A 72,089-nucleotide genomic window follows, 5' to 3' on the forward strand; every position below is an offset into this window, starting at 1 on the left:
ATTACCAAAATACCCCCATAGGTTTTTAACATTTAGATAATCCTCATAAGTTTATTAACTTCATATTATATTATATATAAATTTGAGTAAATTACTAAAATCATCCTCATGGTTTGGTAAATATTGCACATTTGGTCCCTAACTTTCTTTTTGCACTCGGATCGTCCTGTGGTCTGATTTTGTTGCGTTGTTCGTCTCTTACATACATAAAGTTAAGGACCAAACGCACAAATTTGAAGAAAAATATAAGGATAAAAAACAAAACAAAATCAAACCATAGGGACGATCCGAGTCCAAAAAAAGTTAGGAACCAAATGTGCAATTTTGAACAAACCATAGGGACAATTTTAGTAATTTACTCTATAAAGTTTGAAGGAAATCGGAGGTCATTTACTAGGTTTTCCATGAAAAACCACACTTAACAAAAACTTTGACATGCCCCCGTGTCATGAATGATATGTCCTTGTTTCATGTATGCCTTATCTGACACGCCCCCGTGTCACAAGTGCAGGTCACCATTTTGTGTAGAATTTTGCTAAAATCTTTGTAACATGTGCACTAGACCTCCAATGGCCACAAAACATCACCATGTGGTTATCAAGGACTAAATAAAGGTTATCAACTTCTAAAATGCTCGATTAATCCCCACCATCATGATAAGTTAATTATTAAGACCTTTATAGGTCATCAAAGCTATAAGAAAGCACAAAATCGCATCTAAGCATTCTAGTTATGAATTAAGCTCTTAATGATCAAGGTTCTCATCCAACATCATTCTAAACCACTTTAATGGCTTCTTAAACATATTTAGAGGATTTTTTATTATGTCAAGACATTTACCTTAATTCATCAAGTCATCAATTTACAAAATAAGCTTATAATGCTCAAAATTACACAAATGAAATGATTAGGAGCTTAAGTTGCCCATCCTTGCATTCTAACCATTGTGACATATCACAAAGTCATTAAAAACATTGTTAGATGTTGTCAAGTATATAAAACCACAACTAAACCCATTGTAATTACATAACCTAACTATGAAACCATCATTTCCATTCCATGTTTCCTAAATTGCCCTTTTGGCAAAGTATTCCATAAATTCAACTATAGATAATTCACGCCATCTTGTTCTTATGTTCAAATCATATTATTAGTAGAAAATCATGTTTATGAGCATCATATACTCATTAAATGCTCACATAAAAAGGATGGCATTGTTTTAATTCCATTTCCCTTAAAAATCAATACAAATCCATGATTATACTTGCTTTTACCATAATGGATGAATTTGAGAATTCCAATTGGATTTGTTGCTCTCAAATATCCTATAGGTCATAGAATCCAATATTAATTCATCATTAGTTGAAGTATCCCAAATTTAGGTTTTTTAGGGTTCATGGAGATTTTCGCCCAAATCATCAAATCCATCATTAGGATGATGGGATTGAGTAGAACCATAGAAACCAGTCAAGGGAGGTTAGAAACCAAAACCCTAATCATTCAATCACACAAAAATTCCAAATTGGGGTTAACTAAAATAGAATAGTGAGATATTGCTGGTAGAATATAGATGAAGAAGTAATGGTTGCTTGGTGATTTTATAGGTTGCATGAGGGTTAAAGATAGCCAATAAAAATAAATGATCTTGATCAATAAGAATAGTTGATGTTGATTAGCAGTCTCCATTTTTTATTTTCATCCATTGAAATGAACGAAAAATATTGTGGATCATAGGATTCTATAGACGCATAAAATATTTGTGGCTATTTTTGTTACCCTCTATCTTTAACAATCGGGATTGGATTTTTTTTTCTTTTTGGAAATGCCATAAAGCGCGAACCAAGATCCGTGAGACGAAAACTAAAATAAGAATGAGGAAGAAAAAGATATCGTGATGTAAGTCTATTATTCCTTGCATCATAGGTGTTGCTGCATCTTGAGATCCTAATGTGATTCGAGTTTTTGTATGTAAATATTTTAGTATTAGGTTTTCTACAAGCTGTGTATATCTATTTTTTGTAATTTGTGGGGAATTTTTGGTTTTGGTCTTTTAGTTTTAAAATTATAAATTTGGTATTTTTATAATTGTCTTATTGTGATATTTGTTTTTATTTTCAAACCTAAATGACAAAGGTTATGTTTGGCGCACTAGCTGGAAAACTAATTGATCATTCAAACACTAGTTGTTAGCTAAAAACTAGCTACTAAACTAGCTGATAAAAAAATGATTTTTGGTATTTTTATAATATTATATTTCTTCTTTAGTCTGGAATTCTCGAAAAAAATGGTTCGATTAGAACAAGAATGAGTTGTCGATCGGTGACTGTCTACTATGCGAAGAATGCCTCGCTTCCGATTATTCATAAAATAAGTTCGATGCTATTAAAGACATGTTGTATTGATGATCAAGAATTCTCTATGGAAGAAGCATTTTATTTTAAAGTTTTATTAAATAAAAATTGATAGGACCTACATTGCTACATCCCTCACTATCGCCATATATTGTGGAATAAATAGATGTTTGAATGTGCATTTTTTAAATGATTATTAGGGTGTAACAAGTTCAATCAAAATTGGGGTAGACACACACAATGAAGCTGTTGATCTAATTTAAAATGAACCAGATTGAATTGATCTGATCGAAGTTTATCGGATCACTAGCTAGATGTTGGAAACAAAATTAGAAAAGGATAACCGAAATCAGATTCATAAGAAACATATTAGACCTAGTTTTTACATTATACTCCCAAAATCAATTTTGGAAAAAGAATGTTTTTGAACAGGTGCTTAAATATCCTGATCAATTAAAAGGTGGTATGGATTTAAAACAACAATCTATGCACCTAAACACATTCATATTCGCATCACCTCATGTCATTATTAGAAGTCAAAACATATTAAAAGAAGAGAAAAATCAACTGAGAAAAATCAACTTGTTTTGCTGACTTTAGTATATGCAAAATTGATATTTTGATCTAATTACTTATTACATATATAATCAAAACTATAATTAATCTTTGTTTTAAAACCAAATCTCAAAACTTATTCATGCAAGTGCACGTCCAAAAGTCCATTACTTAACTATACTAAATAAATTTTAATGCTCGATATTCCTAATAACATCTTTCATGCTATTTTCATAATGTTTAAAGATTTTAATTTTAAAAACAACAATTCAAAAACAAATTTCAACCAAAAAATTTACTCGTCCTCAATCTCAACAACTACCATTTGATCTCCCATGATGGAAGCTGACCAACAATACTATGACGAAAGTTCATCTTCAAATGATGTAGAAATTAAAGACAAAGCCACCAACAAAGAAGCAATCGAATTGGTTATACTCGACAACATTAACATAATGGAGATTATTCTTGAATATAAAGAACGGGTAGGAGTGTACCCGTTTGATAGCCCTATTGTTTTTAAAAGATTTTGTTATCCTTTTGTCAGTAGGGGCATTGGGAATACAGAAGTATGGACTAAGAAAGTTAGAGAGATTAAGAACAAATTCAACGATGATAGTGCTCCAATAGAGGATGTTGATAAGAAGGAATTCAAATTGTGGAAGAAGATATGGGGGGATGAAGTGGGTGCGGATTCAAGTAAATGACTTTTTAATATTTTTTGACATATTTTTATTTACGTAGATGATGACTTTTTATTACAAGAAATGTAGTGGTGGATAAAGAAAATATAATGATTGCTTCATAAATGGATAAAATCTAAGTATAGCATACTTAAATCTTAGTTGCTTTGGAAATGAAATAATAATGAAGTGGTTGGAATATTTAATTTTGAATTCAAGATATTTTGTAGACAAACTAATAGAATAGTGAGTGGTTCTTTATTGATGCATGAAACTAAAGATTTATGTTGGAAAAAATAATTTAATTTGTATTAGATTTAGATTTTTAAGGTTGTTTAGTTGTGTGTCTAAACCAATAATCGTCTTGACTATAAAATTTAGATCTGTTTTCCAATCTACTAATGTAAAAGCATTACAAATATTAATTTAAAATAATTATTAAATGTGGTGAAATATTTAATTGAAATTCAATGGATTAAAATCAATTATAACAATGGGTATATAGTTCAATAACAATTAAATTGTGCAATAGAAAAAATAAAAACATTTTTAATATAAAATACTTAAATTTTTATTTTTTTCAGAAGCATGTACTATTAACTTTTTAAAGAAAGTGAAACTATAATGTTGCCGCTAAATATTTTTATCTCTAACCAATTAAACATTTCCATGATTAAATTCCAAAGTGACCGTAATAAGAACAAAATTTTCGTTATTTTTTTTTTGTTTTTTAAATTAAAAATTTTGGTCTAAAAATGTTAACCTCAACGGTTTGTTATTAACTTTATTTAAATGACAATATTGTAATTATGAACTTTTTCTACAACCAAACTACAAGATCGTTTATCCGTCTCTTCTTCAAAATCATATTCAATTATTATATATTAATTCTTCTAATTACCTTTTTTAATTTCTTTTTATTATATTATTTTTTTAATTGTTTTATTATATATTAATAAATATTATTTTCAATGTATAATATTTGTATATTAATAAATATTACTTCATTAGATTATTAATTATCTTATTTTATTTAGTTTATTTTTTCAATGGATTACTTATTTTTTATTTGATTATTATATATTAATAAATATATAATATTTATATATAATATTACTTTATTGGATTATTGATCTCTTTTAATTTCTTTTTGATTAAATTAAGGTTTTTATTGGATTATAATTTATTAGTAATTATCATTTTTAATATATAGTATTTATATGTTAAAAAATATTATTTTTTGGATTATTATTTTTTAATTGGTTTTTAATTATTCTAATTGTATATATATATGGACATTATATCATTTTACATAGGGTCATCGTGAGTAATCAAACCCCGAACCGACGCCTAGCATTCAAAACTGACACGTTTTCGAGTCCGGTGAGTTCATACCCCTACCCTTTTTCACTGTTTTCACTGTTTTTAGGGGGGGGGGGGGACACAAGCAAAGTACAAGGAAATTCTTGTACTCAAAACATGTTTTCAAATGTGTATTTCATATTTCGTATGCTTTTATAACTGATTACCACAACCGATAACAGATCGAACATGCAAATCACGTAGCACATATTTGTGAAATAAGTCTTTAAACTAGTATGTTTTACATCTATTTCACAAATGGTTTTCCACTTTTTATCAGTTAAAAGCATGACATTAAAATATTTGAACATAATACCTATACACTGTTTTGTCCTCAGTAACACTCCCCACACTTATAAGAGTGGAGGACTTTCATATTATTACTAGTAAATTTGTTATTCCTGTATGATTGGAGACACGTCCTCGGAGAACACTCCACCCAGGTTACGCGAGTGGAGGACTATACCCATAACCAGAATCTCTGGTATTTAGAGAGTGTGACTTGAGTGTATAGATCTATATGGGGATGACTACCCCACACCTGGCTGCTAGCTACAGCCGAACCGAAATGGTTCAAGGGTGACGAAAGTCATAAGTATGTGGACGACTTATTGCCACATGTGGACTACTTATTACCACAGGTTTCAGTCTATTGTATGGTTATGGAACTCGCAAGTAGGATAACAGAGATTTACTTACAGTAATAATGGATTACTTTATATATCGTTTACATCTTTTACATCTTTTACATCTTTCACGTACTGTAGCTAACATTCAGGAAAGTACGGGACTTTCCTGGGGAAAACATGGAACCTAACTACATTTACATCTTTTACATCTTTAACATCGTTTACATTAGAAACCTACATGCAGGAAAGCATGGGGCTTTCCTGGGTAACACTTACATAACTAGAAAGAGTAACAAACTGGATAACATTACATCTTTTACAATGTGAAACATACAATAAGGAAAGTATGGGACTTTCCTGGTAACACATGATAAGTAAACATGTTTTCAGTGTACAAACTTACTATACTTTACATTTGTGAAATAATAACCAACTTTTAAGAAAATACGGGATTTTTCTTGGTATACATAACATTTCAGAAACCGAAAGGAAACCGAAACATTTTCACAAACAAAAACCGCTTATGAACTCACCAGCTTTATGCTGATTTTCAAACCGCTTGTGTTCTCAGGTCAACGTTAGAACAGGTACCCGAAGATCCTTTTGCTTGAAGACGGTGTACATGAAGACCTGTTACATTTTGTCTATATATACTATGTATCATAACTGTACAAACTTCACTTTTGAAACAACTGTAAAACTGTTACTATGTAATGTAATGCTTGTTTTACTTTACTTACTATGTACATTGGATTTGATACTCAACATGGTAGTCAACCCCGGAAATGTATTCCGCCTTTGGTTTTCGGGGTGTGACAGATTGGTATCAGAGCCCTTGTTTATAGTGAATAAAGTATACCAAATCTTACATGGTATAAAACTATAAACACTAAAGGGCCTAAGTGCTCTGAATTAAAAGTATCTTCAAACTATAAGTATTCTCAGAAGTATACAAGTATACCGAACCGTCGTCATCCGTAACCACAAGTAGAACAGAACATAAGTAAATGGGTGTTGTGTACTACGGTTAAACCTGGGCAGTTATGTAGTCGTGTCTAGGGTCAATATAGCCTGGCCAACTATATTCATTCGAGACACGGCCAACATGTGCTTGGGAGTGACTATAGTATGTGGCATGCCTAAAACTTACCCTAATATCCCAAACATCGAATCATTGTCGTAAACAATTCATGAAATACTATGGGAGTATTTCTCGATTCCGATCCTCTGTAGTAATCCTTATTCGAGTGACTCTCTGTGGTTGTCTTAGCGATAAATTATCTGTTCGATAACTCTTTCCTGCTTTATCGCTTACTCGAATCATATAACTGTCATATCTATCGATTCAATGTAGAGGACTTACCATCCTCTCTTTCTTGATCTTATTAGATCAAGATGCCTCCCCGAAAGAGACCTAGCTCAAAGAACAACAACAATCCTTCTTCGCCGCCACCTCCTCCCCAGTTCGATCTAACATCGCTCCAGACGATGATGACCGCTGCGATGGTAGCAGCTATGTCACAAATGAACCCTAGTGGTTCAGGTGGTGGTACTCAATCTCAAAACCCTAGCCAGGGTCACCAAAGAGGGGGTTCCTATAAGGATTTCATGAATGCGAAACCAACATCCTTTAATGGCGCTAGAGGTGTCATTTCTTTATCTCGATGGTTCGAGAAAATCGAGTCCATCTTTGAAATTTGTGCTTGTGCAGAGTTCGATAAAGTCAAATTTGCAGCATGTACCTTCGTTGATAAGGCCTTGACTTGGTGGAATGGCCGAGTCAAATCTTTGACCTTACCCGTAGCCAATGCCATGGGCTGGGAAGCCATGAAAGAACTTCTCATTGCTGAGTATTGCCCCTGTGGTGAAATGCAGAAATTAGAGCACGAGCTCTGGAACCTGAAGATGAAAGGTTCCGACATTGCTGCATATACTTCCCGATTTGATGATCTCGCACCACTCTGCTCGGGGTTAGTCACTCTTGAAAACAAAAAGATTGAAAGGTTCGTTTGGGGATTATCTCAACCAATAAAGAGTCATGTTTTGGCTGCTCGTCCGGATACCTATGATAGTGCCAAGACCTTAGCACAAATTCTGATTGATCACAGCGACGATGTCAAGGAAATCACTACCACTTTCGAGCCGACTCAAAGGAGTGGTGAAAAGAGGAAATTCTGGAAGAAGAAGAAGGGTCAATCTTCTCAAGGATCCTCCAAGAAACAACAGACGGTGGCAGTTCATGCTGCTACTACTACTCCTGTTGTTGCTGTTTCTGCCATGGGATCCACAGCCTCAACTCCTACCAGTAAATATGCTGGTAACCTTCCTCAGTGTGACAAGTGTAAATACCATCATCATCCTGGTCCCTGTCGAGAATTGTCTTGCACTAACTGTGGTAAGAAAGGGCACACAGTTCGATACTGCAGAACTCCTACCCAATCAACCAACCAATCATCTGGAGCAGGTGTTAGTCAAGCCTGCTACAACTGTGGTGAAGTTGGGCACTTTAAAAGGGATTGTCCCAAGAAGTCAACTGCTGGTAACACTGGAAGAATTCTAACCATGGGACGGGAGGAAGCAGTTGCTGATCCCACTGTTGTTTCGGGTACGTTCCTTCTCGACAACTCATATGCTAGTATTCTTTTCGATTCGGGTGCTGAAAGGAGTTTTGTTAGTCATGCATTCAAACATAATCTAAAACCAAATCCTCAACCACTAACTGAAACGTTTACCGTCGAGATGGCTAACGGTGAGAAAGAAAGCGCTAACGATGTATTCATAGGTTGTACACTTACCCTAAATGATCACTCATTTCCTATAGACCTCATGCCCGTTTCCATTAAGAGCTTTGATGTTATCGTTGGCATGGATTGGTTGATTCCCAATCATGCTGACATTCTTTGTTACGAAAAAGCCATCCGTCTCAATCTTCCTTCGGATCAAACTCTCGTAATCTATGGTGATAAACCCAGTTCCAACCTTCATATCATCTCTTGCATCAAAGCTCGAAAGCTCCTTCGAAAGGAGTGTGTTGCATTCTTAGCTCATGTGATCAATGAGAAACAAGAAGTTAGAGACCTCGCGAGCATTCCCGAAGTCTGTAACTTTCCCGATGTGTTTCCCGAAGAACTTCCAGGGATTCCTCCCGAACGTCAAGTCGAATTCCGTATTGACCTAATTCATGGAGCTACTCCCGTAGCAAAATCCCCGTATCGCTTAGCTCCGGCAAAAATGCAGGAGTTATCCAATCAACTCAATGAGTTGCTCAGTAAAGGATTCATTAGGCCGAGTTCCTCACCCTAGGTAGCTCCGATTCTGTTTGTCAAAAAGAAAGATGGATCCTTTCGGATGTGTATCGACTATCGTGAACTGAACAAGTTGACCGTTAAGAACCGATATCCTCTTCCAAGAATAGACGACCTCTTCGATCAACTCCAGGGAGCCAGCTACTTTTCCAAGATAGACCTTCGATCAGGGTACCATCAGTTACGAGTCCAGGAGAATGATGTTCCCAAGACAGCTTTTAGGACTCGGTATGGACACTATGAATTCGTAGTGATGCCCTTCGGTCTAACCAATGCACCGGCTGTGTTCATGGATCTGATGAACCGGGTGTGCCGTCCCTTCCTATACAAATTCGTTATCGTGTTCATTGATGACATCCTCGTCTACTCCCGAAGTGAAGAAGACCATAAGCAACACTTGAAGCTAGTGTTGGAGACTCTTAGATCCGAAAAGCTTTACGCAAAATTTTCCAAATGTGAATTCTGGATACGGAAGGTAACTTTCCTCGTCACATGGTAAGCGAGGAGGGTATTCATGTAGATCCTTCCAAGATTAAAGCGATAGGGAGTTGGTCGGCACCGAAAACACCCACAGAAATTCATCAATTCTTGGGTCTCGCCGGCTACTATCGACGATTCATTCAGAATTTTTCCAAAATCGCCAAACCTTTAACCACTCTAACACAGAAAGGTGTACCCTTTTGTTGGAGTGATAAGCAAGAAACTGCATTCCAAACGTTGAAGAGAGCCTTATGCAGTGCGCATGTTCTGTCTCTGCCTGAAGGGACAGAGGATTTCGTGGTCTACTGCGATGCGTCAAATCAAGGATTAGGCTGTGTGCTTATGCAAAGAGGAAAGGTGATTGCCTATGCCTCTAGACAGATGAAAGCACACGAGGTCAACTATACCACACACGACTTGGAACTAGGAGCAGTAGTCTTCGCATTGAAGATTTGGAGACATTATCTCTATGGAACCAAGTGCACAATCTTCACTGATCACAAGAGTCTGCAACACATCTTTAATCAAAAAGACTTAAACATGAGACAACGGCGATGGGTAGAATTATTCAGTGATTATGAGTGTGAAATCCGTTACCACCCCGGCAAGGCCAATGTGGTAGCAGATGCCCTTAGCCGAAAGGATAGTACAAGCCACAAAGTGAGGAACCAGACGATGATCATCCATTCCAATCTACCTACGCAAATCCGAGAAGCTTAGTGTACAACCCTCAAACCCGAGAATGTGTCAGATGAAACCTTGAGAGGAATGGAGAAGAAATTTGAGATCAGAGGTGACAGAGTTCACTGTTTCATGAATCGAATCTGGATTCCCAAATCCGGTGGATTCAGGGAAATAGTCATGGAGGAAGCACACAGAACCAAATACTCTATTCACCCGGGTTCGGACAAGATGTACCTGGATCTCAAGAAACAATACTGGTGGCCAAACATGAAAGCTGAGATAGCTACATTTGTGGGCAAGTGTCTGACTTGCGCTAAAGTCAAAGTCGAACATCAGAAACCTTCAGGTCTGCTCCAACAACCCGAGATTCCCGAGTGGAAATGGGAAATGATTACCATGGACTTCATCACCAAACTACCCAAGTGTTCTAGTGGGTACGACACCATTTGGGTAATTGTCGATCGTTTGACAAAATCCGCTCACTTCATTCCGATCAAAGAATCATACAAGATGGAGAGACTCGCGCGAATCTACATTCAGGAGGTAGTACGTCTACACGGTGTACCTGTATCCATTATCTCTGATCGAGATAGTAGGTTTACCTCCAGATTCTGGCAATCCCTTCAGAAAGCCCTTGGAACCAAACTAGATATGAGCACGGCATATCATCCTCAGACCGATGGACAGAGTGAGAGAACAATCCAAACCCTGGAGGACATGCTTCGGGCATGTGTCATTGACTTTGGAAAGTCGTGGGATACACACCTATCCTTGATCAAGTTCTCGTACAACAACAGTTACCACACCAGCATTAGGGCTGCTCCGTTCGAAGCCCTATACGGTCGTAAGTGCAGATCCCCTCTGTGCTGGGCCGAGGTGGGGGATACACAGTTAGCAAGGAGTCGAGTCCCCGACAGTGCTCTCACTGGTCCTGAAATCATCCGCGAAACCACCAAAAAGATCATTCAAATCCGTAACCGACTGAAAGCCTCACGTGATCGTCAAAAGAGTTACGCTGATAATCATCGGAAACCACTAAAATTCCAGGTTGGAGACCGTGTCCTGTTGAAAGTCTCGCCCTGGAAAGACACTATACGCTTTGGCAAGCGTGGGAAACTTAATCCGAGGTACATTGGACCCTTTGAGATCCTCTCCAGGATTGGTCCAGTTGCCTATAAACTTCATTTACCTCACGAACTCAGTAACATTCATCCTGCCTTCCATGTTTCAAATCTCAAAAAGTGCCTATCCGATGAAACCTTAACAATTCCCTTAGACGAGATCGAGATCAATGAAAACCTCAACTTTGTGGAGGAACCGTCGAAATCATGGATCGAGAAGTCAAACGTACAAAACAAAGTCGCATCCCGTTAGAGAAGGTTCGCTGGAATGCTAAGCGGGGACCGGAATTCACTTGGGAACGGGAAGACTCAATGAAACAGAAGTATCCACAACTCTTTTCTTATCCATGATTTGTATCTTGTCTTATGTTCTAAACTTGAATTTCGGGACGAAATTCCCTCTAACGGGGGGATAATGTAACAACCCGAAATTTCCGCATCATTTTAATGTAACTCTTTCGCGCAATCGATCGTCGTTCCGATTTCCGATTTCCGATCTTCCGTTTAATTGAGTCATTATATAGTACGCATTTAAAATGACTTAATGGGTGTCTTAATACATTTGAAAATCATTTTAACACCCTACTTTAGTGATCGGAATAATTCTAGAATTTACCGTATCGGGTTACGGTAACTCAATCGGGTACGACCAAAAACCCCGTCTAACGCCGGTATCGGGTAGAATTCCACAGTGTCCAAAATTTTAACACTATATAAACGTGTTTAGGACTTCATTTGAAGCCTTTGGCCAAATTATCACTAAACATTTCCCACCTCTCTCCTAATCCAAGTTTAAGGAATCAAAACTCAAAATTAAGGCTTCTAATCTCTAAGGTACCTTCCTAGCCTTAATCTATAACATATTTGACATCCAGTTTCGAGTTTAAGACATGAATTAGGCCAAACATTCATGAGTTTACGGCCATAGAACATTCATGGGCCGTAAACTCATATTTCAAGGGTTTTTAAGCCCTAAAACCCTTTCTTTGCATAGTTGGACACTAGATATGACTTAAGGGCTTAAAGGGAAGAACTTATAACATGTAGAACATGGATTTAGAGGGACAAAAGTGAGTTTACGGCCAAGGAACATTCTTGGGCCGTAAACTCATATACAAGGGGTATTTAAGCCAATTAACCCTTCCAAAACCTAGTTGAGACTTAGACATGAACCTTGGACTTGCTAATCTAGACTTGGAACACTTTAAACTTGATTTTTGTGTAACAAAGAAGAGTTTACGGCCAAGACACTCTCTTGGGCCGTAAACTCCTCTAAAAGGGTGATTTAAGGCCTTTAAACATGTTCAAATGCTTCCAAACTCAATCTATGGCTTTGTGGTAAAATCTAGATGCATCTAAAAATGGTTTAAAGGATTAAAACACAACAAAAGTATGATTTATGGGAGTTTACGGCCTAGGAATATACCCTTGACCGTAAACTCATAAAACAATGTTTAAGAGGCATCAAACACACTCAAATGGCTTGTATAAATTTCTAGAATCACATGTGATTGTTTTAAGCACCAAAAACTACCTTTTTCAATAGTAAAGGAGAGTTTACGGCCTTAGAACATACCTCTAGGCCGTAAACTCCAATAAATGTCTTAATTGATGTTCTAAATTCATAACAATGCTTAGAAAATTAGTTTGAATCACATGTGATTGCCCTAAATAGCTCAAATGAATTTTTCTTAGCCTTGGTGAGTTTACGGCCGTAAACTCTATGAGTGTGGCCGTAAACTCATGCTTTAAAGGTTTTAAATCCATTCCAAGTGTTCCAAGGTGTCTAGATAATCATTCCTAGCAATCCCTAAGTCCATTTGAGCCCTTAAAACACCAAAACCTCACCCACATGAGTTTACGGCCGTAAACTCATGTATGTGGGTGTTCCATTGTTGTAAACTCCTTAAAATGTTTACTTATGGGGAGTAAACTCAAGTCCCAAGTCCCTAGTGTCATTACAAATCCAAAGATGTCACCCGGGTCACTCCGAACGCTCGTTTTGAGGTGTTTAACCTCATTGGAGTGTAATGTTCCATATGATTAGTGAATGTATCTCTAATTGTATATATATATATATATATATATATATATATATATGGACATTATATCATTTTACATAGGGTCATCGCGAGTAATCAAACCCCGAACCGACGCCTAGCATTCAAAACCGACACGTTTTCGAGTCCGGTGAGTTCATACCCCTACCCTTTTTCACTGTTTTCACTGTTTTCAAGGGGGGAACACAAGCAAAGTACAAGGAAATTCTTGTACTCAAAACATGTTTTCAAATGTGTATTTCATATTTCGTATGCTTTTATAACTGATTACCACAACCGATAACAGATCGAACATGCAAATCACGTAACACATATTTGTGAAATAAGTCTTTAAACTAGTATGTTTTACATGTATTTCACAAATGGTTTTCCACTTTTTATCAGTTAAAAGCATGACATTAAAATATTTGAACATAATACCTATACACTGTTTTGTCCTCAGTAACACTCCCCACACTTATAAGAGTGGAGGACTTTCATATTATTACTAGTAAATTTGTTATTCCTGTATGATTGGAGACACGTCCTCGGAGAACACTCCACCCAGGTTACGCGAGTGGAGGACTATACCCATAACCAGAATCTCTGGTATTTAGAGAGCGTGACTTGAGTGTATAGATCTATACGGGGATGACTACCCCACACCTGGCTGCTAGCTACAGCCGAACCGAAATGGTTCAAGGGTGACGAAAGTCATAAGTATGTGGACGACTTATTGCCACATGTGGACTACTTATTACCACAGGTTTCAGTCTATTGTATGGTTATGGAACTCGCAATTAGGATAACAGAGATTTACTTACAGTAATAATGGATTACTTTATATATCGTTTACATCTTTTACATCTTTTACATCTTTCACGTACTATAGCTAACATTCAGGAAAGTACGGGACTTTCCTGGGGAAAACATGGAACCTAACTACATTTACATCTTTTACATCTTTAACATCGTTTACATTAGAAACCTACATGCAGGAAAGCATGGGGCTTTCCTGGGTAACACTTACATAACTAGAAAGAGTAACAAACTAGATAACATTACATCTTTTACAATGTGAAACATACAATAAGGAAAGTATGGGACTTTCCTGGTAACACATGATAAGTAAACATTTTTTCAGTGTACAAACTTACTATACTTTACATTTGTGAAATAATAACCAACTTTTAAGAAAATACGGGATTTTTCTTGGTATACATAACATTTCAGAAACCGAAAGGAAACCGAAACATTTTCACAAACAAAAACCGCTTATGAACTCACCAGCTTTAAGCTGATTTTCAAACCGCTTGTGTTCTCAGGTCAACGTTAGAACAGGTACCCGAAGATCCTTTTGCTTGAAGACGGTCTACATGAAGACCTATTACATTTTGTCTATATATACTATGTATCATAACTGTACAAACTTCACTTTTGAAACAACTGTAAAACTGTTACTATGTAATGTAATGCTTGTTTTACTTTACTTACTATGTACATTGGATTTGATACTCAACATGGTAGTTAACCCCGGAAATGTATTCCGCCTTTGGTTTTCGGGGTGTGACACACAGGAAGGCCGATTGTCCAAGTTTGATTACAGGAGCGGTTAGATCACCTACTCCAGTGACACTGAGGAGCACATATGGCTAGTAGGCCAAGGCAGCGGACCCTGTGGTTAAAAGTAGGGCTTTTCAACTGATGGATAAGGAGGTGTGTGCGACTCCTGACATGGTTATGAGTATGTTTTTCATTTATTGTTCGCTTTTGTTATTGTCTATGCTTATATTTCATGTTGTGATGCTTCAGAACGTTCTAAGTGAATGGATTGTCTGCTCTGATGTTTTTGATTCAGGTGCTACCTGATATTTTGTGCCTCTTGCGCTCATAAATAGGTTTGATGATGCTTGTGGTGAGCTAGAATGACCTTTGGAGGTTGATATTGCCGACAATCATCCAGTGAGAGTATCGAGCGTTCATCATGGTTGTACTCTTAAGCTGTTTCGGGTGAGGTATCCCATCGATTTGGTTCATATTCCTCTACATGTGAGAAAAGTCATCGTGGGGATGGATTGGCTGAGCCCCAATGGGGCAATGATTGATTGTGAGCACCAGTTAGTTCAGGTTCGAACCCCAAGTAGGAGATAACTACATATTTATGGAGAGGGTGCTCAGCGTGGACCAACCCTCTATTCAAATGTGAGAGTTGGGAGGTATCTTCAACAAGGTTGTTTTGGGTTTGTGGCCTATGTGTTGGACACTGGAGAGAAAAGAAAGAAGGCGGTTGATGGTGTGCTAGTTGTTTGGGAGTATCCCGATGTACTTCTTGAGGATCTTCCTAGATTTCCTCTGATGAGGAAAGTTAAATTTTAGATTGATTTGGTACCAGGTGCGGCTACGATAGCCAAGGCACACTATTGGTTAGCCCTACATGAGATGAAGGAGTTGTCGACACAGGTGCAGGAGCTGTAGGACAAGGGATTTATCAGCCCAAGTAGTTCACCATGGGGAGCATCATTTCTGTTTATAAAGAAAAAGGATGGTTCTCACAGGATGTACCTCAACTATCGAGAGCTGAATTATTTAATGGTGAAGAACCGTTATCCATTCTCGAGGATTGATGACTTATTCGACTAGCTATAGGATGCATCTTGGTTTTCCATGATCGATTTTCATTTAGGCTATCATCAGATGAGGGTTTAGGATGAGGATGTATAGAAGACAACTTTAAGAACGCGTTACAATCATTACGAGTTCATGGTGATGCCTCTAGGAATTACCAATGCACCAAAAACATTCATGGACTTCATGACTAGGGTTTGTAGACCGATGTTGGATCGGTCAATGATCGTCTTTATTGATGATACATTGGTATACTCTAATACCAACATACAACATGAAGATCAATTGTGGAAGGTTCTAAAGACTTTGAAGAGGGAGAGGTTGTATGAAAAATTCTCCAAATGTGAGTTGTGGTTACGCAAGGTACAGTTCTTGGGTCCTCTCGGCAACTACAAGGTATATTGGTTGATCCGGCCAAGATTTGAGGTCTTGATGCAGTAAGAGGTACTGAGATTCGAAGTTTCCTTGGCTTAGCAAGGTATTACCAGAGGTTCATTGAGAATTTCTCAAGTATCACAGTTTCGTTTACCATGTTGATGAAGAAGACAATTATTTTCCGTTGGGGGCTGAAGCAGCAAGTGGCATTCGATACTCTGAGGCAAAGATTGTGCGATACCTCGATCCCGAGTCTACCCGAAGGTGTTGACGACTTTGTGGTTTATTGTGATGTTTTGATCATGGGGTTAGGTGTAGTGTTTATGTAGCGGGGTCATGTGATTGGTTATGCATCGAGGCAGCTGAAGCCTCATGAGGCGAATTATCCTACGCACAATCAGGAGTTGGGGGCTTTTGTTTTCGCCCTCAAGATTTGATGACATAAGATCACAAGATATTAAGGTACTTGATGGATTACCTAGATATGAATATGAGGAAGCGTATGTGGCATGATGTAGTGAAATACTACGACTACTATATTTTATACCACCCCGGGAAGGCCAACATGGTGGCTGATGCGCTGAGTCACGAGGTGAATAGCACACCTATTCAGGATTTATGTTTGAGGATGATTGTGGATAAACCAGTACTGGAGCAGATTTATGAGGCTCAAGTCATGGCTATGAAAGAGGATCACTACAAGAGTGAGCGCATCGTGGGTTTGGTGTTCTGTTTTGATTATGAATGTAGGGGATTTGTGACCCTGCATTGGAGGTTTTGGGTTCCGTATTAGGGCGGCGCACGACATGCACTGATGGAGGAGGCACATAAGTTAAAGTTCTCTATTTATCCGGGTGCGACAAAGATGTATAGAAGGCTCATACACGATTATTAGTTGCCCTGCATGAATTGAGATGTGGCTTGGTACGCGTAGAGGTGGTTGACTTGCAGGAAATTCAAGGCTGAGGGTTACCAACCTCTCAGAAAAACGGATCCATTGGGTATATTCCCATTTGGAAATGGCAAGAGATCATGATGGATTTCATCCGGTTCAGGAATTGGGGATAGCTGGGACCCACATACACTGGTCCTTTTAGGATCCTTGTACAGGTGGGATAAGTTGCACATCGACTAGATTTACCAGTCGGACTGAGACAGATCCATAGTACGTTCCATGTCTCTCAGTTGTGGAAGTGCCTGACAGCTAATTCCGGAGTGATACCATTGGGTGATATTCTGGTGGGTGAGCACCTGAACTATGTGGAGAGACTAGTGGCGGTTCTCGACAGGAAGACCAAGACCTTGTGCAACAAGGTAGTGGAGTTGGTGAAGGTGAAATGGCAACAACGAAAGGGTTCCGAGTGGAAAAGGGAACCGGAGGAGGATAAGAAGAAGCATTACCCCAAGTTTTTTATAGCACCAGACTTCGTTGACGAAGTCTGATTCAAGTCGGGGAAAGTTGTAACACCTGGTTCTCAGGTACATTCTTCAAGTTTTAAAAAAATTATTTATTTTTGAAATAGTAGCTCTACGTGACACGTAGCTAGCCTAGTTACGTGGGGTGTAGCAAGCCAAATTACGTGGGGCGTAACTCATTACTTGGACACAAGGACTTAATGCCCTATGCGAGGCATAACCAGGTTACACATGGCGTAACCACGTAGGGTGTAAACCTTAATTTTGGGGTCATGGACCCTATTTAAGGACCTTAATCTCATTAAGGCTCTTCTTACCACTAGCCTCCACCCTTTTATGCTTATAGAGCGAAACCCTAATCCCTTAGAGCAAATTTTTATCCTTTTTGTTTTATTTTGGTGCATCTTGAAGAAGGATAAGGTCAAGCTTGAAGATTTTTTGAAGCCCAACCTTGTGGATCCGAAACCTACATTACATTTCTCAACTTTAATAGGTATAAAGCTCAAATCTTACTCATCCATGTGTTAGATCTCATTAGATCGTTGTTTTACAAAATCTTTTGTCCCATGATCTTGAGTCTTGTGAGTAGAAGCTACTCTATACCTTAGGCTTGCTAGTTTCTTTTGTTTGTAAGGTTGTTTAGAAATAAAAATGGAATCTTGGTTGCTACCTTTCATCCATGCAAGATATTTTAGACATTAGAAGATGTTAGAAAGCTAAGGTTTGACTTTGAGCACCATGTAGCCATGCAAAGGCATAAAGTCATAAAATTAATCATTCAAAACGTTTATTGGGACAAGATTTGAGCATTTGATGGCTAATATTTTTGGATTAAAAGCTTAAAATTTAAAGGACTCAACTGTTCACTACATAGAGCGTAGTTTGAGCTATGCCCCGTGCAGATCAATTATGGACTACTTTCGAGATTAGACTCTACACCCTATGTAGAATGATATATATGCAACGCATAAGTTAACAAAGGGCTGACCATTGACTTGTTGACCAGTTTGACTTTTGATCAGCTGAGAGGGGTTGAGGACTTGGAAGGGCAAAATGTTCTTTTGGTTGAATGAGTGTTTATTTTGGTATATAGACTTGCTGAGTTGTAGAATTATCCTGATTGCTAATTAGGCTTTGGTTTTGGCTATGTTTAGTGAGAGAGACTTTTGCTTCATCATCCCGAGTGTGAGATCTATTCTTTGATCGATTGAGGAGAGTCTCTTCACTGTACTCGTAGGTCGAATGCAGAAATGCCGACCCACTGGATTATGTTTGTAGGATGATAGTGGTCTTTGTGACACTTGTTGATATACCTGCATGTGCTTGTTGTCTTTGTGACTCTTGCACCTGTATGTATGTTGTGTGTGTGTGTGTATATATATATATATATATATATATATATATATATATATATGTATGTATATATATATATATATATATATCAGTGTAGGCTTAGCCTGTTATGCTGTAGGCGAGGCCCTATGCAATTTGGGTTTGTCTCGTTCTGCTGTGGGTGGGGCCCGTATGCAATATGGGTTGGGATAGTTATGCTGTGGGCGGGGCCCGTATGCAGTGTGGGTGGGGCTCGTTTATATGTATGTGGTATGTGGTATTTTGGGGAAATTCACTAAACTTTATGTTTACAATTTGTGGTTTAATATTTTTTGGTACATCTAGTTCGAAAAGGAAGGGCCCGACATGATCGCACATCCACTAGTGCTCCGCATTCTATGATTTTGATTTGTACTCTGATAACTTCCGATACATTTTTCCTTAGACTTTGATTGGGTATTTGGAATGAACGTATGACTATTTTGGGTGAGTTAATGAAAATTTTTACTTAGTATTTTTGGGATGCTATATTTTCAACCCGGAATGTATGAAGACAGATTTCGAAATCCAAGTTCCGAAATGAACACTTGTACTCTGGGATGTTATATTCTAGAGAATGTGGTCACTTTTCAAAAAAAAATTATAAGTTGGTTAATATAATTAAATAAACATTTATATGGGTTAGATTACTCAATTTCCATATACAAAAAGTTAATGAACGATGAAGAACATATTAGAAGGGGATAGAAAACAGTGTGTTAAACAAAATAGTTATTGAATCATTACCATCATCCTAAATATTATTTCCCAAATAGGGTTAATTAAGACCATTTCACTTAATCGAAGCAACCCCATCAAAAGAACTTTAGGAAGAAGAGGCTACGAGCTTGTTTGTTGTGATATGTTGAGGGTATATTCGTGAATTCGTGATATGTTGAGGGATTTGATGAAATTCAGTTCCTCTTCCATTGGACTATTTTTTTTCATAAGAACAACCAAACTGAACAACTAGAATGAAATAACTAATATCATTCCCTCTTTTGTTTTGATATACCATTAGGGTGATATTGATTATTCGATTCTATAACACCTCAAAATTTAAAACTTTCTCAAACTTTAAAATGCAATGGTTTAAACAAAATCATTTTGGATATTAACCTACATTCAACAAAAAGTAGTTCCACAAAACATGTATTATTAAAATATTTGGTGTTATCATGAAGCATCATACAAATCATAGCAAAAAAAATACGAATTACATCATTACATTTAATAAGGAATTTAACAATCTCCAATCCATTCACTATATCATAACTTCTACTTCCATCTATCAGCTTTCTCCTTGAATATAACGTGTGATACATGCCATTAAAAAGAGATACATAAGACAATGATGTTTCGTGAGCTACGTGGGTTTGTGACCCAAAACATTTCAAAGCACTTACACAAAGAATCATTTCATTCATAGAAATCATTTTGACATATAACCCAAAGTGGGAAAATGCCACCATTTACTCACCTTAATCATAAAAAGGTTAGCTAGTCCTCTTCTAGTTCATTTCCTTAAAGCAACACTCTCCAAACCCCACTTATATAGCATATGGACATAAGCCATTAAAATTACCAAAATACCCCCATAGGTTTTTAACATTTAGATAATCCTCATAAGTTTATTAACTTCATATTATATTATATATAAATTTGAGTAAATTACTAAAATCATCCTCATGGTTTGGTAAATATTGCACATTTGGTCCCTAACTTTCTTTTTGCACTCGGATCGTCCTGTGGTCTGATTTTGTTGCGTTGTTCGTCTCTTACATACATAAAGTTAAGGACCAAACGCACAAATTTGAAGAAAAATATAAGGATAAAAAACAAAACAAAATCAAACCATAGGGACGATCCGAGTCCAAAAAAAGTTAGGAACCAAATGTGCAATTTTGAACAAACCATAGGGACAATTTTAGTAATTTACTCTATAAAGTTTGAAGGAAATCGGAGGTCATTTACTAGGTTTTCCATGAAAAACCACACTTAACAAAAACTTTGACATGCCCCCGTGTCATGAATGATATGTCCTTGTTTCATGTATGCCTTATCTGACACGCCCCCGTGTCACAAGTGCAGGTCACCATTTTGTGTAGAATTTTGCTAAAATCTTTGTAACATGTGCACTAGACCTCCAATGGCCACAAAACATCACCATGTGGTTATCAAGGACTAAATAAAGGTTATCAACTTCTAAAATGCTCGATTAATCCCCACCATCATGATAAGTTAATTATTAAGACCTTTATAGGTCATCAAAGCTATAAGAAAGCACAAAATCGCATCTAAGCATTCTAGTTATGAATTAAGCTCTTAATGATCAAGGTTCTCATCCAACATCATTCTAAACCACTTTAATGGCTTCTTAAACATATTTAGAGGATTTTTTATTATGTCAAGACATTTACCTTAATTCATCAAGTCATCAATTTACAAAATAAGCTTATAATGCTCAAAATTACACAAATGAAATGATTAGGAGCTTAAGTTGCCCATCCTTGCATTCTAACCATTGTGACATATCACAAAGTCATTAAAAACATTGTTAGATGTTGTCAAGTATATAAAACCACAACTAAACCCATTGTAATTACATAACCTAACTATGAAACCATCATTTCCATTCCATGTTTCCTAAATTGCCCTTTTGGCAAAGTATTCCATAAATTCAACTATAGATAATTCACGCCATCTTGTTCTTATGTTCAAATCATATTATTAGTAGAAAATCATGTTTATGAGCATCATATACTCATTAAATGCTCACATAAAAAGGATGGCATTGTTTTAATTCCATTTCCCTTAAAAATCAATACAAATCCATGATTATACTTGCTTTTACCATAATGGATGAATTTGAGAATTCCAATTGGATTTGTTGCTCTCAAATATCCTATAGGTCATAGAATCCAATATTAATTCATCATTAGTTGAAGTATCCCAAATTTAGGTTTTTTAGGGTTCATGGAGATTTTCGCCCAAATCATCAAATCCATCATTAGGATGATGGGATTGAGTAGAACCATAGAAACCAGTCAAGGGAGGTTAGAAACCAAAACCCTAATCATTCAATCACACAAAAATTCCAAATTGGGGTTAACTAAAATAGAATAGTGAGATATTGCTGGTAGAATATAGATGAAGAAGTAATGGTTGCTTGGTGATTTTATAGGTTGCATGAGGGTTAAAGATAGCCAATAAAAATAAATGATCTAGATCAATAAGAATAGTTGATGTTGATTAGCAGTCTCCATTTTTTATTTTCATCCATTGAAATGAACGAAAAATATTGTGGATCATAGGATTCTATAGACGCATAAAATATTTGTGGCTATTTTTGTTACCCTCTATCTTTAACAATCGGGATTGGATTTTTTTTTCTTTTTGGAAATGCCATAAAGCGCGAACCAAGATCCGTGAGACGAAAACTAAAATAAGAATGAGGAAGAAAAAGATATCGTGATGTAAGTCTATTATTCCTTGCATCATAGGTGTTGCTGCATCTTGAGATCCTAATGTGATTCGAGTTTTTGTATGTAAATATTTTAGTATTAGGTTTTCTACAAGCTGTGTATATCTATTTTTTGTAATTTGTGGGGAATTTTTGGTTTTGGTCTTTTAGTTTTAAAATTATAAATTTGGTATTTTTATAATTGTCTTATTGTGATATTTGTTTTTATTTTCAAACCTAAATGACAAAGGTTATGTTTGGCGCACTAGCTGGAAAACTAATTGATCATTCAAACACTAGTTGTTAGCTAAAAACTAGCTACTAAACTAGCTGATAAAAAAATGATTTTTGGTATTTTTATAATATTATATTTCTTCTTTAGTCTGGAATTCTCGAAAAAAATGGTTCGATTAGAACAAGAATGAGTTGTCGATCGGTGACTGTCTACTATGCGAAGAATGCCTCGCTTCCGATTATTCATAAAATAAGTTCGATGCTATTAAAGACATGTTGTATTGATGATCAAGAATTCTCTATGGAAGAAGCATTTTATTTTAAAGTTTTATTAAATAAAAATTGATAGGACCTACATTGCTACATCCCTCACTATCGCCATATATTGTGGAATAAATAGATGTTTGAATGTGCATTTTTTAAATGATTATTAGGGTGTAACAAGTTCAATCAAAATTGGGGTAGACACACACAATGAAGCCGTTGATCTAATTTAAAATGAACCAGATTGAATTGATCTGATCGAAGTTTATCGGATCACTAGCTAGATGTTGGAAACAAAATTAGAAAAGGATAACCGAAATCAGATTCATAAGAAACATATTAGACCTAGTTTTTACATTATACTCCCAAAATCAATTTTGGAAAAAGAATGTTTTTGAACAGGTGCTTAAATATCCTGATCAATTAAAAGGTGGTATGGATTTAAAACAACAATCTATGCACCTAAACACATTCATATTTGCATCACCTCATGTCATTATTAGAAGTCAAAACATATTAAAAGAAGAGAAAAATCAACTGAGAAAAATCAACTTGTTTTGCTGACTTTAGTATATGCAAAATTGATATTTTGATCTAATTACTTATTACATATATAATCAAAACTATAATTAATCTTTGTTTTAAAACCAAATCTCAAAACTTATTCATGCAAGTGCACGTCCAAAAGTCCATTAATTAACTATACTAAATAAATTTTAATGCTCGATATTCCTAATAACATCTTTCATGCTATTTTCATAATGTTTAAAGATTTTAATTTTAAAAACAACAATTCAAAAACAAATTTCAACCAAAAAATTTACTCGTCCTCAATCTCAACAACTACCATTTGATCTCCCATGATGGAAGCTGACCAACAATACTATGACGAAAGTTCATCTTCAAATGATGTAGAAATTAAAGACAAAGCCACCAACAAAGAAGCAATCGAATTGGTTATACTCGACAACATTAACATAATGGAGATTATTCTTGAATATAAAGAACGGGTAGGAGTGTACCCGTTTGATAGCCCTATTGTTTTTAAAAGATTTTGTTATCCTTTTGTCAGTAGGGGCATTGGGAATACAGAAGTATGGACTAAGAAAGTTAGAGAGATTAAGAACAAATTCAACGATGATAGTGCTCCAATAGAGGATGTTGATAAGAAGGAATTCAAATTGTGGAAGAAGATATGGGGGGATGAAGTGGGTGCGGATTCAAGTAAATGACTTTTTAATCTTTTTTGACATATTTTTATTTACGTAGATGATGACTTTTTATTACAAGAAATGTAGTGGTGGATAAAGAAAATATAATGATTCCTTCATAAATGGATAAAATCTAAGTATAGCATACTTAAATCTTAGTTGCTTTGGAAATGAAATAATAATGAAGTGGTTGGAATATCTAATTTTGAATTCAAGATATTTTGTAGACAAACTAATAGAATAGTGAGTGGTTCTTTATTGATGCATGAAACTAAAGATTTATGTTGGAAAAAATAATTTAATTTGTATTAGATTTAGATTTTTAAGGTTGTTTAGTTGTGTGTCTAAACCAATAATCGTCTTGACTATAAAATTTAGATCTGTTTTCCAATCTACTAATGTAAAAGCATTACAAATATTAATTTAAAATAATTATTAAATGTGGTGAAATATTTAATTGAAATTCAATGGATTAAAATCAATTATAACAATGGGTATATAATTCAATAACAATTAAATTGTGCAATAGAAAAAATAAAAACATTTTTAATATAAAATACTTAAATTTTTATTTTTTTCAGAAGCATGTACTATTAACTTTTTAAAGAAAGTGAAACTATAATGTTGCCGCTAAATATTTTTATCTCTAACCAATTAAACATTTCCATGATTAAATTCCAAAGTGACCGTAATAAGAACAAAATTTTCGTTATTTTTTTTTTTGTTTTTTAAATTAAAAATTTTGGTCTAAAAATGTTAACCTCAACGGTTTGTTATTAACTTTATTTAAATGACAATATTGTAATTATGAACTTTTTCTACAACCAAACTACAAGATCGTTTATCCGTCTCTTCTTCAAAATCATATTCAATTATTATATATTAATTCTTCTAATTACCTTTTTTAATTTCTTTTTATTATATTATTTTTTTAATTGTTTTATTATATATTAATAAATATTATTTTCAATGTATAATATTTGTATATTAATAAATATTACTTCATTAGATTATTAATTATCTTATTTTATTTAGTTTATTTTTTCAATGGATTACTTATTTTTTATTTGATTATTATATATTAATAAATATATAATATTTATATATAATATTACTTTATTGGATTATTGATCTCTTTTAATTTCTTTTTGATTAAATTAAGGTTTTTATTGGATTATAATTTATTAGTAATTATCATTTTTAATATATAGTATTTATATGTTAAAAAATATTATTTTTTGGATTATTATTTTTTAATTGGTTTTTAATTATTTTAAATAAAAAAAACCCAAAAAGATTCCCCCATCCCACATCTCCTATTTAGTTTAAATATTTAGAAGATATTATATTTTAGACACCATCAACACCATCACTCAGTTCAGCAATGGTGGGATGGGTGAGATTGTTTCTAAATAAATTAGAATGGTAGTGGTGTTATCCAAAAGAAATATTAATCTAATAAAAGTGAAATTCGAAAAAATAACCAAAAGATATTAATAGTCTAAGTAAAACAACTCATTTTCATCATCTCCATCTTCAAAATCTTCCTATTCTTCGTCTTTCTCCCCATATCCATCATTCCTATCATTAGATATTTGGTCCTATGTATTTATAGTTGAGCTTACGCACAATTGTTTCGCACAACTTAAAGTAAGGGGTGATGTAAACAGCTCTTCAACTTGAATGATTTTATATGCTTCCATTTCAGCTTCAGTGACTTCAAATACCCTATTGTTTTGTCTTGATAACCGTCCACTTATTTTTCGTCTCCTTTTTCATTGAAGGGTACGATGTATAAACACTTGTTCCGTGTGTGATGCTAAACAAATAGGGTCGACAGTTTAAAGTCGAGAGTTGGATTTGACATCAATCAACTTATTTTTGTTCACTATTACATCGTCTTTATTATCAAACCAAATACAATTATACAACACAACAGTCGAGAGTCCACTATCATAATACCCAATCTTTTACAGTATATTTGACATTATATGTCTCCCCCATCACACATACTCCAAAGATATTCATCGCACGACCGTCACCATATTGTTTGGATTAATTCTTTGTTTTTTAGACAACACCACCACCATCCTAATATATTTTAAAAAATCTCACTCATCCCATTACTGTCGGACTAGGTGATGATGGTGCTGTTGTCAAAAATATATTATCTTCCAAATTTTTATAATAAATTAGGAGACGTAGGGTATGTGAGATTTTTTTGGGTTTTTTGATTTACAATAATAAAGAAAAAAATTAAAGGAAATTAAAAACAATTAAAATAGCAATACACTAAAATAATATTAATTAATTTATAAATATAATATATTAAAAATAACAGTTGTTAGTAAATTATAATCCAATAAAAAAGAACTAATCTAATAAAAATATTAAAAGAAATTAATAATCAAGTAATATTTTTAAATATATAAATATTATATATTTATTAATATATAATAATCTAATAAAAAAGAAATAATCTATTAGAAAGGAAATTAAAAAAATTAACTCAATGTAATTAATAATCCAATAAAGTAATATTTGTTATATAAATATTATAATTAAAAATCATATTTATTAATATATAATAAAATAATAAATAAAAAAGTAATCTAATAAAAAGAAATTAAAAAAAGAATTAATGTATAATAATTGAATAAAATTTAAAAGAAGAGATGCATAAATGGTCCTTATAGTTTGGTTGCAGAAATGGTTCCTAAGGTAAAATTATCATTCAGAAAACGTTAACCACCAACCTATTAAAGTTAACATTTTTGTACAAAAAATACACAAAGTATCCAAAATTGGACCACTTTTGCACCATTAAACATTTTTGGACCAGAACCACATAATTTGGACAATCACATAGACCATTTTTGCTATTTTATCAAAACAAAAAAACGCACACTCCAGCGTGCATCCCTCCCTCGGGCGTGTCTAAACTCAAACTGGGGAATGAGTAAATTTTTTGAAAGAAAACAACTTTTCTATGAATATTTTAAAAAGAAAAAGAGTATGATGCATGCAATCGGCCGATCTCAAGTAAGTATAACCCAAAATACCCATACATGTGATATGTTATTGTTTTGATAGGAGAGATGCCTTTCTATGCCTGATTGATTGAGCTTGTTGAACTACATGCTAGAATAGATTTCGGATGTTGGATGGGATAGTCTAATTGGGTGAGGCAGTGAGGCACTAGATTAGGCTACTCGATGCTCGAATGCTTCTTGCTTTGTGCTTTTAGAGACCCTAATGATGTCAACTATCTATTAAGTGAATATGTTTAGTTACAGGTTGTGGGGAATAGGTAATTTTAGAAGGTTAGGTTCAAGTATATTGCACAACTCTTATTTGAGTCTAACCGTTGTAGGCTAGGACCTAGCAGTCAAAGAATGATCTAGTGTCGGTGACATGTAATTGTATTCATGAAGTAGTTCGAAGGTACATGATGGAATCTCTTAAGTAGTTGATGGTGGGGAGTGGTGGGAAAGGAACCCTATGAAAAAATAGGATATGTTTTAGTGTATAGGTTGCTCTATAGTGAAAGTAAATATCTGGATAGTATGGAAGCGACTTAGAGGATTTGAGGCGATCCTTGAGGCGGGTACAAATAGTTATGGGAGGTAGTATTAGGCCCATACTACCGAAAGCATTAGATCTATAACCGAGTTAAGGAAAGTCATGATAATTTTGAGGAACTTTTGGAGTTTGAAACTCTTTGTGTGTATAGTGATTGTGTGTATATTGTGTTTCAGTATGGTGATACCACGTGATGGAGCAGGAGGTTCAGGATCTGGTCTGGTTCGGGCACTAGTACCCCTAATATGCCACAGGCAAGGAGATGAAGAAGAATTGATACCACGACATGTTAAGAGCATATATCAGTGAGTTTGATAGCTTTTTCTTTTGTCGTACATTAGAGGACTTGATAGTCAGATCCCGAAAATGGGAAATTAATTTGGAGCACCTGGAAAAGAGAAATGAAGAACAGGTGCACACATCGGAGGGTTTAACAAAGAAGCGCAAGACCTTTGATTCGAGATCGAGGGGCCAGCAGGGCCAAGGCTGTTGTGGCAAGTGCGGCAGGACACACGATGGGGTTTGCAGGGTGATTGGTTCAGGTTGCTATAAGTGTGGCAAGACTGGCCACCGTAGAAAAGATTGTACTACCACCACCACCACCACCTAGGTTTCAAGTCTTATTTACTTTCATTGCAATCAGATGGGCCACAGGAAGGCCGATTGTCCAAGTTTGACTACAGGAGCGGTTAGATCACCTGCTCCAGTGACACTGAGGAGCACATATGGCTAGTAGGCCAAGGCGGCGGCCCATGTGGTGAAAAGTAGGGCTTTTCAACTGATGGATGAGGAGGCTTGTGCGACTCCTGACATGGTTATGAGTATGTTTTTCATTTATTGTTCGCTTTTGTCATTGTCTATGCTTATATTTCATGTTGTGATGCTTTGGAACGTTCTAAGTGAATGGATTGTCTGCTCTGATTCTTTTCGATTCAGGTTCTACCTGATATTTTGTGCCTCTTGCGCTCATAAATAGGTTTGATGATGCTTGTGGTGAGCTAGAATGACCTTTGGAGGTTGATATTGCCGACGATCATCATGTGAGAGTATCGAGCGTTCATCACGGTTGTACTCTTAAGCTGTTTCGGGTGAGGTATCCCATCGATTTGGTTCATATTCCTCTACACGTGAGCAAAGTCATCGTGGGGATGGATTAGCTGAGCCCCAATGGGGCAATGATTGATTGTGAGCACCAGTTAGTTCAGGTTCGAACCCCAAGTCGGAGATAACTACATATTTATGGAGAGGGTGCTCAGCGTGGACCAACCCTCTATTCAAATGCGAGAGTTGGGAGGTATCTTCAACAAGGTTGTTTTGGGTTTGTGGCCTATGTGTTGGACACTGGAGAGCAAAGAAAGAAGGTGGTTGATGGTGTGCTAGTTGTTTGGGAGTATCCTGATGTACTTCTTGAGGATCTTCCTAGATTTCCTATGATGAGGCAAGTTAAATTTTAGATTGATTTGGTACCAGGTGCGGCTACGATAGCCAAGTCACACTATCGGTTAGCCCTACCTGAGATGAAGGAGTTGTCGACACAGGTGCAGGAGCTGTTGGACAAGGGATTTATCAGTCCAAGTAGTTCACCATGGGGAGCATCGTTTCTGTTTGTAAAGAAAAAGGATGGTTCTCACAGGATGTACCTCGGCTATCGAGAGCTGAATAATTTAATGGTGAAGAACCGTTATCCATTCTCGAGGATTGATGACTTATTCGACTAGCTATAGGATGCATCTTGGTTTTCCATGATCGATTTTCATTCAGGATATCATCAGATGAGGGTTTAGGATGAGGATGTATAGAAGACAACTTTAAGAACGCGTTACAATCATTTCGAGTTCATGGTGATGCCTCTAGGGATTATTAATGCACCAACAACGTTCATGGACTTCATGAACAGGGTTTGTAGACCGATGTTGGATCGGTCAATGATCATCTTTATTAATGATAGATTGGTCTACTCTAATACCAACATACAACATGAAGAGCAATTGTGGGAGGTTCTAAAGACTTTGAATAGGGAGAGGCTTTATGAAAAATTCTCCAAATGTGAGTTCTGGTTACGCAAGGTACAGTTCTTGGGTCGTCTCGGTAACTACAAGGTATATTGGTTGATCCGGTCAAGATTTGAGGTCGTGATGCAGTAGGAGGTTCTAAGATTCGACGTTTCCTTGGCTTAGCAAGGTATTACCAGAGGTTCATTGAGAATTTCTCAAGTATCACAGTTTCGTTTACCATGTTGATGAAGATGACAATTATTTTCCGTTGGGGGCCGAAGCAGCAGGTGGCATTCGATAATCCGAGGCAAAGATTGTGCGATACCTCAATCCCGAGTCTACCCGAAGGTGTTAAAGACTTTGTGGTTTATTGTGATGTTTTGATCGTGGGGTTAGGTGTAGTGTTTATGTAGCGGGGTCATGTGATTGGTTATGCATCGAGGCAGCTGAAGCCTCATGAGGCGAATTATCCTATGCACAATCAGGAGTTGGGGGCTATTGTTTTCGCACTAAAGATTTGATGACATAAGATCACAAGATATTAAGGTACTTGATGGATTAGCCAAATATGAATATGAGGAAGCGTATGTGGCTTGATGTAGTGAAATACTACGACTACTATATTTTATACCACCCCGGGAAGGCCAACGTGGTGGCTGATGCGCTGAGTCACAAGGTGAATAGCACACCTATTCGGGATTTATGTTTGAGGATGACTGTGGATAAACCAGTACTGGAGCAGATTTATGAGGCTCAAGTCAAGGCTATGAAAGAGGATCACTACAAGAGTGAGCGCATGTAAGTTTGGTGTTATGTTTTGATTACGATTGTAGGACCTTAATCTCATTAAGGCTCTTCTTACCACTAGCCTCCACCCTCTTAAGCTTATAGAACGAAACCCTAATCCCTTAGAGCAAATTTTTATCCTTTTTGTTTTGTTTTGGTGCAGCTCGAATCTTACTCATCCATGTGTTAGATCTCATTAGATCGTTGTTTTACAAAATCTTTTGTCCCATGATCTTGAGTCTTGTGAGTAGAAGCTACTCCATACCTTAGGGTTGCTAGTTTCTTTTGTTTGTAAGGTTGTTTAGAAATAAAAATGGAATCTTGGTTGCTACCTTTCATCCATGCCAGATATTTTAGACATTATAAGATGTTAGAAAGCTAAGGTTTGACTTTGAGCACCATGTAGCCATGCAAAGGCATAAAGTCATAAAATTTATCATTCAAGACGTTTATTGGGACAAGATTTGAGCATTTGATGGCTAATATTTTTGGATTAAAAGCTTAAAATTTAAAGGACTCAACTGTTCACTACATAGAGCGTAGTTTGAGCTATGCCCCGCCCAGATCAATTATGGACTGCTTTCGAGATTAGACTCTACACCCTATGTAGAATGATATATATGCAACGCGTAAGTTAAGAAAGGGCTGACCGTTGACTTGTTGACCAGTTTGACTTTTGATCAGTTGAGAGGGGTTGAGTACTTGGAAGGGAAAAATGTTCTTTTGCTTGAATGAGTGTTTATTTTGGTATCTGGACTTGCTGAGTTGTAGAATTATCCTGATTGCTAATTAGGGTTAGGTTTTGGCTATGTTTAGTGAGGGAGACTTTTACTTCATCATCCCGAGTGTGAGATCTATTCTTTGATCGATTGAGGTGAGTCTCTTCACTGTACTCGTAGGTCGAATGCAGAAATGCCGACCCACTGGATTATGATTGTAGGATGATAGTGGTCTTTGTGACACTTGTTGATATACCTGCATGTGCTTGTTGTCTTTGTGACTCTTGCACGTGTATGAATGTTGTGTGTGTGTGTGCGTGTGTGTATATATATATATATATATATATATATATATATATATATATATCAGTGTAGGCTTAGCTTGTTATGCTATAGGCGAGGCCCTATGCAATTTGGGTTTGTCTCGTTCTGTTGTGGGTGGAGCCCGTATGCAATATGTGTTGGGCCTGTTATGCTGTGGGTGGGGCACGTATGCAGTGTGGGTGGGGCTCGTTTATATGTATGTGGTATGTGGTATTTTGGGGAAATTCACTAAACTTTATGTTTACAATTTGTGGTTTAACGTTTTTTGGTACATCTAGTTCGTAAAGGAAGGGCCTGACATGATCGCACATCCACTAGTGCTCCACATTCTATGATTTTGTTTTGTACTCTGATAACTTTCGATACATTTTTCCTTACACTTTGATTGGGTATTTGGAATGAACGTATGACTATTTTGGGTGAGTTAATGAAAATTTTTACTTAGTATTTTTGGGATGCTATATTTTCAACCCGGAATGTACGAAGACAGATTTCGAAATCCAAGTTCCGGTATCAACACTTGTACTCTGGGATGTTATATTCTGGAGAATGTGGTCATTTTTCAAAAAAAAATATAAGTTGGTTAATATAATTTGAAACATTTATATGGCTTAGAATACTCAATTTCCATATACAAAAAGTTAATGAACGATGAAGAACATATTAGAAGGGGATAGAAAACAGTGTGTTAAACAAAATAGTTATTGAATCATTACTATCATCCTAAATATTATTTCCCAAATAGGTTTAATTAAGACCATTTCACTTAATCGAAGCGACCCCATCAAAAGAACTTTAGGAAGAAGAGTCTAAGAGCTTGTTTGTTGTGATATGTTGAGGGTATATTCATGAATTCGAATCGTAGGACGTATTAGAAATAAGAGCAACATGTATGGGGAAATGAATGAAAAAGATGGGATTTGATGAAATTCAGTTCCTCTTCCGTTGGACTATTTTTTTTCATAAGAACAACCAAACTGAACAACTAAAATGAAATAAATAATATCATTCCCTCTTTTGTTTTGGTATACCATTAGGGTGATATTGATTATTCGATTCTATAACACCCCAAAATTTAAAACTTTCTCAAACTTTAAAATGCAATGGTTTAAACAAAATCATTTTGGATATTAACCTACATTCAACAAAAAATAGTTCCACAAAACATGTATTATTAAAAAATTTGGTGTTATCATGAAGCATCATAAAAATCATAGCAAAAAAAATACAAATTACATCATTACATTTAATAAGGAACTTAACAAGTTCCAGTCCATTCACTATATCATAACTTCTACTTCCATCTATCATCTTTCTCCTTGAATATAAAGTGTGATACATGCCATTAAAAAAGAGATACGTAAGACAATGATGTTTCGTGAGCTACGTGGGTTTGTGACCCAATCATTTCATTCATAGAAATCATTTTGACATATAACCCAAAGTGGGAAAATGCCACCATTTACTCACCTTAATCATAAAAAGGTTAGCTAGTCCTCTTCTAGTTCATTTCCTTAAAGCAACACTCTCCAAACACCACTTATATAACATATGGACATAAGCCATTGAAATTACCAAAATACCCCCACAGGTTTTTAACATTTAGATAATCCTCATAAGTTTATTAACTTCATATTATCTTATATATAAATTTGAGTAAATTACTAAAATCATCCTTATGGTTTGGTAAATATTGCACATTTGGTCCCTAACTTTCTTTTTGCACTCGGATCATCCCTGTGGTCTGATTTTGTTGCGTTGTTCGTCTCTTACATACATAAAGTTAAGGACCAAACGTACAAATTTGACCAAAATATAAGGATAAAAAACACAACAAAATCAAACCATTGGGACAATCCGAGTCCAAAAAAAGTTAGGAACCAAATGTGCAATTTTGTACAAACCATAGGGACAATTTTAGTAATTTACTCTATAAAGTTTGAAGGAAATCGGAGGTCATTTACTAGGTTTTCCATGAAAAACCACACTTAACAAAAACTTTGACATGCCCCCGTGTCATGAATGATATGTCCTTGTTTCATGTATGCCTTATCTGACACGCCCCCGTGTCACAAGTGCAGGTCACCATTTTGTGTAGAATTTTGCTAAAATCTTTGTAACACGTACGCTAGACCTCCAATGGCCACAAAACATCACCATGTGGTTATCAAGGACTAAATAAAGGTTATAAACTTCTAAAATGCTCAATTAATCCCCACCATCATGATAAGTTAATTATTAAGACCTTTATAGGTCATCAAAGCTATAAGAAAGCACAAAATCGCATCTAAGCATTCTAGTTATGAATTAAGCTCTTAATGATCAAGGTTCTCATCCAACATCATTCTAAACCACTTTAATGGCTTCTTAAACATATTTAGAGGATTTTTTATTATGTCAAGACATTTACCTTAATTCATCAAGTCATCAATTTACAAAATAAGCTTATAATGCTCAAAATTACACAAATGAAATGATTAGGAGCTTAAGTTGCCCATCCTTGCATTCTAACCATTGTGACATATCACAAAGTCATTCAAAACATTGTTAGATGTTGTCAAGTATATAAAACCACAACTAAACCCGTTGTAATTACATAACCTAACTATGAAACCATCATTTCCATTCCATGTTTCCTAAATTGCCCTTTTGGCAAAGTATTCCATCAATTCAACTATAGATAATTCAAGCCATCTTGTTCTTATATTCAAATCATATTATTAGTAGAAAATCATGTTTATGAGCATCATATACTCATTAAATGCTCACATAAAAAGGATGGCATTGTTTTAATTCCATTTCCCTTAAAAATCAATACAAATCCATGATTATACTTGCTTTTACCATAGTGGATGAATTTGAGAATTCCAATTGGATTTGTTGCTATCAAATATCATATAGGTCATAGAATCCAATATTAATTCATCATTAGTTGAAGTATCCCCAATTTAGGTTTTTAGGGTTCATGGAGATTTTCGCCCAAATCATCAAATCCATCATTAGGATGATTGGATTAAGTAGAACCATAGAAACCAGTCAAGGGAGGTTAGAAACCAAAACCTTAATCATTCAATCACACAAAACTTCCAAATTGGGGTTAACTAAAATAGAATAGTGAGATTGCTGGTAGAATATAGATGAAGAAGTAATGGTTGCTTGGTGATTTTATAGGTTGCATGAGGGTTAAAGATAGCCAATAAAAATAAATGATCTTGATCAATAAGAATAGTTGATGTTGATTAGCAGTCTCCATCTTTGATTTTCATCCATTGAAATGAACGACAAATATTGTGGATCATAGGATTCTATAGACGCATAAAATATTTGTGGCTATTTTTGTTACCCTCTATCTTTAACAATCGGGATTGGATTTTTTTCTTTTTGGAAATGCCATAAAGCGCGAACCAAGATCCGTGAGACGAAAACCAAAATAAGAATGAGGAAGAAAAAGATATCGTGATGTAAGTCTATTATTCCTTGCATCATAGGTGTTGCTGCGTCTTGAGATCCTAATGTGATTCGAGTTTTTGTTGGTAAATATTTTAGTATTAGGTTTTCTTCAAGCTGTGTATATCTATTTTTTGTAATTTGTGGGGATTTTTTGGTTTTGGTCTTTTAGTTTTAAAATTATAAATTTGGTATTTTTATAATAGTCTTATTGTGATATTTGTTTTTATTTTCAAACCTAAATGACAAAGGTTATGTTTGGTGCACTAGCTGGAAAACTAATTGATCATTCAAACACTAGTTGTTAGCTAAAAACTAGCTGATAAAAAATGATTTTTGGTATTTTTTAATATTATATTTCTTCTTTAGTCCAGAATTCTCCAAAAAAACTGTTCGATGAGAACACGAATGGGTTGTCGATCGGTGACTGTCTACTATGCGAAGAATGCCTCGCTTCCGATTATTCATAAAATAAGTTCAATTCTATTAATGACATGTTGTATTGATGATCAAGAAGTCTCTACGGAAGAAGCATTTTATTTTAAATTTTTATTAAATAAAAATTGATAGAACCTACATTGAAACATCCCTCACTATCGCCATATATTGTGGAATAAATAGATGTTTGAATGTGCATTTTTTAATGATTATTAGGGTGTAACAACTTCAATCAAAATTGGGGTAGACACACACAATGAAGCTGATGATCTAATTTAAAATGAACCAGATTGAATTGATTTGATCGAAGTTTATCGGATCACTAGCTAGATGTTGGAAACAAAATTAGAAAAGGATAACCGAAATCAGATTCATAAGAAACATATTAGACCTAGTTTTACAATATACTCCCAAAATCAATTTTGGAAAAAGAATATTTTTGAATAGTTTCTTAAATATCCTGATCAATTAAAAGGTGGTATGGATTTAAAACAACAATCTATGAACCTAAACACATTCATATTCGCATCACCTCATGTCACTATTAGAAGTCCAAACATATTAAAAGAAGAAAAAAATCAACTTGTTTTGCTGACTTTAGTATATGCAAAATTGATATTTTGATCTAATTACTTATTACATATATAATCCAGTGTTGTAAAGATCGGTCTAGGCGGCCGCCTAGGCGGCGCCTAGTCGCTAGGCGGTCTGCAACTGATTACGATTAGGGGTCTAGGCGGAAATTGGTCAATATCGGTCAAACTCGGGCTAGGCGGTCCTCGGCGGTCCTTGGCGGGAAGATTTTAAAAAATTCAAATTTTCAAATTTTCAAATATTATACCAAAATTTTCAAAACTTCAAAATTTTAAATTTTTAAATATTTAAATTTTCAAATATTATACCAAATATTTCAAAAATTCAAAATCTAAAATTTTTAAATTTTCAAATATTATTTTTTCTTAGGATATATTAAGTTTTAAAATAGTTTTATTAGTAATTTATGGTCCCCGATTAATCCTCCGATTAATCCCCGCCAAACCGATTAATCGCTTGACCCCAGTCGACCGCCGAGCTACCGCCGAGCGATTTTTACAACCTTGATATAATCAAAACTATAATTAATCTTTGTTTTAAAACCAAATCTCAAAACTTATTCATGCAAGTGCACGTCCAAAAGTCCATTAATTAACTATACTAAATAAATTTTAATGCTCGATATTCCTAATAACATCTTTCATGCTATTTTCATAATGTTTAGAGATTTTAATTTCAAAAACAACAATTCAAAAACAAATTTCAACCAAACAATTTACTCGTCCTCAATCTCAACAACTACCATTTGATCTCCCATGATGGAAGCTGACCCACAATACTATGACGAAAGTTCATCTTCAAATGATGTAGGAGTGTACCCATTTGATAGCCCTATTGTTTTTTGTAACACCCCCCTCTAGCACGTATCACAATATTGTCCGCTTTGGGCCACTCGGCACGAGGACTTCCCAGGGGGTCACCCATCCTGGTACTACTCCCGCCCGAGCACGCTTAACTACAGAGTTCTTATGGGATCTGCTGCCCTCACGGCTTTAAAACGCATTGTGACAAAGAAGGTATCCACACCCCTTTATAAGGAAATGTTTCGTTCTCCTTCCAAGCCGATGTGGGATCAGATCTAACCCACTTTCACCCCCCATTATAGGGTTCGACGTCCCTTTCGAACACATCGACCCGTGCCCTGGCTCTGATACCATTTACACGATACCTGATAAAAGTCCGGATGTTACAACTCTCCCCCACTAGAACTAGACTTCGCCCTCGAAGTCTCGCTCTAAAAACAGCTCCGGGTGCTGCTCATGCATCATACGCTCTGGCTCCCAGGTCATCTCTGATCCCCTCCGATGTTGCCACTGAACCAACACCAGAGGTACCTCCTTGTTTCTCAAAACCTTGATCTTCCGATCCTTAATGGCCACTGGTCTCTCGGCATAATTCAGGCTTGCATCTACCTGAATATCCTCTAACGGAACCACTGCTGATTCATCGGCTATACACTTCCTCAACTGCGATACATGAAAAGTGTTGTGAATCTGCCCCAACTCTGCTGGTAACTCCAACCGATAGGCTACCCGGCCTACCCTTGCAATCACACGAAATGGACCTATAAACCGGGGCCCCAATTTGCCCCTCTTCCTGAACCGGATCACTCCTTTCCAAGGAGAAACCTTTAGGAGAACGAAGTCGCCGACCTGAAATTCCAGCTCGGACCGGCGTCTATCCGCATAACTCTTTTGTCGGCTCTAGGCGGTCAATAACCTCTGTCTGACCTGCTGTATCTGCTCTGTCGTCTGGATCATGACCTCTGTACTGCCCATTACCCTCTGCCCAACCTCTCCCCAACAAATGGGAGTCCGACACCTCCTACCATACAAGGCCACCAATACTCTTTCCTCAAATCCAAATACATCTTTGTAGCCCCCGGATGGATCGAAAATTTCGATCTGTGAGCTTCCTCCATCAATGTAGTATGCGTACCGCCCACAAACGGTATCCAAATCCGGCCCTGATAAGTCATAAGCCCTCGACTATCCGATACAAACTCAGAAACCAACCCAACGACCCGTTCTCTCTTCTGCATCTCTGGATGCACAGCCTCGGCCTGTGCCCCATGAATGGCGTCCAGAACTGGAGTTATCACGGTCAATCTCAAACATACATTTCGCAGTGGAGTGCTCTCCGCCCTGCGACTCAATGCGTCGGCTACCACATTAGCCTTGCCCGGGTGGTACAAGATCTCGCAATCATAATCCTTGACCACATCTAACCACCTCCTTTGCCGCATATTTAGGTTAGGCTGATCCATCAAGTACTTCAAGCTCTTATGGTCCGTGTATATCGTACAACGAACCCCATACAAGTAGTGCCACCAAATCTTGAGGGCGAACACCACTGCCCCCAACTCCAAATCATGTGTGGGGTACCTCGTCTCATGAGGCTTCAACTGCCTCGATGCATATGCTATCACATGTCCCTTCTGCATCAGCACCGCTCCCAGCCCTAAAATCGATGCATCACAGAATACCACAAAATCCTCCATCCCTTCCGGAAGAGCTAATACCGGAGCTTCACACAACCTCTGGCGAAGCATCTCAAAGGAGGTCTGCTGCTCGAGACCCCATAAAAATGTAACACCCTTCCGGGTCAATCTGGTGAGTGGCACTGCAATCTTGGAGAAATCCTTGATAAACCTCCGATAATACCCTGCCAACCCAAGGAAGCTCCTAATCTCAGAAGGTGACTTTGGCACCTCCCACCTCATCACTGCGTCAACCTTGGCCAGATCGACCAATATCCCTTTCTGATTAACGAGGTGCCCCAGAAACTGGACCTCCCGCAACCAGAAATCGCACTTGGAAAACTTTGCATAAAGTTTCTCCGATCTCAAAACTCCAAGAACCTCCCTCAAATGCTCCTCGTGTTGCTCTCTAGATCTCGAATATACCAAAATATCATCGATGAACACAATCACCGACCGATCCAACATCGGCCTACATACCCTGTTCATGAGGTCCATGAACACAGCCGGGGCATTGGTGAGCCCAAAAGGCATCACCACAAACTCATAATGCCCATAACACGTCCTGAATGCTGTCTTCTGGACGTCCTCGTCCCGCACTCTCACCTGATGATAGCCCGACCTCAAATCGATCTTGGAGAACCAAGATGCTCCCTGTAACTGATCGAATAAATCGTCGATCCTCGGCAACGGGTAACGGTTCTTGACCGTCAGCTTATTCAATTCTCGGTAATCAATACACATGCGATGCGAGCTGTCTTTCTTCTTCACAAACAGGATGGGTGCTCCCCACGGCGAGCTACTCGGCCGAATAAACCCCTTCCCCAGCAGCTCCTGAAGCTGCGAGGATAACTCTTGCATCTTTGGAGGTGCAAGGCGATAAGGCACCTTAGCGATAGGTGCGGCTCCCGGAACCAAATCGATTCCGAACTCCACTTGCCTCACAGGAGGCACACCTGGTAACTCTTCGGGAAAAACATCTGGAAACTCACGCACCACTGGAACTTCATCCACTGAACTCGGTCTCTCGGAGATCACTCGCGTATCCATTACATACGCCACGAAACCCTTACAGCCCTGCTGTAAACACTGCCTCGCCCTAGCGGCCGAACAAAAGGCTGATCCAGAACGTGTACCCTCGCCGTAAACTGAAAGAACTCCCCCACTAGGATCTCGTATGGTCACCAGCTGACGCTCACAATCGATAACCGCGCCGAATCGGCTCAACCAGTCCATGCCCACTATAACACAGATATCACCCATCGCAATTGGAATCAGGTCGATCGGGAACTCGACCCCAAAAATCTCCAATACGCATCCCCGGAGGACCTCCGTGGCACAAATCACTTTCTCGGCGGCTATGGAAACCCGCAGAGGCCGACTCAATGCCCCACGACTAACACTAATATGCTGACTAAATGCCAAAGATACAAAAGACCGACTCGCACCCGAGTCAAATAACACTAAAGCAGGCACAGAGTTCACAAGGAAGGTGTAACGCCCGGGTTTTCAGGGCTAAGCATTTTTGTCAATGTAATAGTCTAGGTCAACTATTGTAACTCTTTTTGAAGTAATAAGTATAAAATATTTGAGTATTATGTGAATTATGTGTTTATTATTTAATTATAAATGTATAATTAATAAATAATAAAAATGAGCGTCAAAATTAAAGTGTGAAATAATCCCAATATCTCTACATAAAGTTGTAGAATACGTCTCAAGGTTTCCGTACATATAAAGAATGCCGAAATCCGAGCTATAACGAAGAAGTTATGGCCCGCCGAAGTTTTACGGCAAAACCGGCACGGCACCGGGAGACGTAAATAGTGAATTTACGATAGAAGACTTTTTAGCCTTATCAATCTAAACAAAAGTCGTAGAATATGTTAAACTAAGAACATCGATAAAAAGAACGCCCAAATCTGACTTCGTATGAAGAAGTTATGATTTTTCTAAGATTCGGCTTAGCAGTGCACGGCCTGAAACTCGAATTTTAGTTCGAGCGGTTTTTGGCTTACGCAACGTAAATGAGAGTTGAAGATCTCATTAATAGGAAATCAACGGTAAAAAGACAGACAAAAACAGAGTCCGTATGTAGAAGTTATTAATTTTACGCAGACGTTTAATAGTATAATCTCCTTGTACTGTTAAATTTAAGATCGGTCGAGAATTAGCTGACGGTGTCAAAATGAAAGTTGTAGATCTTATTATTACCTACGCGTGGATATAAAGAACGTCAAAAACGGAGGTCGTATGTGAAAGTTACGGATTTTAGAAGTCGGAAGTGTGCTGTGCGAAAATGGGTGATGTGGCACAATCTTGGCCATTGCTTTCTCCCTAAGGCTTGCCACCAGATGGTGACATGTGGCACCAAGTTCAGCCACATTTCACCCTATAAATACCACCTCTCCCACCCTCATTTTCTTCACACCTTTCCCATTCTTTCTTCTCTTTACTCTCTCTCTCTAGAACCTCTCTCTAGCCCCAAAATCCCCCGAAAAGCCTAGGGAACCTCCCTAGCACGAGGAGGAAGCCCCAGAGTGCTCGAAGGCTCCGAGAAGAAGAGCTTTTCGGCTCGGGAACGCTGCTCCAAGCAAAGCCCGGTTTTCTATAAAACCCGCTGTAAGTGAGCTACGCCTATGCTATTTTTAATATAGCTTTTATTGAATTATAGTAACGTTATTAGGAACTTATAATAAATACTTGGGCTATTATTATGGGTTATATAAGTATTTTTTTGACGCTTATATAATAATAATAATAATAATAGCTAGACTATTAATTAGTCTCGACGAATAATAAACTAAACTCTAGTGGTAATAATACTAGGTTTCATCGAAGAAAATTCTTTTTAAGAAGCGAAGCGCTGTCTGAGTTCGGAATCACCACCTTTTCAGGTGAGTGCATATTTACTTTCAACTTACACATAGATATGAAGTATTTAATATAAATTACGTGCTATTTGTGCATATTATCTGAATACTTGCTATCTATGCTGGATGAACGTTTTATACATGTTTTCAAAGATTTAAACTGTATATGTATTTTATATCTACAAAATGTGTTGGGTAAAACATGGGTAGATGTAATAGTTACTGTGTGACAAAATAAAATAATGAGAGGCCTCGTTATAGATGTTATTGATGATCCAGTCATCTAGCGGAGTATAGATGATGACCACGGACTATTCTAGACAGTCCAGTGGAACACTAGCAGGCTCGCAACCTGTAGGTGTTTATTTGAACTGTGTGTTTATTTGAACTGTGTGCTCACCAGATGTACTCCATCCCCCACATGGTTGCCTATTAGGACATTTATTGCTGAGGAATCCCCTTAGTAGCAATGTCCGTCCCGATGATGATCCTTAGGCTAGGTCCCTTATGATAGGTGTTTAGGGACGTAAAGTGAGGATAACGGGAACGGGTAATCGGGTTATTGTTGATTGATGAAATTAATAAACTATTTATTGTGGGTTGAAAACCCTATGTGCTAACCAGGCTCCCAAGCCTAACCCACTCAGTTTTATGTATTACAGGTAGTGGCGCTTGAGCATATATATGATGTTTGGACGAGGGATTACGGATATAGGCCTGTAGATATGAAATAATGTAGTAAGGCTTGTATTGTACTGTTTATGCTTTTGATCTGTACGAACATGACATCCCGAGTCTTTTAATGAAATACATTTCTATGGAAATGCTTTTGATAAATCTTTATCATATTATTGTTTTGGGACAAATTCCGCAACACTTTTATTTAAAATGTTACTCTGATTTTTAAACAAAGCATAAACAAACCGGTCTTTTCTGGCCGTGATTTTGGGGATGTCACAGTTGGTATCAGAGCATTAGTTTAAGCGAACTAGGAATTTGTAGGATTTCTAGACTTAAACTTAGAATGCTAAGCGATGATTGTGAGGTGTGAGCACTAGCTTATTTTAGGAATTGTGCCTAAAATGCTTTTATGTGCTAAATGCTTTATGCATGATATGCTGTTATTTGTTTCGGATCTATGGTCTGTTGCCGACCGGATCTGGAAACCTTATGTGTTTAGGATTCTAAACGTACGACTACGCTATTAGAACTAGCATGTAAACGTTTCGGAGTGATAAGGACGATTTAAAACGTCTCTCCTAAATAAAGATCTGAATTCGCCTTATTCGGTGTATAGATCAAGATGGTAAGGACCCGTAGCGGAAACGTAAATGCAAATGGGAATGGACACCAACCCCCCGTGATCGAGCAAATACCAGTTGTGGAAGCTGCTGCCGGACCAATAACGATGGCCGGAGTGCAAGCAATGATCCAGGCAATGTTGGATCGTCAAATGGAGGAAACCAGGCGTTTGCTCCAGCAAAATCGAGAGCAAGCGACTATTCAAATCGAACAGCCCGAGTTGAACGAAGGGCAGACTGAGGAAGGAGACTATAGTGGAACCGTTGGTCAAGCCAACCCACCACTAGTTCAACAAAACAACCAAGGTGACGAAGTCGAGAGGAATGGATGCAAGTACAAGGATTTTCTTACTTGCAAGCCATCGACTTTCACGGGAAAAGAGGATCCAATCGGGGTCATGGATTGGATCTCGGAGATGGAGTTAGCTTTCATGACGTGCGGTTGCAGAGGAAAGCTACAAACCACATTTGCAGTACGTCAGTTTCGAGGAGGCACTGTACATTGGTGGAATACCTTGGGGAAGACTTTAAGCCCCAACAAGCCCCTGCAACTGACATGGGCAGAATTTCTGGTGCAATTCAAAAGAAAATACTGCTCGGCTCAAAACCTGCTAGAGTTAGAGAACCAGTTTCTAACCCTGAAGAAGGGAAGCATGTCAATCGATGAATACACGAACAACTTCACAGAAAAGATGGAATTTGCCTTGCGTCTTGTTCCGGATGAGCTGACGAAAATTGATAAGTACGCAAAGGGACTTCCATGGGAATACGCGGTGCCAGTACGTCAGGCACCTACTTTGGAGGCAGCTATCTGGGCTGCCAAGTCTGTGGAGGACATGATTAAGGGAAGAGCTGCCAGCAAAATCGAGGTTGGCGAGAAGAGGAAATTTGAAGGGTCTGCTAAACCCAACAAAAAGAAGAGCAAGTTCGGTTCAAAAAAATTCGGGGGAGGAAACGAATTTAAATGGTGCGAGAAGTGCAAGAAGAAGCACTCGGGAAAATGTGGCGATGAAGTAACCTGCTACAAGTGTGGGAAAACAGGGCACTATGCCAATGAGTGCACCACCAACAAGAAGGTGTGCTACGAGTGTCGTGAAGAAGGGCATATTGCTAAGGATTGCCCAAGGAAGAAAGATGCGGGAAGGCCCAACATACCACCAAAGCCAAAGGCGAGAGCCTTTCAGATGACGCTCGAGGCTGCGAAGGAGGCAGCAGACGTCGCTTCAGGTACCTTTCTTGTAAATGGTTTGCCTGCAAATATACTATTTGATTCCGGAGCCAATTACTCCTTTGTGTCGCATAAATTTAGTGCGAAATTAGCATTACCTGTAGAAAAACTAGATAATGCCCTGATTGTAGAAGTTGCCAGTGGCAAATTCGTACCTGTTAGTAATCGTATTAGGAACATCGTCATTGACCTAAATGGAAACGAATTCCATGAGGAACTATTACCCATAGAGTTAAATGGTTTCGACATCGTTTTGGGTATGGATTGGCTTAGCGCCAACGATGCCAAGATATTATGCCGAAAGAAGATAGTTAGGATAAACCCACCCGGAAAGGAATCATTTATGGTGTACGGGGACAAACGCAGAGTAAATTCTGGAATCATCTCCCTGATGAAAGCCAGGAAATGTTTGTCCAAAGGATGTGCATCATACTTGGCATTCATCATCGATGCTAAGAAGGAAAAGAAAGAGGTGCAGAATATACCGGTTGTGTGCGATTATCCGGAAGTCTTTCCCGAAGATCTTCCCGGATTACCACCTGATAGGCAAGTAGAGTTTCGTATAGACTTATTACCAGGAACAACACCGATAACAAAGGCACCTTACTGATTAGCACCGACGGAGATGAAGGAGCTCATGATGCAACTTCAGGAGCTGTTGGACAGCGGTTTCATTCGACCTAGTTCATCACCCTGGGGAGCTCCGGTGTTATTCGTGAAGAAGAAGGACGGAAGCATGAGGATGTGCATAGACTACCGAGAGCTGAATAAGGCAACGGTGAAGAACAAGTATCCATTGCCAAGGATTGATGATCTATTCGATCAACTGCAAGGTTCGAGCTACTTCTCAAAGATCGATCTTAGGTCAGGATATCATCAGCTGAAGGTGAGAGAGCAGGATATTGAGAAGACTGCATTCAGAACAAGATATGGACACTACGAGTTCTTGGTTATGTCATTCGGACTAACCAATGCTCCCGCAACATTCATGGATTTGATGAATAGGGTTTGTAAACCATTCCTCGATAAATCTGTGATAGTGTTCATCGACGACATTCTCATTTACTCGAAAAGCCAGGAGGAGCATGGCAAGCATCTATGAGAAGTGTTGGAGGTGTTAAAGTAGGAGAAGCTTTTTGCAAAGTTCTCCAAATGCGACTTTTGGATACGGGAAGTCCAATTCTTGGGTCATGTTGTTAACCAGGAAGGAATAATGGTTGACCCCGCCAAGATCGAGGCTGTAATGAAGTGGGAACGTCCGAAGAATCCCATGGAGATTCGAAGCTTTCTAGGATTAGCCGGATATTACCGACGATTTATCCAAGGCTTTTCTTCGATAGCTGCTCCATTAACAGCTTTGACCCATAAAGGAGCTACGTATACATGGAGTGAGAAACACGATGAGGCGTTCGAGAAGCTAAAGAAGAAGTTATGTGAAGCACCGATACTTTCTCTACCCGATGGAGTCGAAGATTTCGCAGTTTATAGTGATGCATCTGGAGTCGGGTTAGTTTGTGTTCTGACCCAAAGAGAAAAGGTGATAGCATACGCATCTCGACAATTGAAAGAGCACGAAAAGAACTACCCCACTCATGATCTGGAGTTGGCAGCGGTAGTATTCGCCTTAAAGATATGGAGGCATTACCTCTACGACACGAAGTGCAAGCTCTTCACTGATCATAAGAGTCTCCGGTATCTCTTTAATCAGAAGGAGTTGAACATGAGGCAACGATGCTGGCTAGAACTTCTCAAGGACTACGACTGTGAGATACTTTACCACCCAGGTAAAGCAAATATTGTTGCTGATGCTCTCAGTCGGAAAGTCAATCTTGAAAGAAAAAGGCCAAGAGCGTTAAGAATTGAAGTCATCTCGACGATTGTGGAAAGTATCAGGAAAGCTCAAGAAGAAGCCTTAGAAAAGAATGACCGAAAGGAAGAACGTTTGGGAAAAACGTTAGTGTTCGGTACGAACAGTCGAGGACTGAAGGTATTCCAAGATCGAATTTGGGTACCTAAGACAGGAGGAATAAGAGATATTCTAATGGAAGAAGCACACAAGACCATGTACTCGATTCATCCCGGTAGCACTAAAATGTATAGGGACCTAAAGCCCTACTACTGGTGGCCGACGATGAAGCTCGATGTTGCGAAGTATGTGGCTGAGTGTGTAACATGCGCGAGGGTTAAGGCACAACATCAGAAACCGTATGGGAGTTTAGAACCTTTACCTGTACCCATGGGTAAATGGGAAGACATCACCATGGATTTTGTGACTAAACTGCCCAGAACGAAGAACGGACACGACATGATTTGGGTAGTCGTGGATCGTTTCACCAAGAGTGCACACTTCATAGCAGCCAACGAGAAGTGGTCTATGGATAAGCTCGCAAATGCTTACGTGAAGGAAATTATAAGACTTCACGGTGTCCCTCTTACGATTGTATCAGATCGTGATAGTCGTTTCACGTCGAGGTTTTGGAGGAGTCTACAAGAGGAGTTGGGTACAAAGTTGTGTTTGAGTACTGCTTACCATCCGCAAACTGATGGTCAGAGCGAAAGAACGATTCAGACGTTGGAAGATATGCTGAGAGCATGTACCCTCGAATTCCAAGGGAATTGGGACGAACACTTACCTCTAGTAGAATTTTCCTACAACAATAGTTTTCACTCGAGCATCAAGATGGCACCTTATCAAGCCTTGTATGGACAGAAGTGTCGTACGCCGTCTTGTTGGCTTGAAGCCGGAGAGAAGCAGTTTATGGGCCCCGAGATAGTCCATGAGACTGCTGAGAAATTGAAGGTGATTCGGGAAAGAATGTTAGTAGCTCAGGATCGTCAGAAGAGCTATGCTGACAAGAAAAGACGACCGATAACCTTCGAAGTTGGGGATTCCATTTTACTTAAAGTCTCACCGTGGAAGGGACTTATACGATTTGGGAAACGAGGAAAGTTGAGTCCAAGGTTTATTGGACCGTTCAAAGTTCTTCAGAAGATTGGGAACCAAGCTTACAAGCTGGAATTGCCCGAAGAACTCAATGGTATTCATAACACCTTCCATGTGTGTTATTTGAGGAAATTCATGGGAGATGTTCCCGACATAATTCCAATCTCGGAATTAAGGATGGATGAGAATAAAAGGCTGATCGAAGAGCCTGAGGCAATTATTGACCGTAAGACTAAGAAGTTACGACGCAAGATGGTCAACTTGGTGCTAGTCCGATGGAAACATTCGAATGGGCCGAATCTCACTTGGGAAACAGAGGATGACATGATGAGTCGCTATCCACATCTGTTTGCTGATGCATGATTCCGGGACGGAATCATCCTAAGGGGGCGAGAATTGTAACGCCCGGGTTTTCAGGGCTAAGCATTTTTGTCAATGTAATAGTCTAGGTCAACTATTGTAACTCTTTTTGAAGTAATAAATATAAAATATTTGAGTATTATGTGAATTATGTGTTTATTATTTAATTATAAATGTATAATTAATAAAGAATAAAAATGAGCGTCAAAATTAAAGTGTGAGATAATCCCGATATCTCTACATAAAGTTGTAGAATACGTCTCAAGGTTTCCGTACATATAAAGAATGCCGAAATCCGAGCTATAACGAAGAAGTTATGGCCCGCCGAAGTTTTACGGCAAAACCGGCACGGCACCGGGAGACGTAAATAGTGAATTTACGATAGAAGACTTTTTAGCCTTATCAATCTAAACAAAAGTCGTAGAATATGTTAAACTAAGAACATCGATAAAAAGAACGCCCAAATCTGACTTTGTATGAAGAAGTTATGATTTTTCTAAGATTCGGCTTAGCAGTGCACGGCCTGAAACTCGAATTTTAGTTCGAGCGGTTTTTTGGCTTACGCAACGTAAATGAGAGTTGAAGATCTCATTAATAGGAAATCAACGGTAAAAAGACAGACAAAAACAGAGTCCGTATGTAGAAGTTATTAATTTTACGCAGACGTTTAACAGTATAATCTCCTTGTACTGTTAAATTTAAGATTGGTCGAGAATTAGCTGACGGTGTCAAAATGAAAGTTGTAGATCTTATTATTACCTACGCGTGGATATAAAGAACGTCAAAAACGGAGGTCGTATGTGAAAGTTACGGATTTTAGAAGTCGGAAGTGTGCTGTGCGAAAATGGGTGATGTGACACAATCTTGGCCATTGCTTTCTCCCCAAGGCTTGCCACCAGATGGTGACATGTGGCACCAAGTTCAGCCACATTTCACCCTATAAATACCACATCTCCCACCCTTATTTTCTTCACACCTTTCCCATTCTTTCTTCTCTTTACTCTCTCTCTCTCTCTAGAACCTCTCTCTAGCCCCGAAATACCCCGAAAAGCCTAGGAAACCTCCCTAGCACGAGGCGGAAGCCCCGGAGTGCTCGAAGGCTCCGAGAAGAAGAGCTTTTCGGCTCGGGAACGCTGCTCCAAGCAAAGCCCGGTTTTCTATAAAACCCGCTGTAAGTGAGCTACGCCTACGCTATTTTTAATATAGCTTTTATTTAATTATAGTAACGTTATTAGGAACTTATAATAAATACTTGGGCTATTATTATGGGTTATATAAGTATTTTTTTGACGCTTATATAATAATAATAATAATAGCTAGACTATTAATTAGTCTCGACGAATAATAAACTAAACTCTAGTGGTAATAATACTAGGTTTTGTCGAAGAAAATTCTTTTTAAGAAGCGAAGCGCTGTCTGAGTTAGGAATCACCACCTTTTCAGGTGAGTGCATATTTACTTTCAACTTACACATAGATATGAAGTATTTAATATAAATTACGTGCTATTTGTGCATATTATCTGAATACTTGCTATCTATGCTGGATGAACGTTTTATACATGTTTTCAAAGATTTAAACTGTATATGTATTTTATATCTACAAAATGTGTTGGGTAAAACATGGGTAGATGTAATAGTTACTGTGTGACAAAATAAAATAATGAGATGCCTCGTTATAGATGTTATTGATGATCCAGTCATCTAGCGGAGTATAGATGACGACCACGGACTATTCTAGACAGTCCAGTGGAACACTAGCAGGCTCGCAACCTGTAGGTGTTTATTTGAACTGTGTGTTTATTTGAACTGTGTGCTCACCAGATGTACTCCATCCCCCACATGGTTGCCTATTAGGACATTTATTGCTGAGGAATCCCCTTAGTAGCAGTGTCCGTCCCGATGATGATCCTTAGGCTAGGTCCCTTATGATAGGTGTTTAGGGACGTAAAGTGAGGATAACGGGAACGGGTAATCGGGTTATTGTTGATTGATGAAATTAATAAACTATTTATTGTGGGTTGAAAACCCTATGTGCTCACCAGGCTCCCAAGCCTGACCCACTCAGTTTTATGTATTACAGGTAGTGGCGCTTGAGCATATATATGATGTTTGGACGAAGGATTACGGATATAGGCCTGTAGATATGAAATAATGTAGTAAGGCTTGTATTGTACTGTTTATGCTTTTGATCTGTACGAACATGACATCCCGAGTCTTTTAATGAAATACATTTCTATGGAAATGCTTTTGATAAATCTTTATCATATTATTGTTTTGGGACAAATTCCGCAACACTTTTATTTAAAATGTTACTCTGATTTTTAAACAAAGCATAAACAAACCGGTCTTTTCTGGCCGTGATTTTGGGGATGTCACAGAAGGTACCTATGCATAGCATAATATAAGCATAATATCTCAACACCAAAAATAAATATATAAAAGGAAACGTACCAGCCACAACGTCGGGTGCCGCGCGGACCTCTTCCGCAGTCAGCTGAAAGGCTCTCCCTCGAGCTCTCGGTGCCTCGGCCTTCACGGGCCGACTCTCTGTAGCTCTGATGGCGGCGGGAGCAGATCCCTGAGACGCTCCATGCATCAGCGGACACTCTGCCTTCCGGTGTCCGGTCTGGTTGCAGTGGAAACACACTGCAAACCCCTTGGGGCAGTCCTTGGCCATATGCCCCTCCTTGCCACATTTGTAGCAAGACCCTGCTCGACAAACTCCATCGTGACCCTTGCCGCATTTCCCGCAAGTGCGGCCCTTCTGGCTCCCGGGTTTGGTATCAGCGGGCTTGGCCCGCTTGGCTGCCGGCTGAGACTGTGCCGGCCGCCGATTCCTCCCTAGAGACTCTGCCTCCTCCCTGGCCTGAGTCTCAAGCTCAATCTCCCTCTTCTGGGCATTTGCCTGAAGCTCAGCAAATGTCCGATACGAGGAGTTCGCACCAAACTCCCGAATATCCCGTCTCAGAATGCTCAGGTAACGGCTCATACGTGCCTGCTCGGTGAACACGTGCTCAGGGCAGAACATCGCCCTCTCGTGAAACATCCTCGTGATCGTTGTGACTGACTCGGTACCCTGCTTGAGGGTCAGAAACTCCTGTGCCAGACGCTCCCTCTCCACCTGGGGAACGTACTCATCTCGGAACATGGTAGTGAACCTTTCCCAGGTCACTACCGAAAGCTCAGTAGGCGTGAAGTGCGCCGTCACAAACTTCCACCAGTCCTTCGCTCCCAAGCGAAGCTGGTTCAGCGCGAACCGAACCTTCAAATGCTCAGGGGATGAGCAAGTGAAGAAGCACCCCTCCATGTCAGATATCCACCTCATAGCTGCCACCGGATCCTGGGTACCATCAAACTCTGGTGGTTTGGTGTTACTGAATTCCCTAAACAGTGACGCATCACCTCCCTGGGGTCTCGCTGCAGTGATAGCTGCGGTAGCCGCTGCGACAGCAGCCTCAGAAAGAGCGGCATAACGCTCGTCAAATGTCTCAATCAGCGCGGTCTTAATAGACCCGAACATCTCTGGTATCTCAGCTCTGATGACCGCAGCCACCTCCTCATGAATGATCTGTCGAATCTCCTCATCACTAGCTCCGGCATCCTCCGGCATATGACGTGTCCTCACCATGATCAACCTCTGAAATACAACATGCGATAAATTAGAATTTACTCGAACACTCTTACATCCGACAATCCACCCCTCCTTGATTCTTGGTATCCCAAGATTCTTATTTGGACTGTGTATTGCCCCGGTGCTTTCAGTAGTACGGGCCCAATACTACTGTCCACACCGTCTCAGTACACACCCCAAACCTTCCTCTTCGGATCCCAATTCCCACGTACTCTATCATGCATAAACCACTTTCTAACAGATCCCTCATAAACCCCTTGCTGCTACCTACTCACTCTCAGCATCTCATAGCAGCTCACCCCTCCCTAGGCTAAGGCATCACAAATCAGACCACTCTAGTCCTATTGGCAATACCTAGCCTATTCTAGCATGCAAACACATCATATTAATATTAATATCACGTAATATAAAGGTATTTTGGGAATTCACAGTTCGGGCGCTGACTGATCGTACACACGTTTCTTCCTGGAATTGTTTCTTTTCAAGAAAATCTTTTACTCTTAGAAAATTTTAGTTTTATTTTGAAAATATCTTTTCAATTCCTCAGTTTGAGTTCAAATACTCCCGAAGGTGTACCCGAATCTCTCAAACCAAGGCTCTGATACCAATTTGTAACACCGTAAATTTCAAAACAAAATTTTCAATTTTATAAAACATAATTCCATCAATATTCATCAAACAACCATTTTAATTATCCAAATAAGTCAATACAAAATCCCAAGATCATAATGTCAAAACTCCGAGCGTGTGTGTGTGTACGGATCAAGCCGACGCCTTCCCGCGGTCGTCACTAGTACCTGAAACAATAACAACAAACACTGTAAGCACAAGGCTTAGTGAGTTCCCCAAAATACCACCCATAACATATATTAGCCACTCGAGGCTATAACTCTGTGGGTCCGTGCACCCAAACTCTGTGAACCCTCAAGTTCTAGCTCTGATAAACATGCACTACATAAATCACATAGAAACAATGCAGTACAACACATAACATGCATAGCATACAATACTCTATTACATAACTCAGGTTACCTACTCAAGGTAATATAGTATAGTGACAAGACTCACCTCGCGTGTCTCGGTAAGTCGTAAATCTTAAATCACTAGCGCTCGATCTGCCGAGCTATAGTCCTCCTATAGCACAATACATCTCTAATTAACACTTTCCCAACTAAGGTTGACTACACTATAACAAGTCAACTTAGGTCAACGCTGGTCAACGGTCAAAGTTGACCGTTGACCGTTGACCAGCGTTGACCTAAGTTGACTTGTTATAGTGTAGTCAACCTTAGTTGGGAAAGTGTTAATTAGAGATGTATTGTGCTATAGGAGGACTATAGCTCGGCAGATCGAGCGCTAGTGATTTAAGATTTACGACTTACCGAGACACGTGAGGTGAGTCTTCTCACTATACTATATTACCTTGAGTAGGTAACCTGAGTTATGTAATAGAGTATTGTATGCTATGCATGTTATGTGTTGTACTGCATTGTTTCCATGTGATTTATGTAGTGCATGTTTATCAGAGCTAGAACCTGAGGGTTCACAGAGTTTGGGTGCACGGACCCACAGAGTTATAGCCTCGAGTGGCTAATATGTGTTATGGGTGGTATTTTGGGGAACTCACTAAGCCTTGTGCTTACAGTGTTTGTTGTTATTGTTTCAGGTACTAGTGACGACCGCGGGAAGGTGCCGGCTTGATCCGTACACACACACACGCTCGGAGTTTTGACATTATGATCTTGGGATATTGTATTGACTTATTTGGATAATTAAAATGGTTGTTTGATGAATATTGATGGAATTATGTTTTATAAAATTGAAAATTTTGTTTTGAAATTTACGGTGTTACATTTTTAAAAGATTTTGTTATCCTTTTGTCAGTAGGGGCATTGGGAATACATAATGATGGACTAAGAAAGTTAGAGAGATTAAGAACAAATTCAACGATGAGAGTGCTCCAATAGAGGATGTTGATAAGAAGGAATTCAAATTGTGGAAGAAGATATGGGGGAATGATGTGGGTGCGGATTCAAGTAAATGACTTTTTAATCTTTTTTGACATATTTTTATTTACGTAGATGATGACTTTTTATTACAAGAAATGTAGTGGTGGATAAAGAAAATATAATGATTCGTTCATAAATGGATAAAATCTAAGTATAGCATACTTAAATCTTAGTTGCTTTGGAAATGAAATAATAATGAAGTGGTTGGAATATCTAATTTTGAATTCATGATATTTTGTAGACAAACTAATAGAATAGTGAGTGGTTCTTTATTGATGCATGAAACTAAATATTTATGTTGTCAAAAATAATTTAATTCGTATTAGATTTAGATTTTTAAGGTTGTTTAGTTGTGTGTCTAAACCAATAATCATCTTGACTATAAAATTTAGATATGTTTTCCAATCTACTAATGTAAAAGCATTACAAATATTAATTTAAAATAATTATTAAATGTGGTGAAATATTTAATTGAAATTCGATTAAAATCAATTATAACAATGGGTATATAGTTCAATAACAATTAAATTGTGCAATAGAAAAAGTAAAAACATTTTTAATATAAAATGCTTAAATTTTTATTTTTTTCAGAAGCATGTACTATTAACTTTTTATAGAAAGTGAAATTATAATGTTGCCGCTAAACATTTTTATCTCTAACCAATTAAACATTTCCATGATGAAATTCCAAAGTGACCGTAATAAGAACAAAATTTTCGTTATTTTTTTTTGTTTTTTGAATTAAAAATTTTGATCTAAAAATGTTAACCTCAACGGTTTGTTATTAACTTTATTTAAATGACAATATTATAATTATGAACTTTTTCTACAACCAATAACCAAACTACAAGATCATTTATCCGTCTCTTCTTCAAAATCATATTCAATTATTATATATTAATTCTTCTAATTACCTTTTTTAATTTCTTTTTATTATATTATTTTTTAATTATTTTATTATATATTAATAAATATTATTTTCAATGTATAATATTTATATATTAATAAATATTACTTTATTAGATTATTAATTATCTTATTTTGTTTAGTTTATTTTTTCAATGGATTACTTATTTTTTATTTGATTATTATATATTAACAAATATATAATATTTATATATAATATTACTTTATTGGATTATTGATCTCTTTTAATTTCTTTTTGATTAAATTAAGGTTTTTATTGGATTATAATTTATTAGTAATTATCATTTTTAATATATAGTATTTATATATTAAAAAATATTATTTTTTGGAATATTATTTTTTAATTGGTTTTTAATTATTTTAAATAAAAAAAACCCAAAAAGATTCCCCCATCCCACATCTCCTATTTAGTTTAAATATTTAGAAGATATTATATTTTAGACACCATCAACACCATCACCCAGTTCAGCAATGGTGGGATGGGTGGGATTGTTTCTAAATAAATTAGAATGGTAGTGGTGTTATCCAAAAGAAATATTAATCTAATAAAAGTGAAATTCGAAAAAATAACCAAAAGATATTAATAGTCTAAGTAAAACAACTCATTTTCATCATCTCCATCTTCAAAATCTTCTTATTCTTCGTCTTTCTCCCCGTATCCATCATTCCTATCATTAGATATTTGGTCCTACGTATTTATAGTTGAGGTTACGCACAATTGTTTCGCACAACTTACAGTAAGGGGTGATTTAAACCGCTCTTCAATCTGAATGATTTTATATGCTTCCATTTCAGCTTCAGTGACTTCAAATACCCTATTGTTTTGTCTTGATAACCGTCCACTTATTTTTCGTCTCCTTTTTCATTGAAGGGTACGATGTATAAACACTTGTTCCGTTTGTGATGCTAAACAAAAAGGGTCGTCAGTTTAAAGTCGAGAGTTGGATTTGACATCAATCAACTTATTTTTGTTGACTATTACACCGTCTTTATTATCAAACTAAATACAATTATACAATACAACAGTCGATAGTTCACTATCATAATACCCAATCTTTTACAATATGTTTGACATTATATGTCTCCCCCATCACACATACTCCAAAGATATTCATCGTACGACCGTCACCATATTGTTTGGATTAATTATTTGTTTTTTAGACAACACCACCACCATCCTAATATATTTTAAAAAATCTCACTCATCCCATTACTGTCGGACTAGGTAATGATGGTGATGTTGTCAAAAATATATTATCTTCCAAATATTTATAATAAATTAGGAGACGTAGGGTATGTGAGATTTTTTTGGGTTTTTTGATTTACAATAATAAAGAAAAAAATTAAAGGAAATTAAAAACAATTAAAATAGCAATACACTAAAATAATATTAATTAATATATAAATATAATATATTAAAAATAACAGTTGTTAGTAAATTATAATCCAATAAAAAAGAACTAATCTAATAAAAATATTAAAAGAAATTAATAATCAAGTAATATTTTTAAATATATAAATATTATATATTTATTAATATATAATAATCTATTAAAAAAGAAATAATCTATTAGAAAAGAAATTAAAAAAATTAACTCAATGTAATTAATAATCCAATAAAATAATATTTGTTATATAAATATTATAACTAAAAATCATATTTATTAATATATAATAAAATAATAAATAAAAAAGTAATCTAATAAAAAGAAATTAAAAAAAGAATTAATGTATAATAATTGAATAAAATTTAAAAGAAGAGATGCATAAATGGTCCTTGTAGTTTGGTTGAGAAATGGTTCATAAGGTAAAATTATCATTTAAAAAATGTTAACCACCAACCTATTAAAGTTAACATTTTTGTACAAAAAATGCACAATGTATCCAAAATTGGACCACTTTTGCACCATTAAACATTTTTGGACCAGAACCACATAATTTTGACAATCACATAGACGGTTTTTGCTATTTTATAAAAAAAAAAAAAAAAACAAAAACAAAAACAAAAAAAAAACCCTCCAGCGTGCATCCCTCCCTCGGGCGTGTCTAACCTCAAACTGGGGAATGGGTAAATTTTTTGAAAGAAAACAACTTTTCTAAGAATACTTTTACAAAGAAAAGGGTATGATGCATGCAATCGGCCGATCTCAAGTAAGTATAACCCAAAATACCCATACATGTGATATGTTATTGTTTTGATATGAGAGATGCCTTTCTATGCTTGATTGATTGAGCTTGTAGAACTACATGCTAGAATAGATTCGGATGTTGGATGGGATAGTCTGATTTGGTGAGGCAGTAAGGCACTAGATTAGGCTACTCGATGCTCGAATGCTTCTTGCTTTGTGCTTTTAGAGACCCCAATGATGTCATCTATCTATTAAGTGAATATGTTTAGTTACAGGTTGTGGGGAATAGGTAATTTTAGAAGGTTAGGTTCAAGTATATTGCACAACTCTTATTTGAGTCTAACCGTTGTAGGCTAGGACCTAGCAGTCAATGAATGATCTAGTATCGGTGACATGTAATTGTATTCATGAAGTAGTTCGAAGGTACATGATGGAATCTCTTAAGCAGCTGAAGGTGGAGAGTGGTGGGAAAGGAACCCTATGAAAAAATAGGATACGTTTTAGTGTATAGGTCGCTCTTTAGTGCAAGTAAATATCTGGATAGTATGGAAGCGACTTAGAGGATTTGAGGCGATCCTTGATGGGGGTACAAATAGTTATGGGAGGTAGTATTAGGCCCATACTACCGAAAGCATTAGATCTATAACCGAGTTAAGGAAAGTCATGATAATTTTGAGGAACTTCTGGAGTTTGAACCTCTTTGTGTGTATACTGATTGTATGTATATTGTGTTTCAGTATGGTGATACCACGTGATGGAGCAAGAGGTTCAGGATCTGGTCTGGTTCGGGCGCTGGTATCGAACAAATTGATGAGGGACTATGAAAGTTCATCGAGTATGAGATTATGCGAATTATCCTTGATGTGGCCTTAATGATGTTCAGGAAAATCAAGGAGGGGGTCATCGAGATGATGGAGGAGCATTTTCAGGCCTTTAGGGTCGAAATATCCGACGGGCGGTACGGAGCCCGTAACCTCACGTTCAAGGATTTTTTGGGTTATAGGGCACCAAAGTTCTTTGGAGTGAAAGACCCTATTGCCTCCAAGCGGTGGATAACAGACATGGAGTGTGTCAAGATGACGAGATTCTACCTCGAGGGGTCAAAGGTGAGGTTTGTTGCAGATTGTTTTAGGGTGTAAGCCCTGGATTGGTGGGAGGAGGTTGGATGTTCTCTAGATGCACCAACCATTGAGGATATGATCTGACCTGATTTTGTGACTAGATTTTGAGCAGAGTTTGCACCTACTGTCGAGTGAGTTTCTGTACCTGCACCAAACGACTGAGAATGTTGTGGAGATCACCGCCAAGTTTTGGGGGAGAGCCTTATTGGTACCCCTAATATGCCACAGGCAAGGAGATGAAGAAGAATTGGTACCACGACATGTTGAGAGCAGATATCAGTGAGTTTGATAGCTTTTTCCTCTTGTCGTGCATTAGAGGACTTGATAGTCAGATCCCGAAAATGGGAAATTAATTTGGAGCACCTGGAAAAGAGAAATGAAGAATAGGTGCACACATCGAAGGTTTAACAAAGAAGCGCAAGACCTTTGATTCGAGATCGAGGGGCCAGCAGGGCCAAGGCTGTTGTAGCAAGTGCGGCAGGACACACGATGGGGTTTGCAGGGTGATTGGTTCAGGTTGCTATAAGTGCGGCAAGACTGGCCACCATAGAAAAGATTGTACTACCACCACCACCACCACCTAGGTTTCAAGTCTGATTTACTTTCATTGCAATCAGATGGGCCACACGAAGGCCGATTGTCCAAGTTTGACTACATGAGCGGTTAGATCACCTGCTCCAGTGACACTGAGGAGCACATATGGCTAGTAGGCCAAGGCGGCGGCCCCTATGGTGAAAAGTAGGGCTTTTCATCTGATGGATGAGGAGGCTTGTGCGACTCCTGACATGGTTATGAGTATGTTTTTCATTTATTGTTCGCTTTTGTCATTGTCTATGCTTATATTTCATGTTGTGATGCTTTGGAACGTTCTAAGTGAATGGATTGTCTGCTCTGATTCTTTTCGATTCAGGTTCTACCTGATATTTTGTGCCTCTTGCGCTCATAAATAGGTTTGATGATGCTTGTGGTGAGCTAGAATGACCTTTGGAGGTTGATATTGCCGACGATCATCCTGTGAGAGTATCGAGCGTTCATCACGGTTGTACTCTTAAGCTGTTTCGGGTGAGGTATCCCATCGATTTGGTTCATATTCCTCTACACGTGAGCAAAGTCATCGTGGGGATGGATTGGCTGAGCCTCAATGGGGCAATGATTGATTGTGAGCACCAGTTAGTTCAGGTTCGAACCCCAAGTCGGAGATAACTACATATTTATGGAGAGGGTGCTCAGCGTGGACCAACCCTCTATTCAAATGTGAGAGTTGGGAGGTATCTTCAACAAGGTTGTTTTGGGTTTGTGGCCTATGTGTTGGACACTGGAGAGCAAAGAAAGAAGGTGGTTGATGGTGTGCTAGTTGTTTGGGAGTATCCTGATGTACTTCTTGAGGATCTTCCTAGATTTCCTCTGATGAGGCAAGTTAAATTTTAGATTGATTTGGTACCAGGTGCGGCTACGATAACCAAGGCACACTATCGGTTAGCCCTACCTGAGATGAAGAAGTTATCGAGATAGGTGCAGGAGCTGTTGGACAAGGGATTTATCAGTCCAAGTAGTTCACCATGGGGAGCATCGTTTCTGTTTGTAAAGAAAAAGGATGGTTCTCACAGGATGTACCCGGCTATCGAGAGCTGAATAATTTAATGGTGAAGAACCGCTATCCATTCTCGAGGATTGATGACTTATTCGAGTAGCTATAGGATGCATCTTGGTTTTCCATGATCGATTTTCATTCAGGCTATCATCAGATGAGGGTTTAGGATGAGGATGTATAGAAGGCAACTTTAAGAACGCGTTACAATCATTACGAGTTCATGGTGATGCCTCTAGGGATTATTAATGCACCAACAAACGTTCATGGACTTCATGAACAGGGTTTGTAGACCGATGTTGGATCGGTCAGTGATCGTCTTTATTAATGATACATTGGTCTACTCTAATACCAACATACAACATGAAGATCAATTATGGGAGGTTCTAAAGACTTTGAAGAGGGAGAGGATTTATGAAAAATTCTCCAAATGTGAGTTCTGGTTACGCAAGGTACAGTTCTTGGGTCGTCTCGGCAACTACAAGGTATATTTGTTGATTCGGCCAAGATTTGAGGTCGTGATGCAGTAGGAGGTTCTGAGATTCGACGTTTCCTTGGCTTAGCAAGGTATTACCAGAGGTTCATTGAGAATTTATCAAGTATCACAGTTTCGTTTACCATGTTGATGAAGAAGACAATTATTTTCCGTTGGGGGCCGAAGCAACAGGTGGCATTCGATACTCCGAGGCAAAGATTGTGCGATACCTCGATCCCGAGTCTACCCGAAGGTGTTGACGACTTTGTGGTTTATTGTGATGTTTTGATCATGGGGTTAGGTGTAATGTTTATGTAGCGGGGTCATGTGATTAGTTATGCATCAAGGCAGCTAAAGCCTCATGAGGCGAATTATCCTATGCACAATCAGGAGTTGGGGGCTTTTGTTTTTGCCCTCACGATTTGATGACATAAGATCACAAGATATTAAGGTACTTGATGGATTACCTAGATATGAATATGAGGAAGCGTATGTGGCATGATGTAGTGAAATACTACGACTACTATATTTTATACCACCCCGGGAAGGCCAACGTGGTGGCTGATGCGCTGTCACAAGGTGAATAGCACACCTATTCGGGATTTATGTTTAAGGATGACTGTGGATAAACCAGTACTGGAGCAGATTTATGAGGCTCAAGTCAAGGCTATGAAAGAGGATCACTACAAGAGTGAGAGCATGTAGGTTTGGTGTTATGTTTTGATTACGAATGTAGGGGATTTTTGACCCTACATTGGAGGTTTTGGATTCCGTATTAGGGCGGCGCACGACATGCACTGATGGAGGAGGCACACAAGTCAAAGTTCTCTATTTATCCGGGTGCGACAAAGATGTATAGAAGGCTCATACACGATTATTAGTTGCCCTGCATGAATTAGGATCTGGCTTGGTACGCGGAGAGGTGCTTGACTTGCAGGAAAGTCAAGGCCGAGGGTTACCAACCTCTCAGAAAAACGGATCCATTGGGTATATTCCCATTTGGAAATGGCAAGAGATCATGATGGATTTCATCACAAAGTTATCGCGGACAGCGTGAGGGGTGGATTAGATTTAGGTCATCATGGACCGATTGGCCAAGAGTGCATTTTATTCCTATTCAAGAGAGCATCTCTATGGAGAAATTTGAAGATATCTATATCCGAGAAGTTGTGGCATGTCGTGGAGTTCCTGTATCGATGGCTTCAGATAGGGATGTTCGATTCACTTCCAGATTCTGGAAGAAATTCCACGAGTAGTTGGGTACTCGATTGAACTTCAGCAAGACTTTCAACCCATAAACTAATGGTCAGATTGAGAGGACTATTCAAACGTTGGAGGATATGATGTTGGCACGCATTCTAGATCAGGAGGGAGCTAGAATATGTACCTTCCGTTGGCTGAGTTCTCCTACAACAACATTTATCACACCAACATTGACTGAGCTCCTTTTGAGATGATTAACAGGAAGAAGTGTTAGACCCTGATTTGTTGGGGTGAGGTGGTTCAGTGAGTCATAAGGAGTACCGAAGTGGTACTCAATACCACCGAGTTGATTCAGTAGGTGCGTGGGAGACTTTAGACTGTGCAGAGCCATCAGAAGAGTTATGTAGACAGATGTCGTTTGGACCTTGAGTTTCAGGTCAAGGATTTTGTACTCCCGAAGGTGTCACCTAGGAAAGGCGTCATCCGGTTCAGGAATTGGGGATAGCTGGGACCCACATTCACTGGTCCTTTTAGGATCCTTGTACAGGTGGGATAAGTTGCACATCGACTAGATTTACCAGTCGGACTAAGACAGATCCATAGTACGTTCCATGTCTCTCAGTTGTGGAAGTGCCTGGCAGCTAATTCCGAAGTGATACCATTGGGTGATATTCTGGTGGGTGAGCACCTGAACTATGTGGAGAGACTAGTGGCGGTTCTCGACAGGAAGACCAAGACCTTGTGCAACAAGGTAGTGGAGTTGGTGAAGGTGAAATGGCAACAACGAAAGGGTTCTAAGTGGAAAAGGGAACCGGAGGAGGAGAAGAAGAAGCATTACCCCATGTTTTTTATAGCACCAGACTTCGTTGACGAAGTCTGATTCAAGTGGGGGAAAGTTGTAACACCTGGTTCTCAGGTACATTCTTCAAGTTTTAAAAAAAATTATTTATTTTTGAAATAGTAGCTCTACGTGACACGTAGCTAGCCTAGTTACGCGGGGTGTAGCAAGCCAAATTACGTGGGGCGTAACTCATTACTTGGACACAAGGACTTAATGCCCTATGCGAGGCATAACCAGGTTACGCATGGCATAACCACGTAGGGTGTAAACCTTAATTTTGGGGTCTTGGACCCTATTTAAGGACCTTAATCTCATTAAGGCTCTTCTTACCACTAGCCTCCACCCTCTAAAGCTTATAGAACGAAACCCTAATCCCTTAGAGCAAATTTTTATCCTTTTTGTTTTGTTTTGGTGCATCTTGAAGAAGGATAAGGTCAAGCTTGAAGATTTTTTGAAGCCCAACCTTGTGGATCCAAAACCTACATTGCATTTCTCAACTTCAGTAGGTATAAAGCTCGAATCTTACTCATCCATGTGTTAGATCTCATTAGATCGTTGTTTTACAAAATCTTTTGTCCCATGATCTTGAGTCTTGTGAGTAGAAGCTACTCCATACCTTAGGGTTGCTAGTTTCTTTTGTTTGTAAGGTTGTTTAGAAATAAAAATGGAATCTTGGTTGCTACCTTTCATCCATGCAAGATATTTTAGACATTATAAGATGTTAGAAAGCTAAGGTTTGACTTTGAGCACCATGTAGCCATGCAAAGGCATAAAATCATAAAATTAATCATTCAAGACGTTTATTGGGGCAAGATTTGAGCATTTGATGGCTAATATTTTTGGATTAAAAGCTTAAAATTTAAAGGACTCAACTGTTCACTACATAGAGCATAGTTTGAGCTATGCCCCGCGCAGATCAATTATGGACTGCTTTTGAGATTAGACTCTACACCCTATGTAGAATGATATATATGTAACGCGTAAGTTAACAAAGGGCTGACCGTTGACTTGTTGACCAGTTTGACTTTTGATCAGCTAAGAGGGGTAGAGTACTTGGAAGGGAAAAATGTTCTTTTGCTTGAATGAGTGTTTATTTTGGTATCTGGACTTGCTGAGTTGTAGAATTATCCTGATTGCTAATTAGGGTTTGGTTTAGGCTATGTTTAGTGAGAGAGACTTTTGCTTCATCATCCCGAGTGTGAGATCTATTCTTTGATCGATTGAGGTGAGTCTCTTCACTGTACTCGTAGGTCGAATGCAGAAATGCCGACCCACTGGATTATGATTGTAGGATGATAGTGGTCTTTGTGACACTTGTTGATATACCTGCATGTGCTTGTTGTCTTTGTGACTCTTGCACATGTATGAATGTTGTGTGTGTATATATATATATATATATATATATATATATATATATATATATATATATATATATATCAGTGTAGGCTTAGCTTGTTATGCTGTAGGCGAGGCCCTATGCAATTTGGGTTTGTCTCGTTCTGCTGTGGGTGGGGCCCGTATGCAATATGGGTTGGGCCCGTTATGCTGTGGGTGGGGCCCGTATGCAGTGTGGGTGGGGCTCGTTTATATGTATGTGGTATGTGGTATTTTGGGGAAATTCACTAAACTTTATGTTTACAATTTGTGGTTTAACGTTTTTTGGTACACCTAGTTCGAAAAGGAAGGGCCTGACATGATCGCACATCCACTAGTGCTCCGCATTCTATGATTTTGTTTTGTACTCTGATAACTTTCGATACATTTTTCCTTACACTTTGATTGGGTATTTGGAATGAACGTATGACTATTTTGGGTGAGTTAATGAAAATTTTTACTTAGTATTTTTGGGATGCTATATTTTCAACCCGGAATGTACGAAGACAGATTTCAAAATGCAAGTTCCGGAATGAACACTTGTACTCTGGGATGTTATATTCTGGAGAATGTGGTCATTTTTCAAAAAAAAATTATAAGTTGGTTAATATAATTAAATAAACATTTATATGGCTTAGATTACTCAATTTCCCTATACAAAAAGTTAATGAACGATGAAGAACATATTAGAAAGGGATAGAAAACAGTGTGTTAAACAAAATAGTTATTGAATCATTACCATCATCCTAAATATTATTTCCCAAATAGATTTAATTAAGACCATTTCACTTAATCGAAGCGACCCCATCAAAAGAACTTTAGGAAGAAGAGGCTACGAGCTTGTTTGTTGTGATATGTTGAGGGTATATTCGTGAATTCGAATCGTAGGAAGTATTAGAAATAAGAGCAACATGTATGGGGAAATGAATCAAAAAGATGGGATTTGATGAAATTCAGTTCCTCTTCCGTTGTACTATTTTTTTTCATAAGAACAACCAAACTAAACAACTAAAATGAAATCAATAATATCATTCCCTCTTTCATTTTGGTATACCATTAGGGTGAATTGATTATTCGATTCTGTAACACCCTAAAATTTAAAACCTTTTCAAACTTTAAAATGCTATGGTTTAAACAAAATCATTTTGGATGTTAACCTACATTAAAAAAAAAATAGTCCCACAAAACATGTATGTAACAGCCCGAAATCCAGGTTAGCTTTATGATCCTTCTATTTGGAGAGTTGGCAGATTAGTCCCTTAAAGTTGAAAAGTGGATTGGTGAGTATGCTGGGCGTACTGGGGTGTGCGTCGTGCATACTCGCACGCTTAATTTGTACGCGGGTCATCTGGGTACACTGTGCGTACCCAAGGTTACGACGGGCGTAACTGGCCCATATGCAAAATCCTAATTCCCGGCCTTGCACTATAAAAGGAACATGTCGTCCTTTTCCCTAGCCACTATACATCCTTGAGTGAGTCCTTGGAGATCTGATTCGTGCTTTAGCTTGTGTGTGTGTGTGTTTTTGAGCTTGAAGTTATCTTTTCAAGGTGAAGAAGGAGAAGAAGGAGCCATTGTTGGAGCTTGAAGTTGATGAAAAAGTGTAGATCCGAGTTCTACAGTGGTTGGAGGTCCTTTCTGAGGTAAAAAGCTCAAAGCTTTCCTTGTTCTTCATAAGTTTTGCTTGTTGGGCCATTTTTAGGGTTTTTGGTTCAATGTTGGAGACTTTATGTGCAAAGAGTCTCCATAAGCTTAGATCTGACCTTTTCTAGTGTAATATGTGTTGAGGAGTCATGAAAATCTAGTCTTGGACGTGGATCTTGTCGCATGCATGAGTTATAGTCTCATTATGGAAAGAGGAAAGGTGTTTTGAGCATAAAGTGACCTTTGCAGCCATGCAAAGGCTTAAAGGTTTCAACTTTATGGATTAAGACATATTAGAGGAGTCAGATCTGAAGTTTGGATACAAGTCTTAACTGTTTACGACCTGAATGTGTTGGATAAAGAAACTGGGCATTACGCTGGGCGTAATCCCAGTATGCGCCGCGTAGGGGGTCGCGTACCCCGTTTCTTGAGTGCGAGAGTAAGGCCCGCGTACAGGAGCTGTTGACTTTTGTTAACTTTTAGGGTTTTAGTCAACATGTGAACTTTTGGGTCAGGGAGGGGTAAAATGGTCTCTTACCCTTCTGTGAAATTTTAGAAAGTAATATAGTATAGCCTTGAGAGCCGTTAATGATTTGGAATAATTACTTGATGTGATTAGGCGAGGCTAGGCCGTTGTTGCGAGATTCAGAGATATCGAGTACGTGAGACACTAGGCATCATATGAGGTGAGTCTTCTCACTATACTGTACCTGGAAGGGTACCTATGTCTGACCGGAAGGTCTGGTATGCTATAAGATATATGCGTTGTATGTGATTAGTTGCCTGTTTCTTATGCGTTATGTATACTATGCTTGATATTGGCCGGAAGGCATTATGTTATGGGCCGGAAGGCATTATGATGTAGACCAGAAGGTCAGGGAGTTATGGACCGGAAGGTTGACACAGGTAGGACCAAAAGGTTTATCAGGTCAGGACGGAAGTCCCCTGAGACACATGGACCGGAAGGTCATGGCTTGGAAGGGCGTATGTGTGTAAGTGGTATATTGGGGAACTCACTAAGCATTTTTGCTTACAGTTGTTGTGTTATGTGTTTCAGGTACTAGTGAGGACCGTGGGAAGGCGCCGACATGACTCGTACACACACACGCAGGCGGATTGGGATATATTTGATCTTGGGATTTGACATGTTTTGTATTATGACTACGTTACATTGGATTTTTATGGGTTGTGTTGAATGAAATTATGTTTTAAAGAAATGAAAAATTGTTTTGAAAAATTACGTTGTTAGAAGTTGGTATCGGAGCCTTGGTTTGAGGGAGTCGGATGCACCTTTGGGCGTATCTGAACTCAAACTGAGGATTTGAGAAAATTTTCAACAATAAAAACTAAATTTTCTTAAAGAGCAAGGAGTTTTGAAACAAATAGAGCAGGGCAGTGTGTACGGTCAGCCAACACCCGAACGGTGAATCCCCAAAATACCCTTACATTACGTGTTATGAGATATGCTACGTTACGTTATGCATGCTAGAGTAGGCTAGGTATTCATATTAGGACTAGAGTGGCCTGATTTGTGATGCCTTAGCCTAGGAGAATTCTGCTGCTATAAGATGCCTTGACAGCGAGTAGGTAGCCAATGCATAGCGAGAATAGAGTACTTGCGATATGGGATCCAAGGAGGAGGACTTGGGGTGAATGCTGATACGGTGTGGTTAGTAGTATAGGGCCCGTACTACTGAAGACACTGGATCAGTGAGCAACCCAAGTAAGAATCCTTTGGGTATTAGAGGACGAGTAGGGTTGCATTATCGAGTGCGAGTATGCTCGATCGAGTCTTTGATATTTTTATGTTGTATTTTAGAGGCATCATGGTTGGGACATGACACACCTGAGAGCAGTGGGGTTAGTGACGAGGAGATCCGTCGATTGATTCAGGAGGAGGTGGCTGCTACCATCCGGGATGAGATTCCAGAGATGTTTAGGGACATCAAGACCACACTGATTGAGACCTTTGACGAGTGGTATGCAGCGGTAACTGAGGATGCAGCTGCTGTAGCTACTGCAACTATTGCTGATGCCAGACCTTAGGGAGGTGACTTGTTGTTGTTTCGGGAGTTCAGCAACACGAAGCCACCAGAGTTCGATGGGAAGCAGGACCCGATTGCGGTGATGAGGTGGATCTCTGACATTGAGGGATGTTTCTATACGTGTTCTTGTCTAGAACACTTGAGGGTGCGGTTCGCTTTGAACCAGCTTCGCTTGGGAGCGAAGGATTGGTGGAAGTTCGTGACGGTGAGCTTCACTCCGGCAGAGATTTCTAAGGTGACCTGGGAGAGGCTCACTGCCATGTTCAGGGACGAGTATGTCCCCCCAGTGGAGAGGGAACGGTTGGTTCAGGAGTTCTTGACCCTCAAGCAGGGTAATGATTCGGTTACTGTGGTTACCCGGAAGTTTCATGAGAGGGCGATGTTTTGCCCTGAGCAGGTGTCGACTAAGCAGGCACGTATGAGCCGGTATTTGAGCATTTTGAGGAGGGACATTCGAGAGTTCGTGTCGAACTCGACGTACCGTATATTTGTTGAGCTTCAGGCAAATGCCAGGAAGCGGGAGATCAAGTTGGAGACTCAGGCCAGGGAGGAGGCCGAGTCCTAAAGGATGGATCGGCGGCCGGATCAGTCTCAATCGGCAGCCAAGCGGGCCAAGCCCGCTGATTCGAGGACTGGAGGCCAAAAGGGCTGCACTTGCAGGAAGTGCTGCAAGGGTCATGAGGGAGCTTGTCGATCGGGTACTTGCTACAAATGTGGCATGGAGGGGCATATCGCAAAGGATTGCCCCAAGGGATTTATGGTTTGCTTTCATTGCAACCAGACTGGCCATCGGAAGGACGAGTGTCTGCAGTTGCATCAAGGGTCAACGCAGGGATCTGCACCTGCTGCTAGGGTTACCGAGGTTCGATCGGTGAAGGCCGAGGCTCCGAAGGCTCGTGGGAGAGCTTTCTAGTTGACAGCGGAGGAGGTTCGCGCAGCACCCGACGTTGTGGCCGGTATGTATTCTTCTCTATATTTATTTAAGTATGAGATATTATGATTATATTATGTTATGCATAGGTACTTTTTGATGGGTTTTGGTCATAAGAACATCCTATGTGCTCATACAAACCCTAATGCTTGGATCTAGGTTTCTCTATTGTACATGCAATTTATCCAAGACTATAAACCCTAGATCTACTATATGGTAAACAATATAACATATAAATTAGGGTTTAGATCATACCTTGATTGTTATGTAGCAATAACAACCTCAAATCCTTCTTGTATTGACTTTAGAAAGCTTAGAGTCACAAATGTCACTCCTCTAATGGTTCACAAACACCATAAGCAAGAGGATGAAGAAGAGAAGAGAAGGATGCTCTCAAAAACGTGTGGAAACCCTAGAAGGAAGCTTAGCCACGTTTTTGAGGCATAAGGGTGATATATATAGTGAGGCTATTAGGGTTATCTAACAAGGAAAACCTAATTTGGATGCTTAAGCCCTAAGCAACCCATGGACCCCTTTAGTTAAAGGCCTTGGACGATTTCCTTATGGGCTTCCCCATAAAATTCGTCCACTCCTTAATTTAAGACAATCCATAGCCCAAATTGCAATTATCTTATAATTACAATTCCAGTCCCTTAAGTTTAATTAATCTCTTTTAGTCACAAAACTAATTACTAATTAATTCTTAACTAATATTAATTAAGCAATATGATTTCTCCTTTAATATATTATTCTCATAATATATTAATAAATCATATTTAATCCTTTCTCTTCATAATTCATCCTATCAAGTTGCTTTGGTGAAGGCAACCCAAAAGGACCATGCACCATCGGGTCAAGTACATACCAAAATAGTTATGTACTTAGACACTAATCCAACAGTCGCCCAATTGGATAAGTCTAATAACTATTATGCGTATGACTTCAGATCCTGATTTGCAATCGTAGCTTTCCAAAGCCGCTGTCAACTCTGATCCTATCAGATACGCGTGTCCTTTAGATAAGGGATCATATATTCCTCCATTATAGATATCGTATGAGACATGATTTCAAATCATTCTCTTTGTACTATTTCTCGATTCCGATTTACGACGCCTGACTAATTGAACAAATCAAATTAGCCCTAGCCTGGCCGAGCATTTACGTTTGTCATCACTAAGTCATCGAGGGGCCCAAATATATCACTTTTATCCTTCTTTGGATAAAAGGAACGAATAAACTTTGATACAATGCTTGCTTGCACTCACTCACCGAATCACACACAACGATATGTGTTATAACACTAAGTTACTAGTGCGTTTACATATTATCAATGTGCAATCGATTAGCAAGATACAACTCACACATCTCGGTTTTAAGAATATAAGATGTTATCATCTCACCAATCACTCGTGATACAATTCATGGAGTGATCCAAGTGAGCGTGGGTTTAATCCAATGCTCAAATCATTTTCATAAGCACTCATGAATGTTGCATCAAACATTTTCTTATGTCTAATACTCTTTTAGACAATCCACACACCAATTCACGACAGTCTTCATTCATACCTACTTCCAACATATGAACGACTGTGGCCCGTTCGAATAATTTGACTGTTCTTAACAAATTAAATTATTCAGGAAGTCAAAACATGCAAAGTGAAACACAAGAATAATACTAATCCCATATGGCCTCAAACCTTTGAGTATAAATAAAACTCCTTTTATTTATCACCATATCGATTACTCATTATTTGCCGTTTCAGGTAATCAACTTCTTACTTGAATTATTATACTTGTCCCATGCTCCTAGCATGCACACAATGTTTACCTATGGTTCTTACTTTGTGAAATAGATCAAATTGAACACATTTCCAATCATTCTCATTTCACAACTCCAAATCCTTTTTCATAAGTGAAAGAATATCAAATTCTTGCTACTTATAGAATATGCTAGATTCTAACATTCTATGCAATGATTCTTTCGTAATGTCACTACACCAAAGTCACAAAGACTATTGCCAATGATATTACAAATCTTCTATTGGAGATTGTTACAAGACAACTCCTTAGATACGATGTCTCTCATTTAAAGTACATTCCTTTGAACATCCTTTTGCATAAAAGTTTCTAATCTAGACATAGATTTTCAATATTCAATTCCCAATATGGACACGCTTCCATATTTTCCATATGACAACTCACTCTTAATAGAATCTTATCTATTCATAATGATGTCGATATGGTCCATCCAATATGGAAACATTTCCATAATTTCCATATGACAACTCATTCTTAATAGAATCTTTTCTATTCATAATAATGTCGATATGGTCCATCCAATACCATGCTTCCAACTACTCACAAGCAACCAATCCTCGTCGAACTTTCGATTGTCCTTTGATAGTTGTTTAATTATTTTAGTCAAAACGGATTCTAGTCCCTTTTCCCTCTAAATGCGCTAGACATTTGGAAAATTTTAGAATGGTCAAATATTAAAGCATTTGCAATCGACCCTATACCCGAAGCGTATGGGACACGATGCATGATGTTTTATTTGCTATGTTCTCAAAATTCGAATTGTGAAGAGGAATGTCGTAATCATAATTGAAAATTTAAGAACACACTATGTACCTTTGACTAAATTTATTAACATTTCTCAACCTAAGCCTTTAGATTTGAAATGAAGCATAATATTCTCTCCCTTAATTATAGCAAAACAACTTTACAACCCTTACCACTTTGCAAGGTATAACTCTTGTTTTCTATAATTAATATTGCCAACTTGCAATACTTGCCATAATAATCATACAATCATAACATTTATGCTCCCACTATCATGATGATTATTAACACTTATGCTCCCACTAGCTTCGACATGTATTCATAAACATCTTAACTTTCAGAAAACAGTACCTATTGAATTTCTTAAGTCCATGTTTCTAATACTTAGTTCTTTGATAATCTTTTATCAAAGCTTCTTGAACTTATACACCTTTGCCTTAGATAGTTCATATGTGTGTCTAAACAATTAAGACTAATAGCCAAACCTCACAACTCAAATCATGGAAAGGGATACCGTAACCATAATCGAATTCGAGAATGCAATTTTACAATCGCTATCTTCTTAAAATCTTTCTTAGTGAAAGCATTTCTTCACAATCATTTTCATGAGGGATGAAATCTTATGACACTTAGATTTAAACGGTGTATGTGTTCCTATCCATGTGAATTTGTCAAAACCAAAGTTTATGACAAATTCAAACTTATATGGATCGAACTTTCTTAATCTTGATTTCTTGCCTTATGGTAGCACAACTGCCCACCACGTCTTCTAAGTAGTTAAGCAGCTCACCTTTTCCTATCAATGTACCTTTCATTAATCAAGGTGCCTTGCCTTTTATGCGTTCAAAATGAGAACTCATAGAATTCACATGCACAATTAACTCAATTGGAAACAGCACAGAAACAAAATAATGTCAACACGATATGTTGTAAACCTCAACTCGTGTGCTAGTGATGATCGATAAAGTTTATTTGATTTGTTCTTGAAACTTTTCAAGACCATTAAGACTCCCACTGACTCCTTAACATATAAGATTCTCTTGTCAATAAATATTTCTTGACAAACAAATATTCAAGAGTTAGTGTGGTTTTTATCAAAACACTTCATAAATTGGTCCTAGTTGGTCTTTGTCTTATCCAAGACATCACAACTTTCCACATTCATTGAATGTCATAAACCTTCTTAATACTTGTCACTTATTGCCACAATATTAACTTTAAGACTTGTTATTGGAACGAAGTATGATTGACCTTTTGATTTAACCATTTCTTCAATTCTTGATTCCTCTTCTTAAACATACAATTGTACTAAGACTCACTTAGAGGATCAATTGAGATATGGTTCTTAATCATTAAGACCTATCATAAACCATAAACGGTACTCTCCCTTCTTCTTAGAATGGAAAACCTTTTATCTTTCTGCCTACTTGATTCTTCTTATTCGTTCTGACATTGATTTAAACCTTTTCAATCAATTCAGAGTTACACTTAATCTTATAAGTATAATCATATTTACTAAACCTTTAGTAAATCATGATGAATGTCTTGTTACTATTATGGTGGACTTTGACCATCACACAACTTTGTGTACTCGATCTCCTAGTCCTTCACTTGACACTTTGTCCACGAATTAGTCAAATTTCCAAATATGAAATTTCTCATTCATCATGCAACCAAGTTGCGTGATTCCAAATTTTTTGTCCAATTGAAACTTGGGCGATGAGAAACTCTCCCTATTTGGTAAATTCTCGACTTTTTCCATAAACACCATAAATAAGAATCATATCCATTTGTTGTAGAAATATTCAAACATCAATTTTCATAACGATTTCATTGCAAGAAAACAAATAAATAAATAAGTCAAACCAAAATTTGTTTTATTTATAAAAGCAACGGAAAACATTTGTCCTTACAATGCAAAATCCATTGAAAACTATGTATTTCAAAAGGAAAATTTCTAACAACTCTATCATAACTATCTAAGCTCAAAATCTAATCTTCAAGTCCATGAGATCAAGATCCATTTCTTGTGATTAGATTCATCTTGCTCTTTCACCAAGCTTCCTTTCTTTTCACCGATCCTACAAACACATTCAAATGCAATCTTATCACATCATGTATTTTGAATCAATGAATAGGAACTTAACGAAGTTAGATAGTGGATTTTACCTGAAGCGCAGTCATACTCTTTGACTCTCCCATCTTTGGAATTTTCAGGCTCTTGGGGCAGACTTCTATCCAACGCCCTTTCTCTTGGCAGCAAACGCAGGTCGCTTCTCTTAAAACGTCCCCGGAAGCATGGTCGGTTGACTTTCCCAACAAGTAAGCTCCATTGCTTCGCCAAATCATTTCTGATTCAGCAGCAATGAGC

The sequence above is a fragment of the Lactuca saligna genome, chromosome 9 (genome assembly GCF_052625555.1).
Source record: "Lactuca saligna cultivar CGN05327 chromosome 9, ASM5262555v1, whole genome shotgun sequence".
NCBI classification, from domain to species: domain Eukaryota; kingdom Viridiplantae; phylum Streptophyta; class Magnoliopsida; order Asterales; family Asteraceae; genus Lactuca; species Lactuca saligna.